Source organism: Spinacia oleracea, chromosome 2, assembly GCF_020520425.1.
Source record: "Spinacia oleracea cultivar Varoflay chromosome 2, BTI_SOV_V1, whole genome shotgun sequence".
Lineage (NCBI taxonomy): Eukaryota > Viridiplantae > Streptophyta > Magnoliopsida > Caryophyllales > Amaranthaceae > Spinacia > Spinacia oleracea.
The window spans coordinates 48,175,515-48,247,603 of NC_079488.1; the positions used below are offsets into that span (position 1 = coordinate 48,175,515).

At 37.4% G+C, this 72,089-nt stretch overlaps 2 protein-coding genes and 1 long non-coding RNA gene across 3 annotated transcripts; all 3 read right to left on the reverse strand.

Moving 5' to 3' along the window:
- Positions 1-23,413: 23,413 nt before the first annotated feature.
- On the reverse strand, positions 23,414-29,299 carry LOC110776202 (uncharacterized). Its single transcript, XR_008927807.1, has 2 exons — positions 28,907-29,299; positions 23,414-24,992 (listed from the first exon to the last, which is right to left on the reverse strand). It is a non-coding gene; the product is annotated as an uncharacterized lncRNA (long non-coding RNA).
- Positions 29,300-35,676: 6,377 nt separating this feature from the next.
- Positions 35,677-37,283, reverse strand: LOC130467402 (uncharacterized). The gene is made up of 3 exons (XM_056835904.1): positions 37,104-37,283; positions 36,709-36,927; positions 35,677-36,612 (listed from the first exon to the last, which is right to left on the reverse strand). The coding sequence occupies exons 1-3, from the start codon at positions 37,281-37,283 to the stop codon at positions 35,677-35,679; spliced, it is 1,335 nt and encodes a 444-aa protein (XP_056691882.1).
- Positions 37,284-49,752: 12,469 nt separating this feature from the next.
- Positions 49,753-53,502, reverse strand: LOC130467403 (uncharacterized). The gene has a single exon (XM_056835905.1). It carries the CDS (start codon positions 53,500-53,502, stop codon positions 49,753-49,755), a length of 3,750 nt encoding a protein of 1,249 aa, XP_056691883.1.
- Positions 53,503-72,089: the final 18,587 nt, after the last annotated feature.

Sequence of the window (72,089 nt, forward strand, 5' to 3'; positions counted from 1 at the left end):
GAAAATAATTCCGGAAACGGAAATATTAAATATTTGTTCGAAACGGAAATTAATTCCGAAATCGGAAATATTAAATATTGTTCGTATCGGAAATGAATTCCGGAATCGGGATTTAATCGGAAGCGTATCGTACGAATTAGCATCGGACGAGGCTCGCTAGACGAAGGCCAGCATGAAGCCAGGCCATCGCCCAGCAAGCCATACGCATGACCAACACACGCCAAGCCTCGACCAGGCCCAGCCAAGGCCTTGGGCGCGCGCGTGGACACAGGCAGCAAGCATGGGCCGAGGCGCTGTGCGCTCAGCGTGGGCCGCAAGGCCTGCGCGAGTGTGCGGTGCTCGTGCGATGCTCGTGTGCGTGCTATACGAATCCTAAAGCTATCAGGACTCGATATATGATTAAATTCCTAATCCTAAAAGATAAATTAATTAAATAAGAGTTCTACTAGGATTCTAATTTAATTAATTCGTATCCTAGTAGGATTCCAATTCTCTATAAATATGTGGCCTGGGTTCACAATTTATATCGAGATTTGAAGTATTCAAAAGGTAAGATTTTCAAGCAAAAATCAGCCAAACACTTGCAACCCAAATAGCCGAAAATCCTAGTAACCTTAAGGGCGATTCTAGTTGGTCAAGCTTAAGGCGGATCTGGACGTGCTGTGGACTATCTACGGAGGGACGACACTTGGAGTCCTAAAGACTTGTTCTTGTTCGGTTCGGGCGCAGCAAGGGAGGGCACGCTACAAAGTGTATGCATCTGAATTATGATAAATGATTATGTGTAAATAATATGTTTCCTGACTTTATGGTTTTTCCGCATGATTTATGTTTATTCATATGTATCATAACCTAACACCTTATGGTTACACCAGTAGGCATAATAACAGGTAAATCAATCATTCAAAATCTACTAACTTCAGACTCTTAATTACAGATAACAAAATGAAAGAATAAGTTGCTCCCGAATCAAATAATGTTTTAACTAGCACGGAGTTAATAGAAAAAGTACCATGAACTACGTCTGCATAATGTTCAGTTTCATTTCTACTCATCACGGACAGTTTGCTCGGAGCCTTATTTTGGTCGTTGTTCTCATTGGCAGACTTATTGTGGTTTCCCTGGGTATTTTGCGACCCTATAGGCGTCGAACTCTGATTTCCGGATTGGTTAAACCCTGGTTTCCCTTGATTACCACTCTCACTACCATTCTGCTCCCTCTTCTGCTTAGTGAAGCACTCAAACTCTCTATGCCCCCTTTTCTGGCAGTAGTGGCAATTCACCAATTCTCTCTTACAGTCCTTCCCAGGGTGGTTATTGTTGCACCTCTTGCAGTGATATACTCTCTGGGATTGACTCCTATTGTTGTGCCCCTGATTGTTTCTTCCTCGAAAATTTCCATTTCCATTCCCATTCCTATTCCCATTCATATTCTTCTTGAAATTCCCTTGGTTTTCCCGGGTATTAAACTCTTTTCTCTTCTCCCCAACAATATTTTTCCTGTCCCTTCTGGACTGCAAATCATAAATATGAGCGGTTCTCTCATACACATTATCTAAAGATGTAAAGGTTTCTCCACCTAATCCCAACTGGATCTCATCGGTCAACCCTTGCTCAAACCTCTGAGCCTTTATCTCCTCTGTGGCTACAACCTCAGGTGCAAACCTCGACAACGCTATAAATTTGCTATAATATTCAGCGATGGTCATACTTCCCATCCCAAGGTTTATGAATTCCTGTGCTTTTAGTTTTGTTATAAAAGGAGGATAGAACTTTTCCCTCAATGCAACAACAAATGAGTCCCAATTAAATCCTTCAACAACACTTAGCCTAGTTCCATTCTCTTTCCACCACAGATCAGCCTCATCTTTTACCGCCCCAAATAGTTTTTCGAACTCCCTAATCCAATTTTCTAGGAAGGTCGGATCTGCTTGCCCCTTGAAGTATGGTGGCTTAATTTTCGCAAGCTCAGTTCTTTCCTGGGTTAGCCTTTCCGCCAAGAGGCGAATAGCAGCAGCTAGGTCATTATTGATGGTCATCCTAGAGCGCGACCTGAAAGTAATACATTATACTTTAGGTTCGAAACCTCACTTAATAGTATCCTAGCAACGTAATATCACCTCAACAGCCAGAATTCGCATAAAATAAACAATCATTTACGAATGTGCAACAATTATTTACGAAGGTGATCCCTCGATCATTTATAAATGATATTCACATACAGGACATTCAACTGAGAAACAAGGAACAACATTCAATCATCACGAATAATAAGGTAGGATAAAAGGAAGAAAACATTCCCCTTGCGTCCCAAAATAAACTTTTATCCTTTGGATAAATGTTAATAACCATTTCTAAACCATAATAACGTACTTGTCCTCAAAATAACATAAAAGTTCTATGATATAAACATAAACTATTGTTGGCGAATTATGGAGTTCTCAAATTGGAAACGAATACTTTAACTTTTATTGCTAACTCTATAAAGGTTTTGTACATCCTTGAAAAAGAATAACGAATAATCAAACTTCTATTGCTTTAACTTTAAACTGATGTAGCTTTGCTACTTATTCTTTAACATATAAAAGGACTAACTAACTATTACAACTTCAAATGTTTAAGGCATCTTGCCTATCTATTCTTTCCTTGGAAACTTGTTTTCAGTATTCATCGAACTCTTTTTCCAGGCCTGAGTCTTCTTCTATGCCTTCATCTTGATGGATTCACTTGTCATTTCACCATCAGCTTCAGGCTCCACATCTGAATCACTAAAGATCTCAATGGTAGGCTCATGGACCTCTGGGTTAGGGTTTTCTGCCTCAATCCCTACATTCTCATTCTCATTCTCAACGGATACATCATTTCCTTCTAGGTCGTTGTTTACACCAACTCCCATAGGCTCCTCAATAAATGCGTCCCAAGCATGACTCCCTATGTCTTTACCCTCCTTGAAACTACTTTCTACTGCTTCAATAATGGTGGTCATAATCTCAGAGTCGTATCTCCACCTACCATTCCTAGTCCCATACTTGGTCAAATTTGGTGTTCCATCCTCAAAATGCATGGCTTTAAACCTATCTTTGAGCTCTATGTATGGAATTTTGTTAGGTAAACAATGAATGATAGTGGATGCTATGATGTCTTCCCTCATTAAGATGGGTTGGTTTTGTATCCTGGAAAAATATTCACATCCAAACACGACTTTCTTTACAAATAGACGAGGTGTTTCTTCGTCGATCTTCTCAAGGGATCCTATGTTTGTGTACTTGGAAAGAAACATTTTATTTCTGAAAGAGACAACTTAACGTCTTACTAACGATTTTTCAACCAAAGCATAATCAGAATTCAATAAAACAATAAGTTTGGTGGAATCAAACAATTTATATGCACATTTAAATGCAACACTTAAACATTTAACGCATGCACATAGCAATTAACTTCTTATGCTAGCAATTAACTACTAATGCACATATAATTCTATCCTATATGCCCTTTCCTATATTACCCATCTCTCGGAATAAATCAAAATAAGTAAAACATTGAAACACTTCAGGAATAAACAGGACGATTAATAGGAAAGAATTTTTTTTATTAAACAAATAAATAATAAACGAATAAATATATGTATATTTTTTTTAAGAAAATATATATTAAGATTTTTTTTTTAAACGAATAAATAATAAGAATGTTTTTTTTATTAAACGAATAAACAATATACGAATAAATATTTATTAAAAGAATAAATATACTTAAGGAATAAGGTTTTTTTTTCCGAATATATTTAATTTAATTTCGAAAACAAAGAAAAACTTACTTAATTCACATAAACGAAAAGTTTCGAATAAATAAGTTAATTTCGAACTTAAATAAGAAATTTAATATACTTTCAAACAACATAAAATGACTTTGGTCCCCCAAAAAAAAGTACGCATTTTTAAATGATATAATGAGTACGCTCAATTCTAGAAAATTCGTTTTAGAAAACTAGCTAGTTTAGGCGCCTAAAAATTATTGAAATAAAACCATAAGCTTCTAGATACCACTTTGTAACACCCCGACAATAATCTTTTTACTAAAATAACTCTTTTTATAAATATAACTATAGAGAATTATCGACGTATTATCGCCCGTGTGAAAACGTAACGGCGTATTCCGAATTTTGCAGCGGAAAACATAAAACTAACTTTTAGGTTTATAAATAATCTATTACAGATTTAACCCCAAAAACCAATCAACGAAAATAAGGAAATGTAAATAGTACGACAAGTTTAAAGTCCAATTTACAAACCCAAGTCACTTAGCAAAACAAAATAAATACAAGCTCTCTAATCCCGATCCCTATGATGCATCATTTTCAAACCTGTAGATGGACAACGCTTATTGATTCTTAGAGACTGCTCACCAAAATGGGTCATCACAGGATCAATAAGGCATAGCCATGATCAACACACACAAACAAAGCACGTAATCAACAAAGCTGAGTATTACATACTAAAACAATAATAATCCTAACATGATTCTATTAAACGAACAACCCTAACATGATACTAATAAAACATAAGTAAGGATAACCAAAACATATTGACTTGAAGACTATATTTGACTGAACTAGACCTTTGTATCATTAACATTATTTTAATTGAAATAGTCAATGGACCGAGTTCCTACTAGAAGCCTTCACTAAGGAAGACGAGGTACGGGCGCGACTCCGTAATCCCAATGACCTGCGAAATCGAGGAACGTTTGACTGAAATAGAACCGGTGATCAATCCGGCCCCGGGAAAAGCCATAGGCAACATATGACCCCAACTCTTGATTGTCCGTCACTTCAGACGTGCACAGTCTAAAGCTATTGCTACTCAGTTTCACTTTACATGATTTACAGATTAAAACTATGTTATGACTCAACGATCACATAAGTCATACAATCAACAATTAATCACAACTGTTTTTATCTTGGAATTAAGTAAGTAACCACAAAGGTATCAACCAAGACTTATTCCAATTAATTAAAACTTTCCTTTAATACTGATCAACCCTCTATATGGGTATATGGTTTCAACTTACTAAACAAGGTCCTCGGCCCTCATAAAGTAGTGAAAAACTAAAAGGGAACAACGATCAATCGATCTGAATCAATGTATATAAAATAATCTAGTGTTCCAAACCAACGTGCTTGCATCAATCATCCATACTAACATGTTATAATTCTCATAACGAAATATATGTTCGACATGTTCATCCAACAACATTAAACATGCAAATTTCAACATAACCAAGCTCATTGACAATTCAACATGGTTTCAATCATAAGACACATGTCCAAGCACACAGGTAAGTACGTACCTTGTATAAACAACTAATAGGCCACTTTTAACATTTTCAAAAGTCACCTATAGAGAATTCTCCGCCTAAAACAACCAACAAATATTCCCAATCAATTTCTAATCATTCGCAACCATAATAAAGCATTCTAAATACATCCTAAACATATTTAGAACCTTCCCCAATATCAAAACTTGAATATTTGATTTCCTAGCATCATAATTATCGAATTAGTGATTGAAATTCGTTGAAAACTCTTTGCAAACATCGTACTTTAAATTTTCAGCAATATAACTAATTTCAAACTACTCCAAAACATAATTAACATGTTTGAAATCAAAAAAACAATAACTTCAATAATTCATAAACATCCTACCATGATTTAAAATTATTAAAAACCTTAAAATTTCATACTTTAATAATTAAAACTCCCGTTTTAATCATATTATATAATCTGAAAATTAATAATTTAATTATTGCAAAACATGAAATATGAAATTCATAATAAATCATAAAAAATCATAAAATTAATTCAATCAAAACATAAATTAAAATAATAACATATAATTAAAACAATAAATTTATTAACTTAGGGTTCAAGAAATAACCAATAAAGAGGAGAAAGGAGTTGCTGGCCGGCGGCAGGGCGCGGCAGCGGCGGTACTGGGCGGTGGCGCTGGTCGGGTCAGGTGTTGCGCACGGGTGGTTGCTGGTGGTTGGGGCTGGCTTGCGCAAGGAGTAAACAAAGAGGAGGAGAAGCAAAGCACGACCTGACTGCAGCGACGCGACAGCTAGTGCGACGGTCGGCGGGGTAGGTGGTCGGCGGCCGCGGCGGCGCTGGTTTGAGGTGGAGGGCTGACGGAGGAAGGAGCAAAAAAACATAATCGCGATTAAAGAGAGTAAAACGAAAGAGAAAAAGAAAGGAAACACGAGGGAAGAGAAGAAGAAGAACGATGAGAGAAGAGAGGTTACCGGCGGGAGGGACGACGGAGAAGAAGAGCGCCGGCGGTGGTGGAGGCAGGGCGGCAGCAGCAATAACGACAGTGAGGAGAGAAGGCTTTTGGGGGTTCTTGATTCTTCACGTGAAGTAGAAAGATAGAAGGGGTTTGGTGTTTTTTGTTTTACGTGAAGTACAATTATGGGGTTATGGGTTATTATATTGGGCTTCACCCAATCGGGCTAGGATTAGGATTTAGTGCTATGATTTCAATCCAAAATCGATTAGGATCGTTTTCTAAATTCAATTGGTTTCGTAATTCGATTTCTTTTCAACAAAAAATTCTAAAATCATTTTAATTTCATAAATCGTTGAAATATTTAAAACGTATAAAAAATAAATATTCGTTAATTACACTTTTATTTCTAAAATTCGTAAATTCTATTTAAAAATAATTAACTATACGTTAAAATATATTAATAAGATTTATAAAATTACGGGGGATTACATGGTAGGTGTTCCTGAGAACCGCAGTAAAGCCTACGCTTTGCTATAACTTGAATCTATATTTTTATTGCTTTCGTCACCATATAAATCTGTTAACTTTAATGTGTTATATTGTTCACGCCTAAATCAGATAACTCTTGGACAAATAGGTTTATTTCTAGGCACCTTAAATCAATCTAAATTAGCGTTTTGACATCTGTTTAGTAATACTTGTGCATTAAAATCAATCAAGAGTAGTAATGTAGCATAACGCATGTCCCATCGTCGTCACAATTGAACTAGTAAGGACCGCACCGCGTGGGCTAATGTCGGGCACTTTCCTTATTAGTAAACGTCCCCCGAATTATCAATCTCTGCTCCGCTGGATGTACGTTGAGGGATCTCCACACCAGGGATCACAAGGGAACCTATGGCCATTGCGAGTCAAATGTGTTTTCACTCCAGGCATATCACGATAACCGGGTTTTGTCAGTTTTCTTAAACTGAATGGCGACTCCTATAGACTAGTAAAAAGATTCTAACGCCCACAGTTCGTTCCTATTTACTTAATATGCTTGCCAAATCCAGAGAGGAAAAGTCGTGCGGGCCGTACACTCTTTCAGAGGCGCCCCGTCGTGTTTTTCGACCCCCTCACAGTGGCGACTCCACTGGGGACAATATTGAAATAATTTGTGCAAGTAGTGCGTCGGTGAGGAAGCCATATAGTAGAAATGGAACGCTACGCCACAAAATATTTCCTTATTAAGTTGGGACTACCTGAATATTCAATGTGACGAATGATCGCGACAGAATTGCATAAAAGAATCTCGACTTCCTTGGCATGTTTCATCTCAGAAGTCCAGACTAAGGACACCTATCAGCCCGGGGGTGCACGCGCTTCGGATGTTATCCACTCGATGCATTCGCAATGTAGCACATCCACCAAAATCGAACCGCTTATCTCCTAGGTCCACTCACGGTATATGCCACTCCAGCACGTACCGGATAGGCCTTGATAAAATTCGTCATGAACCTGGCTACTCTGACAAGGGCCTGTTGGGGGATTGGCGATAGGTTTGGTACCCTTTGACACCCAAGCCTATTGAAGTTTAGGGACTAGCATAAAATAAATGTGCATTGTACTTGAAATCATGCTTGTTGTTAGTTTAATGTAGATTCTTATGTGCTATGTGAAACTAATCAACCAGACGCTTAGTTTAAGGTCAACAATGCTTATCAAATTCCAAAAATACGCTCTAAAATATCGCAATAACATCAAAGCTCCGAATCAGTAAAGTCTCGCAACCAGGAGCCCAACACCAGAACAAAACAGCGCTGCCATGGCCAGCTTTGGAAAATTCCATCGTGCAGATTTTTGCGCCAGAAAATTCTAACGCTTGCAACGAGGAAAAGAAAAAGTCACAATGGCCAACGACAAAAATTCCCACGCTGACTAGGCAAGCGCTGGAAAATTCCAGCGTTGCGTTCCTGTGCGCTGTAATTTTCCAGCGCACGCATACTTTTTCCTCGCTTTTATGCCATAAATCAGAACATGAAAAGTCCAGAACCCAGTCCGTCGTGCAACCAATTCGAAAGACCAAAATACACATCTGCCCTAAGCATTGCGTGGTCTGGCTTAAAATACCCATTCCGGAACGCATATTCAAAATTGCGCCGAAGGTATTCTCACGGAATTGAAGCCTCATTAAGTCAAAATCAACAAACTATCCGCATTAGCTTTTACCAATCAAACCCAAAGGCCAGTACACGCAAATTACTTGTCATTTGCGTCGGAATGCTGAACGTTTGAGCGCACGAACGCTCAAACAAAGGGCCCAGTTTGGTAAAATTCAAGCCACGAAACAAAATTGACTAAGAAGGGAAAACTTCACAAATACCTGTAAGCGCTGGAATTTTCTAGCGCTTGTTTTCCAGCGCATAACAGTCAAGCGCTAGAAAATTCCAACGCTCAAAATTCAAGCTCTGGAATTTTTCTGGCGCTATTGGCTTCACTCCCGACAATATTCGCGTACTTTGGCTTAGACTAAAAAAACGATTTACAAAGTAATTGTTGGCTTACCAATGATACTTATGAATGGCATGATACCATTCAAGCTAAAATACAATAAACCGATGTCCATCTGAGTTAAGGAAACTACCTTTACCCGAAAAAACAAGCCATTCCGAGTCAGTGTCAAATTTATATCCAATAGTAAACCGATCCATTATCCTAAATAGATGTCTTGTAACATAGGGCTTGTTCCGCTACTTGGCACCGAACTGAAGAACAGAGATTAGCGCGTCTTGATTCTGCCACCCCAATTGCTAGTCCGATCGCAGAAATAGTAACTCTTGTCTCCACCCATCGTTTTCCTTTTCCAAGATCTCTAGTCTCCCGACCCCAGTTCTCCTCTGCACCAACTAGCAACATGTCGCTCGAAGATTTGGCCGCACAGGTCCAGTTGATGGCCACTGCTATGGAACAGCTCCGCATGGAAAATAAAAAACTAACGGCTACTCAGGCCCAAAATGAGCAGGATAATGCAAGGAAGATCGGGAAAATGGTCCTTCAACAGACCACGGGAAGCAAATTCTTCTCGATCGACCCTAAACCTCTTGCTGGCAAATTACCAGACAAGTTCAATTCATCCGACTTGCCCAAATTCAAGGTGACAGATAATTCCAGAAATCACCTATTGCGCTTTGTGGCCGCGATGAACCTGAAAGGCGTGGATAGATCCATGTATCTGCCAGCCTTCCCCCGGTCCATGGAATCGACTGCACTCCAGTGGTTCTATGAACTGGACCCTAAGACTTTCCCCACTTAGGAAGACTTTACTAATATTTTCGTCAAACAGTACTCGTCAAACATGGACTTCCAAGTAACCATGCGCGAGCTAGAAGTTCTCTGCAGAAAAAGAACGAGGGGTTCACGACTTACTTCGCCGGATGGAGAGAGCAAGTTGCTCAGATAATACAGAGGCCTCCTGAACCAGAGCTAGTCCAAAAGTTCATTGACAACTTGGACCCTGTTTACAAACAACATGTTTGGTACCTCGGTCTGGACTCCTTTAAGAGAATCTATGATGTGGGCATCAAAATTGAAGATGATCTCCTCAAGAACACCCAGAATGTTGCGGCAAACCCGCAATACGCGTTGTGAAACAAAACTTATATGAAAGGCGAACAGTCTCAGGCCCAAAAGGTCCACGCTTTCGTGAGCAGTCCACCAAGGACCAAACGTTGGATCAGGGTGAAGGAAATATATCCTTAACCCAAGGTGCATTGAGTCTAATACCAAGGTTCAGATTAATTGCGAACAATTAATTCAGTGAGATCAAGTGATCGGAACAGCTAGCTGGAGCAATGCTTCCGTCAGTGAGTTCTTATGGATATTAAGCTCACACCTTCCTCTTGATTGAACCTAGCTACAAGGTCACACCAATGTCATGTAATAAATCACCGGAATAAATGAATCAGAAATTCATTTAATAGCTTTTCGGGAATTAGTTTGGGAAAATGTATTATACGATATGACCTTGCATCGGAATCGTATATCGTATCGCGAATATTCGTAGGCTGGGCGAAACGAATAATCGTATCGTATGACGGTGATTCGTCGTATACGATACGATAAATAATAGCCGTAAGGCATTAGTCGCGAATACGAAGCGCATCAAAGCTGCCAGCCCGTCGAGCCAAGCGCGCAAGGCCCAACGAGCCAGCGAGCTCGCGAGCAAGGTGAGCAGGCCAGCCCATGGCGTGGCACAAGCGCGCAACAACAACAACATCGCAGCAGCGAGCACGCAAGGCCCACGGCCCAGCTGCTCGGCTGTGCGCGCTGTGGGCTTCAACCTACAGCGTGTGGCTGGGCACGGGTCTGTGAGGCCGTGTGTGCAAGTGTGGCCGGTCAAGGCCTTGTCTTGGCCGGTTACACTAATATAATATTAGGTTATTATATTTTTACACACAACCCAACACAACATTCAGTTTTCCAGGAACCCTAAACCTTATTCCAATATTACATTCTTCAATTTTCTCTCTGTGAAAACTGTTCATCTCGAAAAGCAATATCTTGTGTGTTGTCTAAGCTACAATAATCAAGACGGATCTAAACTCGTCGGTGAACCAAGTAGAGGAACAACAAGTGGAGTTCTTTGTTCGTGTTCGTTTATACAATACTCGGGAAAACACACTTCGAATGTAAGTTTGCTTAAACTGTGCTTTATACATGTTTCCTGGCTTTGGGGATGTTCTGCACATGTTATGTATGTTTAACTGTATTCCCCTACACAGGGGCCGAAAGTTCTCCCTACTAGGGTCAACTTTAGAAGCAGCATACGACTGACTCTATGCTCAAGGCAAATTGGTCCCATTAGAACCAACACCGGAGCCTACAGTCAAAGGCAAGTACTGGGATGACTCTGCCGAATGCAAGTACCATAGGGTCAAAGGCCACGATATTGAAAGTTGTTGGTTCCTTAAGAACACGATACAGGATATGATAGAGGACAACATCATTCCCCTACCCAACGTGCACAAACCAAAAAACAACACCAGCCCTCTGGGAGCCTGCTACATAACACTCGATCACCTAGAGTGCACATCTATCGACTCCTTGAGCTACATAACACTTCAAGGAGAACCGCTGGCCCAATTCCCAACAAACCATGAACATGGAGACATCTGCGGCATCTGGGACGACAACGCCGACGATGTCTACCGTTTCCAAACTGAAGCCACATGCCAGAATTACTTCACAGATGACTGGCACACGGTACCCTTCACCTACCCTCCTCCGGAAACCAAGGTCAATAACATAACCTGGTCTGGAAGAGTATATTAACCGGATATTAGCCTGCCGCTCACGAGCGATATCCTGGTCTGGCAAAACGCCGAACAGACCCAGCCCAACACCATAGCCGGGGTTATCGAAGATCTCTTCTTGAGACAGTTAAAGAAGACTAAGGCAGAAATAACCATCTGGTACCTCATGTGCACCTCGAAAGTACACCGTGACAAAGTAATCAAGTCCCTTGACCTCGTTTCAGTCCCCACGGATATCACTCCTGATTCGCTAGTAAATTAAGTCACAGGGGACTTAGAAGGCCGGGCAATAGTCTTTGACCAAAAAGACTTATCCAAAGAAGGAAGCGCCCATAAAAAATCTCTTTACTTAGTAGTCAGATGCAAAGGTAAAAACATCCCACTAGAACTGGTAGACAACGGCTCAGCTGTAAATATTTTCCCGCTTCGCAAGGCTTGATTCCTAGGCTTGGAAAACACTGATCTCCAGCCATCTATTTGTTTTGGACAAATTCTGCTTAGAGTCGAACTTGTCTTGAGGATGGTGCTAACAATCGATTGAGCTAGATAATGCAAAGTGACAAGAGTAAGTCGTAAAAGAGTAAGTGAGAGTATTATTATTGGGAGGAATTTCTTATGTACAAACAGAATTACCTAAGCCATTTTATAGGCATTATACAACAAAATGTAACGTTTAAACAATAAATACGCATAATTAGACATAAAGTAGGCAATTGGGGTCGTACTTTAATTGGTTTGTAACCGCTGCTTCCTTCCCAACCGTTGCGAGAAAGTTGGCAAGATGTACCGTTCTGCCTTGCTGGCAGCCACGTGCTCTCCATGGTGGCACATTTGGACATGTCACCAAGAGGGTATTTCCCCCCCCCCCCCTAATAATTGTCCCCAAACCCATTTTGAATTTTATTCCGGGAAGTTCAAAAGGAGAAATGGATTTTCCTTGGTTACGAGAAAAGGGAGGAAATGACCTCTTATTCCCCCAATGACTGACAATGTTAATGCAATGATGATTTCGGTAACTCAACCGCCCAAAACCTCCATAAATATGACCACCCCCCTTAACCACTTCTTCACATTTCCTCTTTCTCTCTCTCCTCAATTTGCAAAAAGAAGTCGGTGTTCTTCTCCTTCTTGTTTCCAGGTAACCGCTTCCTATTCATCTTCTTCCTTTTCCCCTTCCATTCCTTATGTCGCAAAGAATGAGGACAAAATTCACTCGTGCAAAGAAAAAAAATTGGTGGTAGAGTGTGATCTGGATGAGGGGCCGATTTTTAGCCCGACCAATATTTTGGACAAGAAAAACGATCGAGCGGCCACCTGGGGGAAACAGGATGTGGCGGCGCTCAAGGCCGAGTGTGGCTTTCCTCCGTCGGTGGTGATCCGCCTGCTGTAGCCCGATGAACGGGCCGATTGGGTATCGGACGGTTGGGTGTACTTCTATGAGTACCCCTTCAAGATTGGGTACACTTACCCTTTCACGCCGCTGGTACGGGGGATTTTGAAAACCCTAATGGTGCCGCCGGCGCAACTGATGCCGCAGGTCTGGCTGGTCATGCACCTCGTCGGCCATATGGCCGACCAGTTGGATATGGAATTCTGGGTGGAGGACTTGGTTTACACCTACAAAGTCCAAAATTACGGGGCCGGCCGGTACCTTCTGCATGTGAAGGATGACAGGGAGGCTCTTTTGGGTTTCGACAAGTCAAACGACCGTGGGTGGATGGGTCGTTTCGTCTTTGTGGAGTTGGCTAGTCTGGGGCCCGACTCCGACTTCTTGGCTGGGGAATGGATGGCTAGAGGTATAATTTGTTTTATTTTGTGTTTCGGGATACTTGTTGATTGACTTTGTCTCACTTGTTTGTTTTTGTAGGGGCATCATTCGACACTGTCGGGGTCGGTGCCGAAGCGGTAGAAAAGACTGATGTTCTTTTGGGGATTCCTTTAAAGGACAGGGCTTTCTGTGGCGTGAGGTTTGAGCGTGAAGATCTCTCGCAGGAAGAGGAATACTCCGAACCTGCAAACATATCCACTTCAACAGGCAAATGGGTTAGAGTTAGTTTACAAGTTGGGTTCGTTGCCCTTTTTACAAAAAATAGATTACAAGTTTGCTTTGACGAGTCTGAGTCGTCTATGTGGTGTGACTGGGGAGACGGGAACGTCTTTGGTTGCAAAATTCAAGTTTCCGCCTCCATCTTGGAAGAGGAAACTCACTTTCGAGTTTCCCGACGACTTCGGGTCGGCTGACGCTCCTCTGCACCAGCTATAGCCAGAAGTAGACCGCATGTGGATGTCGTCCAGCCGTGAGCATCAAGAGACCCTGTCCCTAGTTGCTGCAACTGTCGAGAGCATCTCGGATGCCTGGAAGGTATTTTCTGTTCCTGTGCCGTACCTTTTATTTTCACTGCCATCCTTATGTCGACATATGTGACTCAAATGCCTTCTTCTCTATTTTTTGTTTTTCGACATAGGCCCTGCAATCTGCTTTGGCTAGTCGTCATCATGTCATAACATTGGAAGACCAGTTAGTAAAAATGAAAATCGACATGAAAAAAGAAAAGCAGGAGGTCGGTCGACTTGGTGGTGTTGCCAAAGAGGCGACGGCTAAGGTCGAGATGCTGGAGGCAGAGTAAGCAAAGGTAGCTGCTGAGACTGCTGGGCTGAATGCCGAGAAGGAGGCGCTGGCTGCTGAGGTTAACGAGCTGAAGACGTCTTTTGCCAAAGTCAAGGCGAGGATTTTCGAGTGTGCTGGTTATTACACTTGGAAAACTCGGGCTGAAATGATGGAGGACTTCATGGCGGGCAGGCATGCGGACTGGACTCTAGAGAAAGACATTGCTCAGTTCAACACCACATTCCCCGAGGAGTATGTCCCCCCTGGTGTCGTTAGTGATGAAGAGGACGTTGAGGAGGGTGCAACTGCAACCAGCCCCAACGCCGAGATGGTGGCGGCACCAGGTAATGGCGAGCAAGAGGAGAATACAGGACCAGCAGACCCCCTGAAGTAGTCCTTTCCCCACCCCCTTCAAAAAAATATATATAATTTGTGGTTACTTGTTAAACAATGGTTTTTTTGGTTGGCCTTGATGAGGTCAAAAAATATTATGGATGTGTTTCGCCTTTAAGGCGGCAGTCTTTTGTGTGTTTTTGGGCTTGTCCATAGGGACAAGTCATGTAAATATTTGTGGATGGTTTTAATTTTTATCTTTGGTTTGTGTGAACTGTTTGTGTTTGGAAAAAATTATTTTTGGTTTGTGTTTGTTTTGGTGTGCAGGGAACTTTGGTGTGCGTACCTTGCATTTGACTTGGCGACGCCTTCAGCTTGTCAGGAGTGAAGCTGCAAAGTAAGAGACGTAAACTGCAAAAAAAAGTAGATCTGTATTCCAGTTTTTATGTAATGTACAACGTAGTGTGTCAGGCGTTTTGTATGGCCTCAATTGTAGTTTTGTAATTTGTAAAGTTTGTAATATGTAATTCGTACAAGTAGTTTGTGACATTTGAAAATACGAATAAAATGACAAAGTCGTTTCGCATTTGTCTTTCCAAACATGTCCCTTGGTGTTGCATTTGATTTTTTTTCCAATCTGTCCTCTTCTTGTCGTGTCCGTCATCATGTGGGCATCATACTGTCAACATAGCACAGCGTGAGGATTAGCCGTTGGTGTAGCCAACGGCCCCCGATGCTTAAGTCAGTATAGAGTGACATGAAATAAAACGAAATCACGACAAGAAGAGGAAAAGAAAGAGTTTAAGGAGTACTAGTCGAGATCATGTCGTATGTGTGTGTTTGCGGAACTTCGAGACGTTGTATGCACTTGTTTTGTGTTGTGATCTGCAAAACAAGATAATGGCGTCAGGGTTGGCCGTTGTGTGGCAAACAGCCCTCCGATGCCTAAGTCAGTAATGATAATGAAAAAAATCATAAGTAAAGGAAGAGAAAAAAGATAGGGAACTTAGCTTTACTTGTTGTCGCCAAGGCTGTTATCCTGTTTGAGCATACCCGAGATCGTCTCGAACCGAGATTGTGTCGAGTTGTCCCCAGTTTGGGGATATCGCCATGATGTCGCGGATACCTGTCTTTCCTGTATGTTAGAAAAAACTAGAAAGGATGGATTTACAAGGTGTTCAAAAGTGATACAACTTCAGGTGCATCGCATTCCAGCTCCTTGGGATGGGACTTCCATCTCTGTCGACCAGTTCGTATGCGCCATGGCCTGTTCCTCTTACGATTTGATAAGGCCCTTCCCAAGTTGGGGCCAGTTTCCCATGTCATGGATCCTTCTTGTTTGGAAAGACCTTTCGCATAACCCAATCTCCTTGTCGAAAAACTCGAGCTCGTACGTTCTTGTTGTAACTGTTAGCAACTGCTTGTTGGTAGGATGCCATCCTAACTAGTGTTGCTTCCCTGAGTTCGTCAACGGTGTCAATGTCGTATGACAAGACTGAGTCATTCATTCCTGGCAACATGAAGCTGCTAAATTTAAAGTTTTAATTTAGGATTTAAAACGAGTTTTAAGATAATAAAAATATTTATGCATAATTGATCAAGTTTTAGAAATCCGGGGTACTACAACAGTCGACAAAGCACTTAGGCTTATTTTGGCAGAGCAATTGGGCCTTTTTGAACCGAATACTTGGGCTTTTTTTACCTAAACACTTGGGTTGTTTTCTAGTGGGTGTAATACTTTTATGGTGTAATATTTAACACCGGACTTTTTGTTGATAGCTATACAGACTAATTTTAGAATATTGTGGGTGATGGACATTAGCATAATGTTCTCATAATATTTATAACTCCATATCTCAAACCCAAAAAAAGTTGATAAAAAAAGGATATTTTGATATTTACCACCTTTTATGTTTCAGGTTTTTGTATTTACCACCTTATAAAACGTATTTTCATATTTACCACCTTAATTTTGTGAAATGTTTTAAGTTCACCACCTATTAATCGTTTTCATCCAATAATCTGTACATGTGAACGCTATTTAACTAACTTATTTAATTGGAAACCTAATGAAAGAAGAGAAAAATTAAAAAAAGTTGGTTAAGTTGAACCACATGGATGAAATCCGTTCAAAAGCGGTGAATACGAAACTTTTCATAAATTTAAGGTGGTAAATATAAAATTACATTTTATATGGTGGTAAATACAAAAATTTGAAACTTAAGAGGTGGTAAATATGAAAAAATCCTAAAAAAATGGTGGGGGAATTAGTGTGAATGGAACACTTCATGCAAATGCTTTGGGTAGCATCAGCACACATCACTAACGCATGGAAATTATTCTTATTCTAGTGAAAAGTTTTTTCCAAAATCCTCATTATCATTATAAATTATTTTTTGGGCTCGGATGATGCCCCGCCTTCCCACATTAATAACATTCACAATTACTTTTTTTTTGTGATAACATGAAACATCTAATAACCTAGTGGTAAAAGCTTAAGGCGCAAACCACGTTTGACATTTTTTTTGTATATGAATATTACATGGAGCAAACGACCGATAAGAAAATCGCCACATGACATTTATACTTTTTTTAAAGACGCTTTTTAATATATAGTATAGATTAGCGAAATTGGGTTTCAACCGTATTAACTATGGCTTGGATGTACGTAACAACACAACCTTTGATTAATAGACATAATAAGAACAACTAAAGCTATGGGTGCATCACGTATCATTAGTGTGACCGTACCGGAGTCCCAAGATTCGAACGAAGACCCGAGATTCGACTGGATTTTACAGCACATGCTTTCCTTTGAACTTATTTTATCTGGGAAAAAAAATCTTATTTGGTCAAATAAAGTATGTGTAAAATTGTCTGCTAAAAATTTAATTTTGTCTGAACTTACCTTATATATACTTATTTTATTTCATTATAACTTATTTTGTTTTAAATTAATCGAGTATACATTAGGGCCTTACGGATAAAATGTTTTTTAATTATGGTTAATGGATATTTTCAACAAAAAAATGGAAGCTATCAGGCCAATAAATATTTACTTCAAGGCTTTGATATATTCACCTTATTTTCACTTATTTTATGTCTAATAAGATAAATTAAGATAAGATAATACAAGATAAAATAAGGGTCAATAAGTTCAGAATAATACTTTGTATAAGATAAGTTCAGACAAAATAAAATAAGATAAAAGGTATATAGGTTCAAAGGACACCTTTTTATAACTTCCAATAAGGGTCACCTATGGATGTTAGCGGGGCAGGTTCATTGGCGACCCGCCCCGCATCCACCCTTAGTAGGTGGGATGGGGGAGGTTTGACAGGTGATGGGGCGGGGATGAGTATTAGAAATCGTACCCTCCATGGGTGATTGGGCGGGAGTAGATAATATTTGGACCCACCCCATCCCCACCCGCCCCGCTCGATCCCCTTCCGCCCTGCATCATACCGTCAATTAAGCTGACCCAAACATCATTTAGTACATCAATTTAAGATTTTAAAAAAATCCAAAGTTGAACGATTTTTTTTAGATGTGTTTGTATGTGATAATATGAATTTAGGTAAAACTTTTATGTTTATTTGTTTAGATTTTTAGTTATGGACAATACTTTTTTTTCCACTATATCTTATTTTTAGGCGGTATTGGTGCGGGTATGAGACGGGGATGGATGTCTAGGTGGATAATGTAGGGGTTTACAAGTAAATACATAGAATGATAGCGGAATAACTCCAAATCCAGGAACCATGTATAAAGTACAGATTAAGCATAACTTACGTTTGTAGCGTGTTTTCCCCTTAGTTCAACGAACATGAACAAGAACTCCAAATGTCGTTCCTCTACTTGGTTCACCGACACGTTCAGATCCGTCTTCAGATTGATGGCTTAGATCTCCTTCAAGATATTTTGCTCTTTGGGAAGAACACTCTAATGTAGGAACACAAAGAATTAGGGTTCTCTAGGTGCTTAGGTTAGAATGAATATGTTATTAGGTTAGGGAAAACATATGTTAATTGGTTATTAGAATAACCTTTTAACTTGCTAAATCGGCCAAAGCCAAAGGCCTCGACCGGCCAACCCGGCCCACTTGAAGCAACAGCATGCAGCGAGCACGTTGTTGGGCCACGGGCCGCAGCGCTGCTCCTATTTGCTCTGTGCGCGCGCGCCTAAACAGCAAACCCATGGGCCAGCGATGCATGCTTGTGCAATGTGCCCATGGGCCTTGTGCCTCGTGCCTTCGCTGTGCCGAGTTTGCCTGCTGCCTCGGACATTCTTCTCTTACATGATAGCTTACTTCCTTCAATGGTCGGGTCTCCATGGGTAGACCGTGTCCGTCTTCAGCCGACTTCCCTTTTTGCCTGGCCGCTTTGCTGCATTCTTGCACTGGGACGGTTTCACTGAAGGATCTTGTGATTTCTTCTTGGAGAACGTGTTGAAGTCTTTCTTGCCAACCGTCCGTGATGTCTTGATGAAGACCATGCAACATGTGCTGCAGGGATATCGCGGAGGCTGGCTGGCTTGCTGAGACATCAAAAGGCTCTTCAGCTTTGCTTCCTATAGGGGATTGTCCCATGTTGATGACAGGCTGTCTTCCTCCTGCGTCTTTCTCAAATTGTGGTTCGGCCATTATCCTATACCTCCCGACAGACGGCGCCAAATGTTGTGGGATCTTTTGTGGTGATGACGTGTCACGCGTTCCTCGGAGGTATCAAGTATGCGCTGGCACGATCTTCCTGCAACATGCAAAACAAGAATATTCCTGTAGGAATATTCCCTCTGATGCCTAAGTAAGTATTGGCTAGAGAGAGAAGTAATTTGTAGAGAGAAGGCAGAGCAAAGATAGTTTAAGGTAGGTGGGAATTAATTGAATGCCCCTTTTACCTTGGGATCTGAACTATTTATAGGGCTAGGGTTTCTTGGGAGTTGATCCCTAAACCCTAGCTGCATGATTGGATGATCTCTGGGATTGGGACACGTGTCCGTTTGTAGGGGATTTGATTAGATCATGATGGATCCTTTAGGTTTAGGTTTGGTCATGGATATCTTGGGCTTTTATCAAGTATGTGGGCCTACTGGGCCTAAGTGACAAGGTTTGGAAAGGGATATGAGCCCTGGGCCCATATAAGTTTGGGAGTAGGCTTGAGTAGGCCATGCACTTCCTATGGCCCATTGTGGTGATACACCAAGGCCACATCATCTTCCATCATACTAAACCTAGCTAGTACTTTGTCAATATAATGTAAGTGCTTTGGCTTAGTTACGTTCAATCATTCTCTTAGACCTATCCCTATTGATCTTGATGCCCAATATGTATTGTGCCTCTCCTAAGTCTTTCAATGAGAAATACTTTCCAAGCTAAGTCTTTACAGACTCCAACATAGGAATATTGTTTCCAATAAGTAGTATGTCGTCAACATACAAGACTATGAATGCAATTTTACTCCCACTAACTTTCTTGTATACACAAGATTCATCCTGATTCTTGATGAAGCCAAATTCATTGACTGCTTTATCAAATCGTATCTTCCAACTCCTAGATGCTTGCTTCCCATAATTTTTTTGGAGGGTATTGGTGCAGGTATGAGGGGGGATGGATGCCCAGGTGGATAGTGTAGGAGTTCACAAGTAAATACATAAAATGATAGAGGAATAACTCCAAATCTAGGAAGCATGTATAAAGTACAGATTAAGCATAACTTACGTTTGTAGCGTGTTTTCCCCTTAGTTCAACGAACACGAACAAGAACTCCAAATGTCGTTCCTCTACTAGGCTCACCGACACGTCTATCATACCTTTCCTTGATCCTTTGGATCGGAAAAACCCTCGAGTTGTGACATAAACGCACTCTCTTCAACAACACCATTCAAGAAGTCAGTTTTTGACATCCATTTGCCATATTTAATAGTCATGAAAAGCGGCAGTTGCAAGGATTATCCGAATAGACTTAAGAATTGCAACTAGTGAAAAGGTTTCATCGTAGTCAACGCCGTGAACTTGTATGTAACCTTTTGCTACCAATCTATCATTGTATATGTATACAATTCCATATTTATCTTTCTTCAATTTGAAGACCCATTTTCTTCCGATAGGTGGTAACCCATCCGGAAAATCAACAAGATCCCAGACTTAATTTTCGAAAATGGAGTCTACTTCAGATTTCATGGCCTCTAACCATTTTGTGGAGCTTGGGCTCGTCATAGCTTGCTTGTAGGACATAGGTTCATCACTATCTAATACGAGAACTTCTGAGTTTTAAGTTAAGAGGAAAATGTCCATTTATCCTGTTGAACCTTAGTTCTATGTGATCTACAAGGGGAAACAACGTCTTGAGGAACTACTTCCACTGGCTCTTCCAAAGGCCTTGAAGGTTCTTCATCTTGAACTTCTTCTAAAGAGTTCTTGATTAGTTGTTCATCTCGAATCTCTTCAGGGTTTATTATTCTCCCACTTGTTAATTTGAAAATGTGATCTCTTTCCAAAAAGACAAGGTCATGAGCAACGAATACTTTGTTCTCTGGTTTATTGTAGAAGTAATACCCCTTAGTTTCTTTTGGATATCCAACAAAGGAACATTTATCGGATTTTGGTGCTAGCTTGTCCGAAATTAATCGCTTCGCATATGCTTCGCAACCCCAAATCTTGAGAAAAGACAACTTTGGCAGGTTCCCAGTCCATAATTCACATGGAGTCTTTTCAACATCTTTTGACGGAGCACGATTGATTGTGAGTACTGCTGTTTGCAATGCATCTCCCAAAAATTGTAAAGGAAGTTCGTCTTGACCCATCAATGACCTGACCATATCTAGTAAGGTCATTTTCTCTGTTCCGACACTCCATTCCATTGAGGTGTCTCTGGAGCAGTCGATTCAGAAAGAATATTGCATTCTTTTAGATGGTCATCAAACTCGTGGCTAAGATATTCACCTCCTCGATATGTTCTTAGATCTTTGATTTTTTTTTGCCATGTTGATTCTCTACTTCATTTTGGAATTCTCGGAATTTCTCAAACGATTCAGACTTGTGTTTCATTAAGTAAATATAGACATATCTACTGAAATCGCCCGTAAACGTTATGAAGTAGTTGAAATCACCTCTAGCTTTCATACTCATACGCCCACATACGTCCGTATGTATTAGCCCAAGTAGTTCTCTTGCTCTTTCTCCCACTTTTGAGAAAGGTTGCTTTGTCATTTTTCCAAGTAAACAAGATTCGCATTAATCAATCTTCTCTAAGTCGAATGATTATAGAATTCCCTTCCTTCGAAGTCTTTCCATGCGCTTTATGTTTATATGGCCTAATCGACAATGCCACAAATATGTGAGATCCAAATCACCAGTTTAGCCCTTTTGGTAGTAATGTTATAGATTTGTTTGCTTGTATCTAGCACATGTAGACCATTTATTGTTGTGCTGAACCATAAAACATTCCATTTAAAGACAAAGAGCAACTATTGTCTTTAAATTTAAAACTAAAACCATTAGAATCCAAAATTGAAACTGAAATGATGGTCTAGTGATATATACTAGGAACATAGTAACAGTTTTCTAGTTCCAAAAGAAAACCACTAGGCAAAGATATAAAATAAGATCCTACGGCTAATGCAGGAATCCGTGCTCCATTTCCCACGCGTGGATCCATCTCGCCTTTATCAAGCTTTCTATTTCTCCTTAGTCCCTGTGAATTGCAACATAAGTGTGAGCCATAACCAGTATCTAATACCCAATAAGTATAATTAGCAAGATTACAATAAATAACATACATACCTGAAGGAGAAGCAACGTTTTCGTCCTTCTATTCTTCCTTTTTCTTAGGACAATCTCTCTTGTAATTACCAATTGCATTACAATAGAAGCATTATGCCATAGAAGGAGAAGTATTCTTCTTCATCTTTCTCTTAGAAGGCGCCTCTTGCCCTCCGGGAGTGGATGAAGATGCATCCTTGCCTTTCTTCCCCTTGCTTACTTTCTTGAATTTTGTGCACCTCACATTTAATGGGTCATGATTGAACTTTAGGATTTTCTCAAATTTCTCAAGCATTTCAACAAGTTCACTGAATGTGTTCTCTTTCTGATTAAATAGATATCACTACTACAAAAACACCTTTGCGAGTCGCCTCTAAATTGCCTTTAGTGTCGCCTATGGTGCGACTCTGAAGCTAGGGACTCTAAAACTTTTTGGTGTTTAGGAGTCGCCCCTTTGAGGCGACACGAATATTATTATACATGTCGCCTGTTATGGAAGAGGTGACAATAAAGATATATTTTGAAAAAAAATTAATTTATTAATTAATCATTCCGAGTCTCCTATTATACTAAGAGGTGACACGAAAGGTAATTTTTAATTATTTTAAAAGAATTAATTAACCTTTAATGTCGCCTCTAATCTCTATAGGGGACACGAAAAATATTTTCCAGAATTATTTTTATAAATTTTTTAATTATAGGAGTCGCCTCTAAAGTTTATAGGCGACACGAAAAAATATTTTCACAACATTTTTATTAAATTTATTAATAATCGAGTCGTCTAACATACTAAGAGGCGACACGAAAGATGTTTTGTACAATTATTTTTATTAAGCTAATTACCTTTAGAGTCGCCTCTTAATGTTACAGGCGACACGAAAAGTATTTTTTCGAATTATTTTTTAAACTTTTTTACCCATTTGAGTCGCCTATTATACCAAAAGGCGACACGGAAAGTATTATTTTTCTTAAAAAAAATATATTAATTAAACCATAAGGAGTCGCATGTAATTATAGGAGGCGACACCAAAAGTGTGTTATGTTTTTAGTTTTTTTAAAAAAAATTTGTTCTTGCTAATTTAAATTATTTCTACGTACGTAATAAAATAAATAATAACACAAAAATAATAAATAGAGCTGAGATTTGCAGAATTGCAAAAACAAAATTGTATTAATTCAAACAAGAAAGTTGGTTCAACAAGTACAAAAAATTGTATCCCAAAAAATAACCTACAATTTATTATAGTTTAATATCTATCTCTAAAAAATAGAAAATGACTACAAACAACTACTAATAAAATATCTACGCCGTTTTTCTCGAACATCGTCGATCTCCTCTTGAGTGTACGGATTTGGAGAAAATATCTGTACTTCAACAAAATTATGTATTAATTAGTAAAGTTTGGATAAAACCTAGCGCATATTTAGTAAAAAATGAGATAAATCTATAATAACATAAATACACATACACGTACCTCTTCCATATTACTAATACTTTGTAATCCGGGTAAAACTATTTGATACATGTACTCCATATTCTGCCAATTGCTGCTACTTCTAAAAGAAGGGCTAGTGCAAACTGCTTGTGCTTGAAGAAAGAGAGAAAGCAAGCTAGTGCTAACTACTTGAAGAAAGAAAGAAATCAGGATAATGCTAACTACTTCTGCTTGAAGAAAGAAAGAAAGCAGGCAAATGCTAACTGCTTCTACTTGAAGAAAGAAAGAAAACACGTCTTCCAACAGATACTCCTTGTGTAAAAGAGTAGTAATAGGCTGGTATGCCAACAGGTACAACTATGCCAACAGGTACAGATATGCTAACAGGTACAGATATGCCAACAAGTACATATATGCCAACATGTACAGATATGCCCCTTCGCTTTTGAGAAATCTCATGTATATGGTGGAAGGCGTCCTCAAAGCCACTAGAGAGACTTCATTTGGGATCTCTAGACCTGTTTTCACTTGATTGAAGAGATTTTACATGATTTGATCGCAGGAAAGTAACTAAAGGAACACACAAGTCACAATCTCGGAAAAAATAGGCGAATCCAAAATAACCTTATGTGAGTAGTAAGCTCATTAGATAAATTAGGTATTTAAAGGAATGGCGACTTCTTCTTACCTACGTTGTAATGTTCTGGATTTTGAATGGTCAACAAATTAGAGTTAGAGCAAAAACTTGCATCAAGTAGTTAAGCCAGCAAGAACAATTATCTACTTTCTCTGTACATATTGGGAAGATACAATTACTTACTTGTGGATACTAAGTGACAAGCATCTGGCAACGGGAGTCTGTCGTTTTCACACTGCCCTATCTTCCAAACTTTGAACTTGTTAGCAAATGGAGCAGCTAATTCATTCTATTGCTTGAGCATTGACATTTTATAGGGTCCCCTGATGTCTCCAAGTGGACCCATACAATACCATTCATTTTGTTCGGCTTCTACAGGTGCATACCTTCTGATTCTCTTCTTCACTCTCTCATCATCACTTAAATTAAGGATATGCACACCGATTTTCTACTTCTCCCTTCGTGATTATTGCCTAAATCAGTGGTCTGCATCCAAGTTTTTAGTTTCACATCATATTGATATTCAAAGTTATCCGATCCTTGATTTTCCTTTTGTATATCACGATCATCTTCAGTTTGAGCTGTTTCAGAATGTAACTCTTCTCCTTTGGCAGGTGACACAATGCGATTCTCCTGTTTACTTTCTGCAAGTCACACAAGAAAGAAGAAAAAACAAAAGAACTTCAAACTATGCTCTGACAATGTGCTAGGCAACTGGGGTTCATGTAAACAAAATTAAAAATCAGTTAAGCTTATTTTATTAACTAAAGTATACCAGACATTTTTTATCACCGAATTAATCAAACAAAAACCCTTTAGTTTTTATAAACAAAATAGTTTCAGTATTTCAGATGTTATTGGGAAAAACTCACAATAGAGCACACACTCCCTCTAGGTTTCTACTAAGCAGCACTTTACCCATTTGACTACAAAATTGATCTCAAATCAGCAGTCCCCACAAGTCCACAACAGTGCATCCACAAATCAAGGTGAAAAGACTAAAACATAAGGGACATACTTATTTAAAACTGAGGAATGGAATATTAACAAGATCCTGTATAGAATCTATGCTTCAGTGATTGAAAAACTAGTAACGCGAATTTGATCTAGAATGGCATTCTTTAAGCACTGGAAATGCCTAAACATGGCTCTAAGAGCAAAGCATAAAAATGGGGCAGCATTTCCAAGGCCCGCGACAGATTCAAATGATGTAACAACTGATTGCATTTGTTGGCAGTACATTTTATATCTTTTATAAACCTAACACAAATAAGGAGGATGAACAACAAAAGAGACAGAATGTCAAACCGAACAGATACTCAAGATACCTATTATAAACTTCCAATTGGGTTTTCAGTTTTAAAATTCCGAAAGGTATAACAAACCTAGTCGTCAAGTATCAGTGTAGCACATTAAGCCCGCTCCATAGAAGTCTCGCACAAGACAAAAAACATATTACTCGCAGCATAACATTATAACAAACTGTTCAGTGAGAAAGCTATCAACAAAACAAAGGTGCATCAGTTGTTCAACTACCAAAAACAGTTTTAAACAAAAATGAACAATAATGTAAAAGAAACCGCGTAACTCAACAGCAAGGAGGCAAGGACCATACTCTATAATATTGCACAGCAAACTCATAGAGTAGAGTGAAGGAGCAATGTCTTATCTCAATACACACATTATAATGGTGTAGAAATTAGATTAATCCCCTATTAGAGAGACGTGTCTAAAATATCAATTGGGGGTTATATCAATAACAATATTAGTACAAAAGAATCCAAAAAAAAAATGATCACATTGTTTAGAAAACTACGCATAGATGAATTATAGAAAGTAATATTAGTTAGAGTAAGACCTAGTTCCAAACAAATGGACAAAATAAAAGCCAAAGTTCACAATATAAATCGACAATGGAGGGAAACAGTATGGATGCATGGTGCAAAAAGGAGCTTCAGTAACTGAAATCTTATTCGCTTTTCAGAGTTCTGGTCCCAAAGTACTTGCTCAAAAACTCATCATCTGCTAGCAACTTTATGTGTTGCGTCAATGCTAGTTCTGCCCAACCCCAGATTCCCCTAAAGCAACAGTAACCCACCCAAACCACATAACCTGAGGCACACTCCATATTATATAAGTGGTAAAATTAGCATCCAACAAGATCCAACAGAGGTCCTGTTGTCCCATAAACGCCCCTTCCACCCCCCCCCCCCACACACACACACACTAAGAATGTAATATCCCAAAATTTTATAATTTCGTATAATATATTTTATAGTCAAAATATAATTATATCCGTTTTTAGCTAGTCCCTTTTAATATTTTCAGAAATTTAAAAACGCTATTTTAAAATTAGTAGGACTCTTATTACGAGCACCTATATATAACCCATTAACCCTAATTATTTTCTTTTTACAATGAGAGTCAGCCGTTTTCTTTTTCCTCCTGCATGTTGTTTGCGTAAGTGTTCATACTTCTTATATTAATTTCATTTGTTCCTTGATCATGCACATCACCCACAAATTTAAAGGATATTCTCGTAGTGCCCAGTCAGTCAAGTAGCCTAGTACGTGGTATCAAGCTATCAATCTTCTGGGCTTGTTTCCTTTCGAGTGTGTATTATTTTCGTTCAAACGCGTATTGATTTTTCGGAAGGTAATCACGCTTAGTCCCTTCTAATTGTTGGTGTATATTATTAGTTGTAATCACGCGCACTAAATCAATTTGAACTTGTTTATACTTTTATGGGTACTCACACGAATGATGTTGGAATTGTGTTGTATGCTCGTGAATAAGTTATTATTGTTGTTCTTGATTTAATTGAACTACTCGCTGATTTGATGTGATCGTGAATCAGTTGTATATTGCCTTATTGATCCATTCATATTGTGCCTTTGTGATTATTAATGATAAAGTTGATTGGTGTTGTAAGTTTCGTATTATAGTACATGGTTGTGGAAGACTTAGGTAGATTAATATATTGGGTTGGCTCTCAGTTATGGTTTTTCTTGAAGTTGGATTAGTTTTAGTTTAAGGTTGAACAATAATTAAATTTGGGTACTAGTTCTATTACTTAAGGGAGTGATATTACTGTACCGAACGAGTTACATTATTTGGGAATCTGTGCCATTATTGGAAATATATTACTGGTCCTAAGTGAGTTTCGATCGTATTATAAGATCACGAGATCAAGGTTGAGAATGAATGTTATATACTTTGTATATTTTTGGTTTGAGGCTCGATGTTATAGACCTTAGTCCTTGGCATGTTGGTAAGGAGATGATAACCATTAGTAGATGAGCAAGATACAATCTTTATTTTTCTTAATCTCCCCAAAAGTGGGATTTGGTCCAAAAGTGGCCTTGACTCGGAGAGTCTTTCTAGTAGCTATTGAGAGTTTCAAGTTTTTATACTTGTTGGTTTATTTATTCGAATTACCCATGTCCAAGGCTAGGTATAGAACAAAGAGCAAACATGGCACCTATTGGTTTGAGTACGTTTAGTAAAGGAAAAGATCATATTAATATTTGAGGTTCATATGAAAGAGAATATTTATAGTTTCCATATAGTATGGAATTAATTATATCTTTGGGATTATTTGTGTAATGTAGTCTCGTACTACATTATTTAAGTGAGCAACTATTATTATATATTGGTATGCTATATTACAGGTGATTACTCAGCTTTTTGCTGACGTGTGTGTTTATTTGCTATGTGTGTTTGCGGCCATGTCTTTTTCTTATGGTGGCCCTGCGACGATCCTTTTGGAATTTGTCCTCTATAGTGAGCAGTCAATATTGATTGTAGCAGATTGATCGTGAAAGATCGCAGTTCAAGTTGAAGGAGCTCAAGTGTTATCGTTTAGTCTTTTTAGTTGTACAGTTGTAAATAGATCACCTAGTAATCAAATTGTAATAGTTTAAGTCTTGTAAGCCTTAGCACTTGACAATGTGATCAAGTGTGGCGGTGATACCTCCGATTTAGGTGTAAGCTTCCGCATATTTTATAAAGTCTTTTATATTAATTATTTATTTCTAGTTAGTAAATCGGGGGTGTTACAAAGAATGTGTAATAGACTGACTGATTCCTGACTTTGTGGATTACAAAAAATAGAGGCAAAACTGAAAATACTACAATTCAATAATGTTTTGATGAAAAAAACGCTCAACTTAAAACACTACAGACGCCCAATTCAACAATCATATCAATTCAATAATTCTTTAATGAAAAAAACTCCCAATTTAATTAATTCAATAATCGCAATCATATGAATTCAATTCAATTCAATTCAATTTAAAACACTACAAACGCCCTATTCAATAATCATAATCATATCAATTCAATCATTCTTCAATGAAAAAAAAACGCCCAATTTAATCATATCAATTAAATAATTTTTTGATGAAAAAAACTCCCAATTTTATCATATCAATTCAATAATTGTAAGATAAAAAACGCCTATCTGATAAGAGATAACAAAAATAATAACATAAACACAAAAAATTAAGATTAATACTTCAATTTTGCAGAAGTTTAACGAATCAAAGAAATCCCTTACCTTGTTTGTTGTGTTCGCTTTGCGCAGAAAACCAGCAGATGATGAATTGCTGGAGATGATGAACGTACTGCTCGAATTGATCTTGAGAGAGGATGACTGATGGTGACTTGCGAGAACTGAAGATTACGAGAGGTTTTAGGGGAAGAAAATGGTTGTTAGATGATGACTTACGAGAGGAAAATTATTGGGGGGGAGATGATGACTGGGGGTTATGTGAGATTGTGAGAACCGCAAGATTAAGTGAGGCCCGAGAGATTGAGTATAGGTTAAGAACTTAAGCGGGTTAAATTCTTGGGAAATGTTTAGGGTAATTTTTATTTTTTTATGGGAAAAATCTTTAGAAAATATTTGTCTCGTGAATTAATTTTTTTAATTAATTTTTCGGGTATTAATTACGCATTTTATTTTTTGATTGTTTTTTCTGATGTAATGTATACTAGTAATTCTAATATACTGTCGCTTATTATTTCGTAAAATAATTAACAGGTGACACTAAAACTATTTCGTATAATTTTTAAGAATAAAATAAAATAAAATTAAGGAGGAATAGGTGTCGCCTATTTTAATGTGCGACACCAACGCTTTTAGAGTCCCATTTTATATCACAAGCGACACCAAAAGTAATTAATTTCATTTAAAAAAAATAAAATAGGTGTCGCTTGTTATCAATGTGCGATACCAAAACTTTTAAAGTCCAATTTTTTTATCACATGCGACACTGAAAGTATTAAATTTGATTTTGAAAAAAATATTGAAAAGAAAATTTATAAAAAATAGGTGTCGCCTGTTACTAATGTGCGACACCAAAACTTTTAGGGTCTCATTTTAAAACACATGCGACACGCTTGTCTCTTTGAAATATCTGCTAGCAACTTTATGTGTCGCCAGTTTTATAAAATCGGACTCTAAATGTTTTGGTGTCGTACAATAATTTGAGGCGACTCTAAAAGGGTGACTTATAAAGGTGTTTTTGTAGTAGTGATAGTGCATCTTGAGTCTCTCATAATCCTTATGAAGATAGTTTAGCATAATGGCTATAGATATTGGCTATTTGACGGAACCACCAAGTATCACAATTGTGAAGAATAATCCAATCATTGCATTCGCATGAGACCGAATTGGTGTATTATTATCCATCTTATCCTTGTAAATACGCTTTGTGCCTCTAGAAGCTCAACTTCCATACACGATTCATGTGGGGTAATGAGTTTGAGATTACTCATTGAATTAGCCAATTCATCAACCCCATTGCCAACATATTGACCATTGGTTTGATACCTCACACGACACCTATCCCTTAGATGACTTAGGAGTGCATGAGGCTCATAGTTAATGAACCTCCCTCTCCAATTTTCAGAGATAGATTTTAGGATAAGTTATGAGACAACGTACTTGTGAAGCGCCCAACTTCTGTACCTTTCTGGAGTCATATCCTTCGCATAATAGCAAGGGAAAGGATGCTTGAGAAGATTATCCCATGTAGTTAGAATTTAAAACCTTGATAAGTTTCCTTTCCCATTGAAGAAAGTTAGTCAAGTTCAACTCGAAATCCATAATTTCTGACGATTTAATTGTTATTTTAGACATTCTACAATTGAAAAGAATTTGCAATAAATAACCATTCATAATCCTTTAATAACTTTGAAATTAAAGCAATCATGCACTCATTAAAGCTATTAAACATTTCATTCATGCATAATAAAACATGGTCCATAATGAATTAAATGAATCCAAGGCCCTAAAAGTCTATAAGTCGTAAGCATGATTTGACTTGTCTTAAGTCTTTTAAGATTTTAAGTAAGCAAAGATAAATTTCTAATAATATCCAAACTACTCTTGGTTAATAAATTAATGCCATAATTTATTCCATTGCCACAACATCTACCAATATTTTTGAGTTGAAACCACAATCAACATGTTCCTTTGGGATACCTTACCATCTAGGAATACTAAAATAGCACCTCGCTTTGGCGGAAATCTACTATCTTAGGTTCGAAGATTTTTGTAAGTGCTTGATTTGGAAGTCAACTTTAAACTCAATATTCCTTGGACCTAGTTGTTTCTATGTTGGTTTGATTGTTTAGTGAACTAAATCCTTAATCAAACATACAAACAATGTATTTATGCATAATTTACATACACCAATATATAAAAACATAAATAAATTTGGTGAACTAGTATGGCCCCAAAAACTTGGTCTTGAAGCATCAAATCTTCCCTTCACCTTGTTAGTTTGCACCGTCTTGAGCTCCATTCAAAAGGCTAACTTAAAATTTTAAATAAACTAGAAGAACTTGAACTTAATAATCTAATTAATACATCAAAACTTCATGGTACGCATACCATATTTAAAACTTTACATTCAAAGATAAAACGGTGTGCATTCTTCATGTTTAGTCTCCTTTGTTTCACTGTATTTAACTATCCTAGTTGAGTCATACTAGTCACCTTCAATACCTGCAATAATAATAATAATAATGGTTACGGTTTCTTTCCTTTTTCCTTCTCTTCTTTAGGGGAATTAGAGAAAGGGGCTGTTTCTTTGCTGAAGCGGGTCCAGACGTACTCCAGGGCTCAGGACATTGGGGCGCGGGCAGCTGCCCACATTTTCAGCAGGATCGGGTTCGCCATAGCTAGAGGAGTGGGGGCCCAGATTGTATCTCGGCTCCCCTCCAACTTCTTGTAGTTCACTTGTTCTTTGTAGCTTGTTAAGCTTGTAACGTTTTGGTGTTTTCCTATAATAATAATAATAATAATAATAATAATAATAATAATAATAATAATAATAATAATAATAATAATAATAATAATAATATGTGTGCATTCACCCATTCGTATCTTAAAACGAATGGCCTAAGTAAGTTTTGCAAGTATTTAAATGATTAATTAAAATCACGTTCATGTAAACGCGTCCTAAAAGATTAATCAATTCCAAATTATTAATCCTTAGAACTATTCTAATCAAAAATTAATTTAATTAAAATAAAATTTCCTACGTAAAATTAATTTAAATAATTTCATTTAAACGGCTCCCACTTAAACCAATATTTATTTTGGACCTTTTAATTTAAAATATTTAAACTCGCGTCCCGGACCGAGTCAAATAAAATAAAATAATGAAAAATTTCATCATTAGCCCATTCGTGCGAAAATAAGCCCAAAGCCCAAAAATTAGGCCTTGAATTAAAACGAAGCAAAAATACACATTTTGATGCATCATTGATTCGGCAAGCGCCATCTCAAACGATGCATTGTGCATCGGATCAACGCACCAACGTGCAGGCCATAAGGCCCACAACGTCGCACGAAGCCCAACAGCAGCGCACAGGGCTGGCGCGCCCTTGTGCACGAGCTCAGGTGCTCGTCGCTGCCTGCTGCTTGCTGCCTCGTGCAGCGCTGCCAAGGCCAATCGCCCATGGCTCGCTGCTTGCAGGCACCGCGTGCACCCGCAAGGCCGTCGCCCATGGGTCTGTCTGTGTGTCGCTTGTCGCTTGTTCCTTTTGTGTCGCACGGAAATTAGCCACCCCTCGCCAAGTGCGAGTGGCTTGCTCGTCCTATCAAAAAAAATTCAACTTGATATTCAAAACGAAAAATTGCACGAATCATATTTTTCTTAATATTAACAATTCCAATCGTTTTAATTACAAAAAATAATAAAGTGGGTGATTTATATAATTTCAAACAATCTAATTAATAAAATATAATAAATGTAGGCAAAAAAAAATCAAATTTAACGAACGATGAACATCAACAAAATTTTGAATAACTTTGATAATCCAATCCAAACATTTATATCGTTCTAAACATTTAAATTTCAGATTTTTATCAAATTTGGTTTAGGTGGACGATTAAATTAACGAATCCAATCAAAATTTTAATCCTTGATTTTTTCAATCAGCCATTTAAACATGAAATCATATTCCCCTTCTCACCTAAATAAATTTTCAGATCTAACCAATTAATAAAATTAATTTTCGATCTAAAATCTATTAATCTATTGAAGCTGGGATTAGGGTTTATAATAAAAATTTATGAACGAAAAAAAGTATCATAGGTTCATACTATTATAAACAACAGTAGGAAAAAGTTTCAATTAATTATAAGTCGATTCGCACATATAATTAATTAAAAAACACATCAAAATTAATGATTTAATTCATTAAACAACAAAAATGCCTAAAAAATCCAACTTCGGGGCCTTTTTTTATATTCTGTTCCCATCAAATGATTTTAAAACGACGTTTTCAATCAGATTAGGTTCAGAAAAATGGAAATTCCGACACTTTAAGAATACAACAGCTTTTCAACGATTCATCCAATGACCAAGAAAAATATTCTAAAAGTAATAAAAAAAAATTAGAAAATTTCGATAGCACATAAAACATATGAAATATGCTAAAAAGTATGGAGTACTTAATTCACATGAAGCTTTGATACCACTGTAGGGGTTTACAGTTAAATACATAACATGATTACAGAATAACCCCAAAGCTAGGAAGCATGTATAAAGTACAGATTAATCATAACTTACATTTGTAACGTGATTTCCCCTTAGTTCAACGAACACGAACAAGAACTCCAAATTTCGTTCCTCTACTTGGTTCACCGACATGTTCAGATCCGTCTTCAGATTGATGGCTTAGATCCCCTTCAATATATTTTTCTCTTTGGGAAGAACACTCTAATGGAGGCACACAGAGAATTAGGGTTTTCTACGTGCTTAGGTTGGAATGAATGTGTTATTAGGTTAGGGAAAACATATGTTAATAGGTTATATAAATAACCTTTTAACTTTCCAAGCTAACCAACCAAAGCCAAAGGCCTCGACCGGCCAGCTCGGCCCACTCGAAGCAACATCATGCAGCGAGCACGCTGCTGGGCCGCGGGCCACAGCGCTGCTGGCCGCAGCGCTGCTCCTCTTTGCTACGTCTGCGCGCGCCTAGGCAGCGAGGCCATGGGACACCGCTGCATGCTTGCGCACTGCGCCCATAGTCCTTGCGCCTCGTGCGCTTGGCTCGTGATTGCTTCTTCGTGTTGCGATTAAATTATGCTTCGATAATTTATTTATCGTTTTGTGTTTGACGATTCAACATCATACGATACGATTATTTTTTTCGCCTAGATTACGAATATACGCAATACGGTATACGATTTGGGATCCAACGTTGAATCGTATAATTATGTTTTCCGAACTAATTTCCCGAAAAGCTATTAAATAAATTTTAGATTCATTTAATCCGGAGATCTGTTACATGCCAATCGTGTCATATAGGTTTAGTCAAGAGTAAGTTGTGAGCTTAATTAGGATTAGAACTCACTGATCGGAAGAATTTCTCCAGCCAGCTGTTCCGGTCACTTGATCTCACTGAATTAATTGTTCGTAATTAACATGAATCTTTGGTATTAGACTAATGCACATTGGGTGGGGATAAATTTTGTACCTTCCATGGGTAATTGGATGGAGATGGAGGAACCTACATCAGCATCCGCCCCCTGTTAGTAATAATCATGTGGGCCTACATGTATGACCGTATGTGTATAAAAGCTATCTTAAATTTAACCCATAAAAGTGATCGGTTTTATATATAAGTATATTGGGCTTATAGGGTTTTTTTATATATCGGTATGGCCTAATATGTGTAGAGACTCATTTCTCTATCTCTTATTTTATGATGGGATTAATAGGAGATATGGAAGACTTTATATATACGGGGATGTAGCAAAGTGGCCCCTGGGCTTCTATTAAACGTGCAATTTACCCCCATTTCTTTCATTTGTAGCAAATTGACCCTAGATTTTTTTTTTATGTGCAATTGGACCCTGATTTTTTTATATGACTTTTAAAATCTTTTTATTTCATTTTTTAAAGTAGTTAAAATACTTTTAAGATGTATAATTTTATAAAATTACAAAATACCGTATAAATTACTGTATTAAGTATTTAATACATTTACTCTTGTAACATTACATTCTCTATAAGTTTACATCGGATATCAACTATATTGACTATTCCATATTTCCACCTCCATTGAACCACCACCCAGGAACCCACCATAGTTTTAACTCTAAAATCAGTATTTGTTGTAGAGAAGAAAGAGAGAACTCCAACCTGCGAACCCGGAGCAACACGGAAAACCTTATGTCGGACCGATGTATCGAAGAAAACCTTATGTCGGCTTCATCATCAAGTTCTACCATTTTTATGCTCATCAAATCCACTGTCAAAACTTCACCAAAGTTACGGATCTCGGCTCAAAATTGTGTCAATTTGAGGTATATTTTGTTTCTTATTTTTTCATGTTAATTTTAATTGATTATTTTGGTGCTTAGTTCTGGAATTTCTGTTTTTGTTTATTAGAAATGAGGCTTATGAGAAGGAATGATTGGTTTATTAGAAGGGAGTAGATTGGTTTTGTTGGACCTAGGATTAGTTTACCCATCAATTTTTACTTAAGATTTACCAATTAATGAATTGGGTTACAAAAGCAGGGTGTGGAAATGCAAATCAAGTTTTTCCGCCATGGAAATGCAAATACGGGGATATAATAATAAACTACTCTAGTATTGCTGTAAATGGACCTTTTCAAAAAAAAAGGAGAAGCCTGTAGTAATTAAGAACCAAAGAGAAATGATGTCTTAGCTTAAATTAATGTTCCCAAATTAAAATCCAAATTAAAGTATGCCAAAATCCCAATTTAAGTATGCTAAAATCCAAAATAAAGTATGCTAAAACTTGTTCACATATTAGCAAAACTAAATGATGCCTTAGCTTAAGCAATCCTTTGTGGGCATGTCTTGTATTTATGACCAGGTTCTTTGCAATTAGAGCAAAATTGCTTTCCACTTTTGGGGATTCTATATGGATGTTTTTTACTCTTAGCTTCACCATATGATATCTTCCTCTTATTTGGTGGCCTCCCATGCTTCACTCTAGCATCACTTGGCAAAATTGGACCTCCTTCAACTTTCTTCCACATATGTTGTCCATTCACGGGCTCTAGAGGGAATGAGTATGCAGTTTGATAAGTATCTTTGTGATACCAAATCCCCGCATAGCTTTCTGGATTCTCAATTTTCGCACATATTTCCGTTGTTGCATGTAGACACGGGTAACCATTCACATCCCAATATCTACAAGCACATTTCCTTTGATCAAGTCTGACAGCATATGATAGGTTGCTATTATGAATGTGTTGTACCTCATACACATTTGTATTAGCTTCAATTGCCCTCCAATTCCTTGTACCTTGCCTAAAATTATTCAATTTAGCTCGAATTCTAGGGGTGACAATGCCATTGCATTTAGCAGCTTCTGCCTTCTTATCGACCATCCTGCACATCACTTGTCTTCTTATTTCTTCTAACATTGTCAAAATTGGTTTTTCTCTAGCTTCTGAAATCCACGAGTTGAATGTTTCTGCCATATTGTTGCAAGTAACATCAGTAGAGGCCCAAGTGTTGTAATAGCATCGACAAAAAAATTTCACATTTCTTGCACACATCTCCGTATAAGCTTTTCCGCTTTGTGTTCTTAATTCTTGCATAACGTCGAGAAATGTTTTCTCATTATATGCTTTTACAGCTCTCCAGAACAATTTATGTAATGGAGCTCCCTTGATAATCTTTATCCAATTTGTAAAGATGTGTCTCGCACATAGCCTATGTGCAACATTAGGGAGCAATTGAGCTATGACAGGCATCAACCCCTAATTAAAAAAAAAAAAAAAAAAAAAAATCAACCAGTTAGTTATCATAAATGGCTCTTCTATTTAGTTTAACGTGTAAAATATAAACGTAAATACCTTTTGTTGATCAGATAATAGAGTCCATCCTTTTCCGTCTTGCATTTCTAAATCATCTATAAGATGTCTAATAAACCAAGACCAACTTTCTTTAGATTCAGATTCCACAATTGCCCATGCTACAGGAAACATTTGATTATTTGCATCTCTACCTGTGGCACCTAGTATCTCACCTTTACATAACCTTTCAAGAACGCTCCATCTAGTCCCAACACTTTCCTACATCCATGTAAGAAACCTTTTCTCAAAGCTGCAAAGTTGATATAAATCATGTGAAATTGAGGAATAGGTTTTGAAATGTGAGGTTTTAAGGCAAGGAATAAGCTAGTCCCCTTATTAGAACTCTTCAATTCATATATGTAAGCTCTTAAAGACTCGTATTGTCTCTCTACTACCTTGCTACATGCAAACAAAGCATACTTTTTTGCCCTAGCAGCTTGCCATCTATTAATTTTCACACCATAGATTTCTTCTACATCCTTAATGAAAAGTTTCAGTTTCCAAGTTGGGTGTTTAAGGAGTTTTTCTTGATACTCCTCTCCAAGGAAGTTGGTATGAACCCATTTGTTTTTCATAGTAGGCGTACAATTGTGTACATCCTTGAGAAAAGTATTTGTAGACATCCATATGCTTTCATGTACCTCGCACTAAGCTTCCAACGACACCCATCAGAGTAGAACTTGCACTTTACGAGTACCCTATTAGGTTCATTGTGACAATAATTCCAAGATGTGTGTGTTTGACAACTATAATAGATAAGTGCTTTTCTTAATACACTTGCATCTTGGAACAATTGTCCCAACTCTATTTGAACTAGCCCAAAAGGGGTACTAGGATCATATAGTGGCCATTCACATTTTTTAAAAACTTCTGGATCTTCCTCCTCATCACTAAGGTTAAGTGGACCTTCATCCTCGGAATCTCTTTCATAACATTGTCCTTCCGAATCATGGTTTCCAAGAAAATCATCTTCATCTTCATCCCAATAGTCATCCCTAGCCTTAGACTTTTGTTTTTCTCTACTTTCCCAGACCCCTCTATTGTGATCATCACTCGAAACCTTTTCCAAATCCTTTGTAGTTCTTTTTCTTCCAGATTTATATCTTTTATTAACCCACTCCTTTTTCTTATTTTTTACATCAATAAACTCTTCATCAATACTTGTTGCCTCTACGTCGTCAATTACCACTTCAATGTCACTCAAATATGCCTCCTCAAATCTATTGTCATTTATGTTTCCTTCCTCCACTTCTCCATTCAATGTGACAACTTCTACTGGTATGCTGATATTTGTCATGTCCAATTCTCTTCTGTAATCAAATATTACATTAACATCGTACAAAATATTTCCATTGTCATCTTCTACACAAGAATGAAATAGGTACAGTTGAATGACTCCATGTGTAACCGCTTCGACACGAAGTTCCTCGATTGTTTCATCGTCCCATACAATTTGTAGACCTCTTCCCTTTAGGAGAAAGAAGGTATCCACATAAGCACCGCAATAACCTAAGCTTTTAAACATCCCTTCAAGATTATTCGGAGTAAAATTGTTGATATTTAATGTTCCCTCGACACAAGAGCCTCCCACATATTCTATACCCTCCTCTACATCATCCTTGAATTCTATTTTTCCTCCGTGAAAACACTTAAAATCCACAATGTTTGCAGCTTTGGTACCTATCACCATAAATAAATGTATATAAACTTATTAGAATGCATGTTATTCTATTAGTTGTCAAATACAAGTATTAGGTGTATTAGTGTAATACTGTAAATTTATGTTGTTTAATCCAACAAAAGGTTATAGCCATATGGTTTTAGCTCTACCAATTTTAACACCCGGCAATAAACTCTTCATCACTACTTTACTACATCCTCGATTTTAATACCTCTATGGTAATTAATATAGGATCAATTTGCTTATCTATTGACAAAATACCATCGAGTACTTAGATTTGTTGTATATTTGTACCTATTATCGTAGAAGCACCTGCTATTTCATATGTTTATATGGTGGTATTAGTATAACACAATAAGCTAGCATGGAGATCTATCAAATATTTTAGGTAATGGTTTTACAGTTTTTTTTTTTGTCAAAATTGATATTGATAAGAAAAAAAAAGATTTGTACAATTTTTTTAATGGTTGTTTGTCGTTTAAACCCTAATATTGAAAATTTGCAGGTGTGAGCAATAAACAATAAAGGGGTACATACAAAAAATAGATTACATACCTGGCGTAGAAGACGACATTGAAGGAAGATGGAGAAGGTTGTGGAGGGGACTATGAACAGAAGCATAAATGATGGAGAGAAGGAGATGAATATGGAGGCAAACTCCAGAGAAAATGAACGTCATTTTTTTAAGCCTTTTGATATAGTAGTGTATTAAGATATTCTTTTGTGTATTTTAAGCGTATAAAGGAAAATATTTTTGTGTATTTTTTGCGTATATATAGAAAAATTAATACTTGTTTCAATTATTGGTATTTTAAATTCCCAAAATAGGATTTAAATTTCTGTAAAAGATAGCATTGGTTTAAATTGCACATTTATAAAGGTTTAGGGGTCAAATTGCTACAATTACAAGAAATGGGGTTTAATTGCACGTGTGATAGAAGTGAGGGGTTAAATTAATTTGCTGCATTGCCGTTTATATATATATATATATATATATATATATATATATATATATATATATATATATATATATATATATATATATATATATATAGGTGTAACACCCCGACAATTCTCCCTTTTCTAAAATAACCTTTTTAATATAAAACGTAGAGAATTATCAAGGCATTATCGCCCGTGTGTAAACGCATAGGCTTATTCAGAATTTTGCAGCGAAAAACATAAAACTAACTTTGAATTCATAAATAGTCAACTACGTAATTAACTCCAAAACCAACCAACGAAATTAAAATCAATGTAACTAATTCAACATGTTTTAAAGTCCAATTAAACAAACCAAAGTCAACTTAGCAAATCAAAACTAAACTACAAGCTCTCCAATCCCGAACCCAATGATGCATCCTCTTCACACCTGTAGATAGACGATGCTTATTGATCCTTAGAGACTGCTCACCAAAATGGGTCATCACGGGATCAATAAGGCATAGCCATGATCAACACACACAAACAAAGCACGTAATCAGCAAAGCTGAGTACTACATACTATATCAATGAATAAATATTCCTATCATGATACTAATAAAGCATAAGTAAGGACAACCAAAACATGTTAACTTGAAGACCACACTTGACTATACTAGACCAGACTGGACTAGACAGGACTAGACTTTTATAACATTAATATTATTTTAAATGGAATAGTCAATGGACCGAGTTGTCCAACCAGAAGTCTTCACTAAGGAAGAACAGGTACGGGCGCGACTCCGTAACCTCAGTGAGCTGCGATATCAAGTAACTTTTAAGAACACGGTGATCAATCCGGTCCCAGATTAGGCCATGGGCTACCAGCATGACCCCAACTCCTGTTTGTTTGTCACTTCAGACGTTCACAGTCTAAAGCTATTGCTATTCAGTTTCACTTTACATGATTTACCAATTAATACTTTGTTATGACTCATCATTCACATAAATCACGTAATCAACAAGTATTCACAATGGTTTTTATCTTGGAATTAAGTAAGCGATCACAAAATTATCAATCAAGAACTCATTCCAATTAATTCAACCTTTCCTTTAACAATGGTTAACCAACTTTATATAGGTGTAAAGTATCAACTTACTAAACAAGGTCCTCTGCCCTCATAAAGTAGTGAAATCCTAAAAGGGAACAACGATCCATCGATCTAAACCAATATATAAAATAATATAAAGTTTCCCACCGACATGCTTGCATCAATCATCCATGCTAACATGTTATAATTCTCATAATAAAATTCTATGCTCAACGAAGTCATCCAACGACATTGAATATGAAATTCTAACATAAACAAGTTCATAAATATATACAACATGGTTTCCACAATAGCACACATCCACAAACACACAGGTATGTACGTACCTTGTGTAAACAAAATGATAGGCCACTTTAACGATTTCAAAAGTCACCTACAGAGAATTCTCCGCCTAAAACAACCAATATAGATTCATATCAATTCACATTGAATTTTCAGCAACATTAGGGTGCTTCAAACCCTTCCTAAACATAATTTGAACATTCCCCAATGTCAACACTTAGCTACTAAACCTCCTAGCACAGTGATTAATACACTAATGATCACCAATTATCATAAACTTCAAACATGCCCTTTACAAATTTCCACCAATATAAGGTGATTTAAAACTACTCCAAAATATATTCAACGTACTTAAAATCATAAAAATCATAACTTTAACAATTCATAAACATCATACTATGATTTTCTAACTATTAAAACCTTAAAAATTCATGATTTAATAATTTAAAACCCTTATTTAACAAAATTAATAAATCTGAAAATTAAATAATTCATTATGCAAAATATGAAATCTGATTTCTATACTTACATAATTAATACCATAAATTTAAAGCATGAAAACATTAATTAAATTATTTAAAAAAAATTAAAGCATTAAATAGTTTTAGTGTTAAAGAAATAACCAAAAGAGGAAGAGTAAGGGCGCCGGCCGGAGGAGGGACGGCGGCGGCAGTGATGGTCGTCGCGGGGCTGGGCGACGCGGCTGGTGCTTGTGGTCGCGGATGGTCGCAGTTGCTGTGGTAGCAAGAAACGAAGAGGATGGGGGGTTGATGGTTGGGCAGCGAAGCAGCGACGCTGCAGGTGGCGACGCAGCGTGGAGGGAAAAGCGAAGGTGGTTGGTGGTTCTCGGTGGTGGATGTACGAGAACAGGAGCCACTATTAAGGGGAGAGGAGGATAGATAAACGAAAAAGAGAAAAAAAGAACAAGAGAAGGAGGAGGAGAGATACCTGACGGTGGAGGAGGAGAACACCGGTGGTCAGGTGGTTGACGGCGGTGGCGGCTGAAAGTAGCGGTGGTCTGGCGTGGATGGCTGGACGGAGGCGAAGGAGAGTCTTGAGAGTTCACGTGAATGTTGAATCAGAGTTGAGGGTTTTGCTGTTTTGTTTTCACGTGAAGTGAAGGAGAAAGTTTAGATGTTTTACGTGGAATTGAAATATGGGTAGGGAATTATGGGTTTACTTATTTTGGGCTTTGTCAACTTGGGATAGGATTAGAATTGAGTTTGTTTGAATCCAAAACCGGTTAGGATTGTTTTCCAAATTCAATTGTGTTTTCGTAATCCAAATTCTTTTCAACATAGAATTCTAAAATTATTTTAGATTGCATAAATCGTTAAAATATTTAAAAGGATATTTTGGTATTTACTACCTTTAAAATACACCACTTTTGTATTTACTACCTTATGAAATTTTTATTTTAAATTAATACCTTAAACTTCCAATTTTTTTTTATTTACTACCACTTTACAGTTTTCTCATTTTAAAATTAAGATATCTCTTTCGTTTCTTAATCGTTTAAAGTGATTCAAAGTTCATTATTTTCCTTTTTCTATAGGGATTTCATTGAGAACGTCATTTCAAAAAAAATCGTTTGATAATTCATAAATATTTTAAAATTTTACAAATAATATTTAATTTGTTTAAACTTTACGAAATGTTAAAAAGTCGGATCCCTATGGAGTCCTTACACATAAATGAGAAGAATGAGCTTTGAATCACTTAAAATGATTAAGAAACGAAAGAGATATCTCAATTTTAAAATGAGAAAACTGTAAAATGGTAGTGAATACAAAAAAAATGGAACTTTAAGGTAGTAATTTAAAATAAATTTTTCATAAGGTAGTAAATAAAAAAATGGTGTATTTTTAAGGTAGTAAATACCAAAAAATCCTATTTAAAATGTGATAAATCAAATATACATTAATTATATATTTATTTCTAAAATTCGTAAATTCTATTTAAATATAATAACTATACGTTATAATATATTAATAAAATTTATAAAATTACGGGGGATTACAATCTACCCCTCTTAAAAGAAGTTTCGTCCCGAAACTTGACACAAAAATTCACACATTTTTCAAAAGTTTTCAACTTATTCTTACTGGAGAAGTACTTGTGCCACTCATGTGCACTCTTTTGTCAACTTAAAGTTGCTTGTGTTACTCATGAACACATTTTTCTTGCATCAACATGTATAATTTGCTAAAATAAGCATAAAAATACCATTAAAATAGGTAAACAGCGCGAATTTCTATCGCATGCTACCCCCTTAAAGAAAACGAGTTACGCCCTCGTAAATCTCTCGGGGAATAACTTTCGATATTTCTCTTCAAGCAATTCTGTTCCCAATAAAATATTTTCACTAAGATCATTCCAGCAAATGGGACTTTTACACTTCTGTCCATACAATGCCTCAAAATGTGTAATCTTAATTCTCGCATGGTAACTATTGTTGTAAAAAATTCAATCAAATCTAGATGGTTTTCCCGACTACGTTACCTTTAAAGTCAACAGCACAGGCTCTCAACATATCTTCCATAGTCTGGTTAGTTCTCCCAGGCTGACTATCGGTTGCAGGTTTGAAGGTAGTACTCACTTTCAATGTTGTGCCCAAGATTCAGACTTCTATGGTCGATAAGGACCTTACATGTTGCCCCATAAAGGTAATGTCTCCAAATCTTCAAAGCGAACACAATACCAATTAGCTCTAGGTCATGGGTAGGGTAACTAGCCTCATAAGGTTTCAATTGACACGACAACAGGTGCGCAGGTCAAACGCTCTTTTAAAATCTGGAAAGCTTCCTCATATTTCTTACTCCACTCGAATTTCGATTCCTTTTTCATCAAGTTGGTCATTGGTTTTGCTCTCTTCGAAAAATCTTTCACAAATCTCCTATAATAACAAGCTACGCCTAAGAAACTTCAGATATCAAACACATTATCTGGAGTAGGCCACTCACTCACAGCTTGAATCTTAGTAGGATCTACAGAAACTCCTTCTTCTCAACTTTCCCTTTCTACGGAACCTCATTATGCCTTTCATGGATGTATAATTCTTGGGCTTAACTCTTAGCTCTTTTACCAATTCATATATTTCCCATCTTTTCAAGACAACAAATGATTTCTAACGATACTGGACCACTCGAATCTTCTCTTAAATTTATTCCCTTACGTAACGTAGTTTTCAATCAATTTAGTCCTTCACTTTTCCGTCAGTGTCACTTATACTCACATGACTTCAAGATTTGTATACTTCATTTACATAAAACTAGATTCTTTCTAAGCGTCTCCAATATAATCCTCAAGTGTTCGCCATGTTTTTCCTCGTTCTTTGAATAAATTAGGATATCATCAATAAATACAACAACGGACTTATTTAGGAATTCATTAAAATATCAAATCCATAAATACATATGGCAGGTGCATTGGTTAACCCAAAAGGTATTACTGTAAACCATAATGATCATATCGAGTCGTAAATGCAGTCTTAAGTATATCCTTATCAGCTATCCTCAATTGGTGATACGAACACACTTGCCCATTCAATTGATCAAATAGGCCATCTATCCTAGGCAAAGGATACTTTTCTTGATGGCTACCTTGTTTATCTTCCTAAAATCGATGCACAATCCCATACTCTTATCTTCCTCCTTAACAAACAACATAGGAGCTCTCCACGGTGATGCACTAGGCCTAATATACCCCTTAACGAAACTACTCTTGCAACTGTGTCTTAATTCGCTCATTTCAGGAGGTGCCATGCTATTGGGTGCTTTAGATATAGGTGTCGTTTCAGGATTTAACTCTATAGTGAACTCAAAGGTCTAGCAGGTGACATACTCGCAATTTCACTCGGAAACACATCAATGAATTTATTCACAATGGGAACATCCTCGATTTTCACTCCAACTTGTTTACTCACATCTAGCACACTACAGAAAATAGCTCTCACCCCTTCTTAATCGATTTCTTCACTTGCATTGCAGGAATGACCCCAAGGTACTTGGATTTTTCAAAATGTCTATATGAGGTCAACTTCCCAATAGGGTTCCTTAAAATTACTCTCTGAATTTCGCAGTCTATCTTAGCCTTGTAAAAACATAGCCAATCCATTCCCATAATTACATCTAGGCTTCCCAGATTAAACTTTATCAAATCAGAAAGAAAACGCAATCTTTTATCTTCAAAGACAAGTTCTTAAACAACTTGGTACACCTTATGGTTACACAAGTAGGTATACTAACAGGTAAATCAATCACCTCAAAATCTACTAAATTTAGACTCTTAACAACAGATGACGAAACAAAAGAATGAATTACCCCTGAATCAAACAACGTTTTAACTAGTTAATAGAAAAGTACCCTGAACTACGTCTGTAGAATGTTCATCTTCATTTCTAGTCATCACGAACAGTTTACCCGGAGCCTTAATGGTTGTTACTCTCATTGCCAGACATATTGTGGTTTCCCTGGTTAATTTGCGACCCTACAGGCTTCGAACTCTGATTTTCGGATTGGTTATACCCTGACTTCCCTTGGTTACCACTCCCATTGTTATTTTGTTCCTTTTTCTGCTTAGTGAAACACTCATACTCCCTTTTCCCCCTTTTCTGACAATAGTTGTAGGTCACTAATTCTCCCTTGTAGCTTCTACCAGGATGGTTGTTACTGCACATCTTACAGTGATACACTCGCTCAGATTGGTTCCTATTGTTGTGCCCCTGATTGTTCCTTCCTTGAAAATTTCCATTTCCATTCCCATTCCTATTCTCATTCATATTCCTCTTAAAATTCCCTTGGTTTTCCTCAGCATTAAACTCTTTTCTTTTCTTCCCAACAACATTTTTCTTGTCCCTTCTGGACTACGGGCCATAAATATGAGTAGCTCTCCCATACACAATATCTAAAGATGTAAAGGTTTCCCCACCTAATCCCAGCTGGATCTCATCGGTCAATTCTTGCTCAAACCTCTGAGCCTTTAGCTCCTCTGTGGCTACAACCTCGGGTGCAAACCTCGTCAGGGCTATAAATTTGCTATAATATTCAGCGATGGTCATATTCCCCATCCTAAGGTTTATGATTTCCTGTGCTTTTTGTTTTCTCATAAAAGGTAGGGTAAAACTTTCCCCTTAAGGCAATAACAAATGAATCCTAATTTAATCTCTCAGCAGCACTAAGCCTAGCTTTATTCTCTCTCCACCATAAATCAGCTTCATCTTTCAAGTACAGGACAACTTGACCCACCCTCATGTTCTCAAGAAAGTTCACAGCCCCAAACAATTTCTCAAACTCTCCAACCCAGTTCTCTAAAAAGGTAGGGTCAGCTTTTCCGCCAAGAGGCGAATAACAGCAGCTAGGTCATTATTGTTGGTCATCCTATAGCGCGACTTGAAAGTAATTTAATCTACTTTAGGTTTAAAACATCACTTAATAGTATCCTATACCACGTGATATCGCCTCAGCAGACAGAATTCACGTAAATCAAACAATCATTTACGAATATGCAACAATCATTTACAAATGTGCAACAATTATTCCAAGGTAATCTCCTCGATCATTCATGAACGATATTCACATAATGGAATTCAATTGGGGAACAATGAAATAAAAATTCAATCATCACGAATAATAAGGTAAAATAAAAGAAGAAAACATTCTCATTCGCGTCCCAAAATGAACTCTTAATCCTTTGGATAATCAATAATCTAACTTTTTTTTGGCAAGCAAGAGAGGGATTTTATATATTAACCACAAAACAGGGATACAACCTGGCTAAGGGTGAAGGAAGCAAACAGCAACCAAAACACACCAAAGCAAACTAATCAGACTACAAACAGTCTGGAACAACCAAAGAAAAAGGAACTCTACAAAGCAAAGAACCAATTCCTATCATGAAGCTTGACTTTCTCACTAATGATGTTAGTGATTCTCAATCTGACTTCCTGCTTAATCAGATTCACAGTATGATCAACAGAAGGGACAAGGTGATCCCAAACTGCACTATTCCTTGCTTTCCAGATATGGTAAGTGAGAGCAGCTATTGCAGTGTAGCTAACCTTTCTTCTGAAATCCCCTTTACAGTTCCTCTTAAGCCATCTAAGGAGAGTAATTAGGGAGTTACCCTGATGACTGACATTTATCCACTGCAAGATACAGGCCTTGCAGTCAGAGCTGAATCTACAACTATAGAACAAGTGCAAAGCAGTTTCCTCATGCATACCACAAATTGGACATAAGTTATCCAAGAAGACCCCCACAGTGAAAAGTCTAGCTTTTGTCTTTAATCTGTCCAACATAGAGAGCCATATGATGAACCTGTGTTTAGGCACAGAGAGTCTATTCCACACCTGTTTGTGCCAGTGCACTTTAGGATGGGCATCACAGAGATTAGAGTACATCTCCCTAATAGAGTATTTGCTTTTAGTCAACCATTCAGAAGAGAGCAGTTTTTCAGAACACTTGTTCTTCACCAAACACACTAGTCTAACAGCCCAACTTGCATAATTGGAAGCAATGAACTGAGACCAATCTCCTTCTTTCACATAAAGGGCATGAATCCATTTTACCCAAAGATTGTCCTGCTTCTGAGCTATAGACCAAGCTTGTTTGCAGATAGCAGCTTGGTTCCATAACACAATATTTCTGAAGCCTATCCCCCCACATTTCTTAGACTGGCATAGCTTATCCCATGCCATAGGACCAGGCCTGCTATCTTCATAGTTTCCAAACCACGGGAAGCTTCTACAAATGGCATTAATCTTTTTCAGAATGGACTTGGGGAAAATAAAGATTTGAGCCCAATAGACACAAATGCTCATAAGAACTGAATTCACCAACTGAACCCTACCAGCAAAGGAGAGATTCCTTGAGCTCCACACTTTTATTCTTGCAACCATTTTGTCAATCATAATGTCACATTCACTCCCCTTTAGCTTCCAAGGGCTGATTGGAACCCCTAGATATCTGAAAGGGAGGGATCCAGTAGGGAAACCAGACAAAGAACTAATAGCAGCCTTAGTGGCATCATTCAACCCACAATAGTAAATAGTGGACTTGGAGGGATTCACTGTTAGCCCAGTGGACTTAGAGAAGGTGTCAAAACCTTCTAGCATCAATTGAACCACCTTAGGATCACCTTTGCAGAACATGAGCAGATCATCTGCAAAGCAAAGGTGGTTCAGATGCAACAACTTGCATCTAGGGTGAAATCTGAAAAGAGGATGGCTTGTAACAACTTGCATAGCCCTAGAGAAATATTCCATGCATAGTGTGAAAAGAAGGGGAGAGAGAGGATCACCCTGCCTCAATCCTCTCTTAGGGTGCAGCAGAGGAGTAGGAACACCATTGATGAGGATGGAATACTGAGTGGTAGTGAGGCAGGTCATCACCAAATGAATGAAATGAGAAGGGAAACCCAACTCAGTCATAATTTCCTCTATGAACCCTCACTCAACAGTATCATAGGCTTTCTTTAGGTCCAGTTTCATTAAACAGCCAGCAGATTTTTGGCTATTTCTGTACATTTTCACAATATCTTGACAAACCAACACATTATGCAGAATAGACCTTCCTGAGATGAAAGCACCTTGATAATGTGATATGATATCAGCTAACACAGAGTTTAGCTTGCCACAGAGAAGCTTGGAAATAATCTAACTTTTATTCCTCCAAAGAGTGTTAATAACAATTTCTAAACCATAATAACGCACTTGTCCTCAAAATAAAATAAAGGTTCTATGATATAAACATAAACTATTGTTGGGCGAATTATGGAATTCTCAAATTGGAAACGAATACTTTAACTTCTATTGCTAACTCTATAAAGGTTTATTACATCCTTGAAAAGAATAAAAAATAACTCAAATTCTTATTGCTTTAACTTTACATTGGTGTAACTATGCTACTTATTCTTTAAAACATAAAATAACTAACTAACTATTACAACTTCAAATGTTTAAGGCATCTTTGCTATTTGTTCTTTCCTTGGAAACTTGTGGAGTGAAATCTAGATCTTCAATATTCGTCAAATTCTTCCTCCGAGTCTGAGTCTTCTTTCATGTCTTCATCTTGATGAGGCTCACTTGCCACCTCACCATCACCTACAGGCTCCACATCTGAATCACTAGAGATCTCAATGGTAGACTCATGGGCCTCTGGGTTAGGGTTTTCTGCATCAACCTCTACATTCTCATCCTCAACGGCTACATCATTTTCCTCTAGATCATTATTTACACCAACTCCCATAGGTTCTTCTATGAATGCGTCCCAAGCATGACTCCCTATGTCTTTACCCTCCTTGAAACCACTTTCTACTGCCTCAATAATGGTGGTCATAATCTCTGAGTCGTATCTCCACCTACCATTCTTAGTCCCATACTTGGCGAAATTTGGTGTTCCATCCTCAAAATGCATGTCTTTAAACCTATCTTTGAGCTCTAGGTATGGCATTTTGTTAGGCAAGCAATGAATAATAGTGGATGTTATGGTGTCTTCCCTCATTAAGATTGGTTGGTTTTGTATCTTAGCAAAATACTCACATCCAAACACAACTTTCTTCACAAAAAGACGTGCGGTCTCTTCATCGATCTTCTCAAGGGATCCTATGTTGGTGTACTTGGAAAGAAAAAATTTATTCCTGAAAGAGACAACTTAAGGTTTACTAACGATTTCCAAACCAAAGCATAATCAAATTTCAATAAAACAATAAGTTGGGTGGAATCAAACCATTTCTTTTACGCGCATTTAAATGCAACACTTAAATATTTAACACATGCACATAGCAATTAACTTCTTATGTTAGAATTAACGAATTAACTAGCTACTAATGCACATATAATTCTATCTTATATGCCCTTTCCTATACTACCCATCTCTCATAATATAATTAGAATAAATTAAAGCATTGAAGTAATTTAAATAATAAAATAAAACAAAGATAATAGTGAGAAAGGAAGAAAATAAAATAAAAGTAAAAGTTTAATTTATTTTTGTTTTTGTTACTTTTCTTCTTTTTTTTTTTTTTTTTTTTGACATATGCTAAAAGATATCAAGGAAAATTACAAAACGATAAAGAAGTAGAAGCCACCCCTGTTGCGAGTTCGTGTGCCTTTTGCACTTGATGACGATCCACTTTTTGAATGCTACACCAGTTGAATGTAGTACCCAAACGTAGTATTTCTTCCACTGTCCAAAGTAAGTGAACATCGATTGAAGCGCCGATCTGGAGCATTTCCACCAATCTTTGAGAATTTATGAGAATAGTAACGTTTTCGAGAGTAGCTTGTACACACCAACGGAGAGCCATAAGACATGCAACAACTTCAGTGTGCAAAGCGGATTCAGCAGTGCCAACACATGCTCCTCCTAAGATACCATCCACAGTAAGATTATCACATTCCCAATACCAACTCATTCCTGCTATTCGACTATTCTTATGCCAAGAACCATCCACTTGTATGACAGATATTGACCCTACCATACCTGAATCCGCAATTATTTTCCTGAAAAAACCTGGAGGGTAAATAGGATCCCTTTCTGGTGGATGGAGAAACCTCAAGGAAGAAGTATGAGTACACAAAATTCCTTGTTGTTTCAGTCCTTCTGTTATGATGCTGAGGACACCAGACACCCCCGCCTGAGTGCTCTTGAAAACTCGATTATTCCTTGAGATCCATAACGCCCACATAGTTGTAATAAAGTAAACAGTTCTTTGGCTGTTTTTCCCATCCTGGCATTGAAAGAGCCGGATATAGTAGAGAAACCAATCTATGAAAGATTGATCCTCATTGTGTTCTGAGTGGATAGTAAGTAACCCACTCCTCCAAACTTGTCTTGCTAGATCACAGAACCTGAATAAATGTTGTGAATCCTCATTACCATTCTGACAATAGTCGCAAGTAACCTCCAATTGAGTTCCTCGCCTTCCCAAATTCACTTTTGTAGCTATGCTATTATGGAGTAGTTTCCATAGAAAAAGCTTCCATTTTGGTAGAATCTTCAGAGCCCAAAGGATCTTAAAGAAATCTTGGTGTGGATGGTACGGGTTTTGACCATAATCCTCCATTGCTAACATTGCATAGGCCGTTTTAACCGTAAACTTCCCTGATTTATGAAATCTCCAATAGAGGAAATCAGCGGAATCACCTGCAGGAAGTTCCATTTCTACAATCTGACGAGCATCATCAAACTCAAAACACGAGTTAACCCTATCCAAATCCCATCCAGGCCCATTAGGAAGGATAAAATGATTAACTTTCCAATTCCTAGCATTCTGAAGGGTAACACTCGATTTAAAAACGGGAACTCTATCCTTCACCCATCTGTCCCTTCCTGCTACAACAGTTTTTCCATTACCAATTTTCCAGTCGCATCCTTGTAAAAGAAGGTTTGTTGCTCTACCTATTCCCCTCATACCCCAAGAAAACCTGTTCCCACTTATAGTTGAAGGAACCCCTTTTAGGGAAGACGGAAATTTCCTAAAAAAAGCCTTACCCAACAACGATTGTGGGTTTTTGATGACACACCATGCTTGCCTCATTAAAAGGGATTTATTCAAGGTAGCCATATTCCGCACTCCTAAACCTTCCAATCCCTTCGGTAGTTGGATAATTTTTCTATTAACCCAATGCATACCCGTATTCGGACCTTTGGCCCAGAAAAACCTTGCTAAAATCGAATCTATTTTATAAGAAATAGACAAAGGTATTTCCATACAACTAAGGACATGGGAAGCCATTGCAACCAGGACAAAATTGATAAGGATTAGTTTCTGGGTTTGGGATAGACAAACTGAATTCCAAGAACTTACCTTCGCCACCACCTTATCAACAATAGATTGAAAGTTTGTATGCCTTTTCCCCGTAAGATCAATAGGAACTCCTAAATGCGGTCCAAAGTTTTGAACCATCTGCATGTTCAAAATACTTCGAAAACCTTGTTGCTCCAGCTCAGGTGTATTAGGACTAAGTTTAAAATGAGACTTTTGTAAATTCAATTGTTGTCCCGAAATCCTGCAGAATCTATTAACGATGTTGGTGATATTGGAGCAGCTTCCCCTATCTGCCTTGAAAAATAGGAGCGCATCATCTGCAAAGAATATGTGTGAAATTTTTGGACTTCCCCTTGTGATGTTGATCCCTTGGAAGGAAAAAAGGTCACTTCCCATCTGCAGCATTCGAGAAAACATCTCCATGCAAAAGAGGAACAGGAAAGGGGACAATGGATCTTCTTGTCGAATGCCACACTTTGGCCGAAACTGATCTGAAGTACATCCATTGATAAGGACCTTATATGACACGGTAGAAATACACTGATGTATTAGATGAATCCAATGATTAGGAAACCCATAAGCCCGAAGAACTTTGAGGAGAAAAATCCAATAAACACGGTCATAGGCTTTACTCATGTCCATTTTAACCGGGGCCAAGTAACCCTTTCCTCTCTTCCTATGATTAATCTTGTCAATGAGCTCATGACTAAGGAGAACATTATCCGTCATAAATCTTCCAGAAATGAAGGCATGTTGTGATGGAGAAATGATGGCTGGAAGCACTAATTTCATTCTCAATACTAGACATTTAGAGGCGCACTTGTAAATAGTATTGCAAAGACTTATGGGCCTAAGATGTCCTACCTCCTCCGGCATTTCACATTTTGGAATCATAACTAGTAGCGAATGATTCCATTCTTTTAAGAGAAATCCCGTTGTCAAGAAGCTGTTCACTGCATCACAAACTGACTTCCCTACCTTCTCCCAATGAAGCTTAAAAAACCCCGTTGTATATCCATCCGGCCCTGGATATTTAGAACTATCCATTGCAAACATAGCCGTTTTAATATCGGTATATGAAAATGGTCTCTCAAGCATAGAAACGTTCCCTTGTGAAATTTGAGGCAAATCCAACTCCCTTAAAACCATGTCAAGTTCATCATCAGGAGGAAGATCTTGATCTGAAATAAAGACTTGCTTTAGTGATTGAACCACGAGATCCTGTACTTGGTCTTGGCCTTCAGTCCACTGCCCCGCATGATTTTTTAAGGTGAGGACTTCATTTTTCTTCTGTCTTGCCTTAACTCTTGAGTATAAGAGTTTAGTAGGAAGATCACCTTCCTTTACCCATCTCTCTTTTATTCTTTGTTTCCAGAATTTCACTTTAATAGCTGCAGTAGAATACGCTTCATCAACCTTTTCTATGTAAGTACCCCCTTGAGTTATAGTTTTCACCATTAAACCTGTTGTCGAGAGATTGTCATTTAGCTCCCTCCAATTGACTCCCCACAATTTCTTATTCCTCAGACACCATCCTCGAATTTTCAATCTAAGGAGAACTAGTTTCCTCGACAAAGTAAACATCGGTGAACCTTGACATGGTATTCTCCAAGTACGATCAATAAGATCACAAATTTCTGTGAATTCCAGGCACCAATTCTCTATTTGGTAGGGTCTATTTTTCCGAGTAGGTATTCCTTCAGTATCAAGGACAATTGCTGCATGGTCGGATGCAATGAAAGGTTGATTTGAAATTTTAGTATCGGGGAAGGACATAAACCAATCATTTGTCATATACCCTCTATCTAACCGCTCCAAAATTAGATGAGGCTCTTCTCTCTTGTTAGTCCAAGTAAACTTAGGACCCGAATAAGGAATATCCAATAGTTGACTACTAATTCTCCAATTAACAAAGTCATCCCATCCTTGTATTGTACTAGACCCACCTAATTTATCTGAAAAGAATTCAAGTTGATTGAAATCCCCTAAGACTAAGCATTTTGGGTAAGAATTAAGAATCTGCAACATTTGATCCCAAATTGGCTTCCTATCTTCTAAAAGAGGGGCACCATAAAAAAAAATTACATAGTAGCTACTTCCATTAGGTTCAACTATATTACATAGTACAAAGTTTGGAGATTTAAAAATACAAGTAATCCCAAAGTTTTTGTTACTTTTCATATAAGAATTAAAGTAGGTTAGAAAATGAATATTAATTCGAACAAAATAATTTTATTTTCCTAAAAAAATTCATACCCTTTTTCCTTATTTTTTTTTAAATTCCGAATAAATTAATATAAATTCAAAGAAAAGAAATTAATGAAATCGTACAAAGAGAAATTAAATTTTCATATAATTTTAAATAATTTCGAAGAAAAAGAAATTAACTAACACGAATAATTTAAAATAAATTCGAAGAAAAATAATAATTCAACCAATAAGAAAAATTCGAATGTATAAAATTTCAGATTTAGGCCAAATAAAAGAAATTCGGATTCTTTGGAAAATGAAAAAAAATATTTCAATCCATTTAATTTAATTATTTGGAGCTTAATTCAACGAATTACGTATTAAGTAAACAATTAGTTAGTTAGGCGCCTAAAATTTTAAAAAATAGACACGAAAAGTCAATAAAACCTATAGCTCAAAAATACCACTTTGTAACACCCCGAAAATTCTCCCTTTTCTATAATAACCTTTTTAATATAAAACGTAGAGAATTATAAAGGCATTATCTCCCGTGTGAAAACGTATCAGCTTATTCAGAATTTTGCAGCGGAAAACATAAAACTAACTTTGAATTTATAAATAGTCAACTACGGAATTAACTCCAATACCAACCAACAAAATTAAAATCAATGTAACTAATTCAACATGTTTTAAAGTCCAATTAAACAAACCAAAGTCAACTTAGGAAATCAAAACTAAACTACAAGCTCTCCAATCCCGAACCCAATGATGCATCATCTTCACACCTGTAGATAGACGATGCTTATTGATCCTTAGAGAATTCTCACCAAAATGGGTCATCACATGATCAATAAGGCATAGCCATGATCAACACACACAAACAAAGCACGTAATCAGCAAAGCTGAGTACTACATACTATATCAATGAATAAATATTCCTAGCATGATACTAATAAAGCATAAGTAAGGACAACCAAAACATGTTAACTTGAAGACCACACTTGACTAGACTAGACTTTTATAACATTAATATTATTTCAATTAAAATAGTCAATGAACCGAGTTGTCCAACCAGAAGTCTTCACTAAGGAAGACGAGGTACGGGCGCGACTCTGTAACCTTAGTGAGCTGCTATATCGAGGAACTTTTGAATAAAATAGAACACGGTGATCAATCCGGTCCCAGATTAGGCCATGGGCTACCAGCATGACCCCAACTCCTGTTTGTTTGTCACTTCAGACGTTCACAGTCTAAAGCTATTGCTATTCAGTTTCACTTTACATGATTTACCAATTAATACTTTGTTATGACTCATCATTCACATAAATCACGTAATCAACAAGTATTCACAATGGTTTTTATCTTGGAATTAAGTAAGCGATAAAAAAATTATCAATCAAGAACTCATTCCAATTAATTCAACCTTTCCTTTAACAATGGTTAACCAACTTTATATAGGTGTAAAGTATCAACTTACTAAACAAGGTCCTCGGCCCTCATAAAGTAGTGAAATGCTAAAAGGGAACAATGATCCATCGATCTAAACCAATATATAAAATAATATAAAGTTCTCAATCGACATGCTAGCTTGCATCAATCATCCATGCTAACATGTTATAATTCTCATAATAAAATTCTATGCTCAACGCATTCATCCAACGACATTGAATATCAAATTCCAACATACACTAGTACAAAAAAGGTATGTTGCTTCACCTTAAATGCATCGAACCTAAATATGCTTGAAGCATTAAGTTACATTTGTTTCGATACTACTTTGGGGACTGAAGCATTTGATAGATTTTTAAATTCTGCCAAGTATATTGCATCAGTCCTAATAGAGATCGACGCAATTAAACATGAAATAAATCCGCCAAAATATTTAAGATTTCCACCAAAAAGAAAACACTTCAGGCCTATTTATAAACGATGCAAAATGATCCTTGGATATTATGGGAGCCAGCTCCGCAAGGCCAACTTAAGTCGAACATAGGAAGGGTCGATTCATTTGATGCCAAAATCCAAGGCGTAATATACCAACACCCACGACCTGACGACCTGTACGGTTTGACCACTCCTTCCCCCAAAAAATAAAAATAAGAAAAATAAAACAATCGAAGAACCACCTCCATTACTCTCAACTTCTCTCCACTTCTCTCCACTTCTCCATCTCCACTGCGCACTACTCAATCTAGAAGAGTAAATCAGAAGAAAAAAACAACCAAAATATACTACCCACCTTAATTGTTGTCTTGCAAGATGTTGCATTCACATCGATCTCTTCTTCATTCAAAGTTCATCGGAACTGAAAGATTCAGTCAAAATTCATCGGAAATGAAAGGTTAGTTGCTCTACCGATTTAATTTTCTACAATTTATGAACTAATTAGTCAGAATTGAGTGGGGTTTCGTGTTTCAACTATTCCCACCAAATGTTTGTTTCAATGGCGAAGACACATCTGGTCTTGTTGCATTGAGGGGCGATTATTGAATTGAGTAGAATTGGTTTAGTTTTCAGATTAGCCAGAAAATTAAAAAGTTAATATAATAAAATTGAATTGTTTCAGCTGAGAAATACATGGGGGATAGCAGCCTAGATCTAAAATGGGTATTAAGGAGGAGATAGACAATGAACGTAGAATGACTGTGGTGGGTTCCATAAAACCGCTAACACCTAGTACATAATAGAAGTAGTTAAGTTTCTTAAGGATGAACTATTAATTACAAAAGACCATCTTTTTTCTACAAAATTCTTTTTGAAGCTTGTTACTGTGTAGTCATTAGATTATCATAAGCTCTCCATAGCACTGTCATAATTTCATACTAGGAAGTCTGAAATGTTTGTTATCTTATACGAAGTAGATTTCTGCAGCAAATTGGATTCAATGTCATTGTTTTGATCATTCACTATTTATCCTACAAGCGTATTATAATCATCAACTGAATCAGATTGAATTGGCTAATGATTGAGCAACAGTCTCTGAATGCTATAATGAAATCACCAAGCGTAGCTAGAAAGCGTCAACTAACTTAAAGAGTTACTTGAGAATATTTTTTCTGCATTGCATTAGCTAAGGTCTAAGGGTGTGATCCTCTGCTAGCTCTTATATTGTGTTTGTGCAAAATACTTACACTAAACAACTAACATGAAACCGCTAACACCTAGTAGAGTAACTCAGTAACTCACACCTGCTAGAAAAGCTAAGGATACTACCCTAAATTTTGTTGTATTGAACCCAAATAATGAAATAAAACAAGAACCTTTTGGTCACAAACCAAAAGGTTCTAGCAAACTATTAAGTATTTACTACTGGAGTACTATATAACTGGTACTCCCTCCATTTCTTTTTGATGTATCCATTTGGAATCTGGTGTGGTTTTTAAGAAAATTGGAATCTTGGTTTGTATGGGTATAAGTGTAATGATTGGGTGTAAGAGATTATAATAAATAAAGGAGTGAGAAAATAATAAAGAAATAAGGTAAGAGAGAGGAGTGATAATGATGGGTGATAAAGGAGGTGAGAGAGTGAGTATATGGGGAAGGGAAAAGAATTAAATATTATGGGTGGGGAAAATTAGGTGGGAATATGGGTAGAATCTTTAGGTATTTTGGTCATTAGATAGAAATGTATGGGTATTTTAGGATAAAATGTATGTCCAAAAATAGAATAGATTCTAAATGGATACAACAATATGAAACGCTTAAAATGGAAACGGATACAACAAAAAGAAACGGAGGGAGTAGAAACTATTGCGATTAAAGCGAAAATTAGAACAAACTTATCTGATTCGATGAACTGAACGAAGAACAATTGTTGCGTCGTGGACACCCACTGTCCTAAAAGACGATTCCGCGCTACCTCCCGGTGCAGTAGAACAGAATGCGGTCGCCCTCCAGGATTAGCGCAACTCCGACGTTGTGTGCACTCACAAAGCCGGATGGAGTCAGAACGTATGCCCAAAACCGAGAGCAATTTTGTGTGAGAGTAAGAATGTGTTTTCGTATTTTGTGTGTATGATTTTCTGTGAGAAGGGAACTGAAACTCTGATTTAAATAATTAGAAGGAAAGCATTGCAACAGACAAAAACGGCTGAGGGAATGAATGTTGCAACAGCCAAAAACGGTCAGAGACATTGAATGTAGTAACGGACGTAATTAATGGTAATTAATCCAACGGTTACGTAATCAATACAGATTCCCGTAACAATGACTTAAGCAAAACGGTCCAGTTACCAAAAAGAATAGGGTTGACCCACAAAACCCACCCCACGCCCGCGAACCGCATTCCCAAGTACCAAGTACCAAGTACCAAGTACCAAGTACCAAGTACCAAGTACCAAGTACCAAGTACCAAGGCCCAAGGCCCAAGGCCCAAGGCCCACGGCCCACGGCCCACGGCCCGCGGCCCGCGCCCGGCCCGGCGCGCGCGCGCGTGTGTGTGATGTGTCCACCCATACCATTCTCACACTTTCTTAAACAAGAGTTACACTCATTCCCCAATTAATAAACAAGAGGAATATGAAGAGTTTTTCCAATGTGGGACTCTTTGAATTTCACTCACCCTTTTTTTTTTCCTTTGTGTTTCCCAATGAGAATTTCCAACAATCCCCCACAGGTTCGAATATGCGGAAAAGAAAGAAAAGAAAGGAGAAGGATATTGGTTTTGGGCAAACAAAACAATTGAATAGGTGTCAATGTCTTTCGACTTGAATTAACACTTAGTGACATTTAAGCTATGATCTCTTTCCTACCAAGTGACTTTCGTATTGAACTTGATAGGGAGATAGAAACCCGTCACTTAAAGCACGCAACTGAATATGTATGACATTCTGACTCCGCGAATAAAGTGACGCCTTATACTGGCCATACGTCCGACCTGGATATGCTCATAGGTGCTCTAGAGAATAGCCCATATCGCAATTCTCATAGGAAGCGGCCACACTTCCACACCTACGTAGGTGAATCCCATCAAGTGTGAGCTACATTTACACCACCAAACATATGGTATGGGTTCATTAAGAGCCGTATGCTCAACCTCTTTCCTATTGTAGCAAGCACATTATAACATCTAGGGGATGGACAAAAAATAAAATTTTGTGCTTCCGAATTATAACAATAATGTCGTCCTTTGAACTCTGTGAGTAGGAGTTCATTATTTTACAATTCATTCAACGGGCTTCAGGCCCATCCCTTCCGATGTTTCCAAAACTAGTTTTCTACATAGGCCTTTCGTTAACGGATCCGCAATGTTCATTTCAGACTTTACATAGTCTAGTGATATCACCCCACTTGACAACAATTCTTTGATGGCCTTGTGCCTCAAACGAATGTGCCTTTTCTTCCCATTGTAGGCATGGTTGTTTGCCACAGCAATAGCCGCTTGCGAATCACAATGAAGTGCAACTGAAGGAGCTGGCTTCCCCCACAGCGGAATATCTGCAAGCACATTTCTCAACCATTCTGCCTCATGACCTGCCAATTCAAGAGCAATAAACTCAGATTCCATAGTAGACATAGCAGTACAAGATTGTTTACAAGATTTCCAAGACACAGCTCCACCCCCTAGGGTGAAAACATAACCACTGGTAGAGTTAATTTCATCATTGCCAGAAACCCAGTTAGCATCACAATAGCCTTCCATAACTCCTGGAAACTTGGAGTAGTGCAAACTCCAATCCATGGTACCCTTAAGGTACCTGAGCAATCTCTTCAAAGCATCCCAATGTTCATGACTTGGGTTATGAGTATACCTGCTTAATCTACTCACAGAATAAGCAATGTCAGGTCTAGTGTAGTTCATCAGAAACATAACACTACCAATAATCTTAGCATATTCAGATTGGCTAACAGGATCACCATTATTTTTCCTTAAGTGGATGCTTGGATCATAGGGAGTCCTAACTGGATCGACGTCAAAAGAGTTAAATTTTTTAAGTAACTTTTCAACATAGTGAGCTTGGCTAAGACAAATGCCATTTGGAGTTCTCTTGATTTTCACTCCTAAAATCACATCTGCCTCACCCATATCTTTCATTTCAAACTTAGAACTTAGAAAACTTTTTGTCTCATTTACTCGATCCAAATTAGTCCCAAAAATTAACATATCATCCACATAAAGACAAATAATCACACAACCATCAGAATCATGCTTAGAGTAAACACAAGAATCACCTTCATTTACATGGAACCCATTACCTGTCATAGTCTTGTCAAATTTTTCATGCCATTGCTTTGGAGCTTGCTTAAGCCCATACAAGGACTTGACTAATTTACAAACCTTATTCTCTTGACCAGGAACAACAAACCCTTCCGGTTGAACCATGTAAATTTCCTCATCCAAATCACCATTTAAGAATGCAGTTTTAACATCCATTTGATGCACAACAAGATCATGAATGCAAGCAAGAGCAATCAAAGTTCTAATAGTAGCAATTTTAGTGACAGGAGAATAAGTATCAAAATAATCAATACCATGCCTTTGGGTGAATCCCCTCACCACAATTCTAGCCTTATACTTGTCAATGGATCCAGTGGATTTCAATTTTTTCCTAAAGATCCATTTACAAGTAATGGGCTTGCAACCCCTAGGCAGATCAACCAACTCCCAAGTATTGTTACTTAGGATTGACTGAAGTTCACTATCTATTGCCTCTTTCCAAAACACTGCATCAACAGATTTCATAGCCTCTTCATAGGTCCTAGGATCATCTTCCAAAATAAAGACATAAACAAAGTCATCATCAATCAAGTAAGGTTCAGTTAAGAAAGCAGTAATAAAATCATCACCATAACTGGTTTCCTTTCTTGCCCTCTTGCTCCTCCTTGGCTCAAATTCAGAATTCACATCAGAGGTGGGAGGAGCAACAACAGGCATACTAGAAGAAGTGCTAGAAGAAGGCACATCATTGATACAAGATATTTTCAAAGGAAATACTGTTTCAAAAAACTCGGCATCTCTTGCCTCAATGATGTTACCACCTGCATAAGAATTGTTAGCACCTTTAACAAGAAAACGATATGCAGCACTTTGGTAAGCATAACCAATAAAAATACAATCAACCGTTTTAGGACCAATCTTGTCCCTTTTGAAGCTGGGTATAGCCACCTTTGCTAGACACCCCCACACTTTCAAATAACTTAGGTTAGGTGCACGACCCTTCCATATTTCGTATGGAGTCTTGTCTAGCTTCTTGTGAGGTACCCTGTTTAAAACATGACAAGCAGATAATATAGCTTCCCCCCACATGTTATCAGAAAACCCAGAACTAATAAGCATAGAATTCATCATGTTCTTCAATGTTCTGTTCTTCCTTTCAGCAATCCCGTTCTGCTCGGGTGTGTAGGGAGCCGTTGTCTCATGAATGATCCCATTCTGCTCACAAAATGCCTTAAGAGTGTTAGGGTCATATTCACCACCCCTATCACTCCTAAGTCTCTTGATCTTCCTATCAAGTTGGTTCTCCACTTCGGCCTTGTATTTGAGGAACATTTCCTCAGCCTCATCTTTTGACCTGAGAAGATAAACCATGGTGAATCTTGAGCAGTCATCAACAAAAGTAATATAATACCTTTTACCACCCCTGCTCTCATAATTTTTAAAATCCCCCAAGTCACTATGAACAAGCTCTAGTACTTTAGTTTGTCTATCTATTGATTTAAATGGCTTCTTTGCAAACTTGGCCTCAACACATACTTCACATTTTGCAAAATCAGTTTTAGAAAAACTGGGGATCAAGTTAAGTTGTTTAAGCCTTTTAATTGAAGCAATGTTAAGATGACCCAACCTTGCATGCCATAAATCAATAGACTCAGCAATATAAACAGAAGAAGTACTAGCATTCTTATTCATAATTTCAAGTTTGACATCAAGAGTAAATAAACCCCCATTACAGAAACCCTTTCCCACAAACTCCCCATTATGAGTAATAACAAGCCTATCAGAATCAAATGAAAGCTTCAATCCAGCCTTCATTAGCAAGCTACCAGAAATCAGGTTCCTACGCATTTCTGGAACATGCAACACATTGGTAAGAGTAATAAGTTTTCCAGAGGTAAGAGTGAGAACGATCTTCCCTTTGCCTTGAACAGTTGCAGAAGCTGAATTACCCATGAAGACATTTTCACCATCAGTTTTTTCGTAGGTAGTGAACATGTCTTTGTTGGTGCAGATATGTCTCGTTGCTCCAGTATCAACGATCCATTCAGCAACATTACCTGTCAAGTTAGCTTCTGAAACAACAGCAACAAAATGGTTAGGATTAGAAACTTCATTAGCTTCAGCAAGGTTGGCTTGGTTCTGATCCGACTTCTTCTTGGATCTGCAATCTACAGACTTGTGACCAGTTTTCCCACATTCAAAACACTTGCCCTTGAACTTATACTTCATTGGTTTCCCTTGAGGCTTGAAAGGACTTCCCTTTCCCTTAAACTTTTCAGAATATGCATGAGGCTTAGGTTCTACAAGGTTAGCCTTAGCAGACCCGGAAAACACAGATTGACCCTTATCCTTAATACGATTTTCCTCCTCAATTTTCAGGTGACCTACAAGCTCCTCTAAGGTAAGGTCCTTTTTCTTATGCATTAACTGATTACGAAAATCTTTCCAAGAGGGTGGGAGTTTCTCAATTAAAACTATAGCAAGGGTAATATCACAAATACTCAAACCCTCGGCAGCCATAGCAATGCAAATATTTTCATAAGCATGAATCTGATCAATAATTGGTTTATCATCTTGGACTTGAAAAGCTAACCAGGCCACTTACTGACACAATAACGCTTAGTACCAGCATCATCAGTTCCATATTTCTTTTCTAATGCATCCCAAATATCCCTAGCATGATTAAACCCCATATAGATATCAAGCAAAGTATTCGACATATGATGCAGCAACATGCCCTTACATGTCCTATCATCTTTGGCAAATTTCAACTCAAAAGCATGCAATTCAGTTTCATCATCAGGTTCGACAACATCATCAAGCACATAAGCAATCTCAATTTGTTCTAAATAGAATCGCATCCTAACAGCCCAACGTTTATAATTCTTGCCATCAAGAGGTTCTAACTTAGACATATCAGGAATCATGAATTTGGAAGTCAAAGCCATAATAATCGTCTTTTAGATTATTGCGATTAAAGCGAAAATTAGAACAAACTTATCTGATTCGATGAACTGAACGAAGAACAATTGTTGCGTCGTGGACACCCACTGTCCTAAAAGACGATTCCGCGCTACCTCCCGGTGCAGTAGAACAGAATGCGGTCGCCCTCCAGGATTAGCGCAACTCCGACGTTGTGTGCACTCACAAAGCCGGATGGAGTCAGAACGTATGCCCAAAACCGAGAGCAATTTTGTGTGAGAGTAAGAATGTGTTTTCGTATTTTGTGTGTATGATTTTCTGTGAGAAGGGAACTGAAACTCTGATTTAAATAATTAGAAGGAAAGCATTGCAACAGACAAAAACGGCTGAGGGAATGAATGTTGCAACAGCCAAAAACGGTCAGAGACATTGAATGTAGTAACGGACGTAATTAATGGTAATTAATCCAACGGTTACGTAATCAATACAGATTCCCGTAACAATGACTTAAGCAAAACGGTCCAGTTACCAAAAAGAATAGGGTTGACCCACAAAACCCACCCCACGCCCGCGAACCGCATTCCCAAGTACCAAGTACCAAGTACCAAGTACCAAGTACCAAGTACCAAGTACCAAGTACCAAGTACCAAGGCCCAAGGCCCAAGGCCCAAGGCCCAAGGCCCAAGGCCCAAGGCCCACGGCCCACGGCCCACGGCCCGCATTAAGTAAACAATTAGTTCAACGAATTACGTATTAAGTAAACAATTAGTTAGTTAGGCGCCTAAAATTTTAAAAAATAGACACGAAAAGTCAATAAAACCTATAGCTCAAAAATACCACTTTGTAACACCCCGAAAATTCTCCCTTTTCTATAATAACCTTTTTAATATAAAACGTAGAGAATTATAAAGGCATTATCTCCCGTGTGAAAACGTATCAGCTTATTCAGAATTTTGCAGCGGAAAACATAAAACTAACTTTGAATTTATAAATAGTCAACTACGGAATTAACTCCAATACCAACCAACAAAATTAAAATCAATGTAACTAATTCAACATGTTTTAAAGTCCAATTAAACAAACCAAAGTCAACTTAGGAAATCAAAACTAAACTACAAGCTCTCCAATCCCGAACCCAATGATGCATCATCTTCACACCTGTAGATAGACGATGCTTATTGATCCTTAGAGAATTCTCACCAAAATGGGTCATCACATGATCAATAAGGCATAGCCATGATCAACACACACAAACAAAGCACGTAATCAGCAAAGCTGAGTACTACATACTATATCAATGAATAAATATTCCTAGCATGATACTAATAAAGCATAAGTAAGGACAACCAAAACATGTTAACTTGAAGACCACACTTGACTAGACTAGACTTTTATAACATTAATATTATTTCAATTAAAATAGTCAATGAACCGAGTTGTCCAACCAGAAGTCTTCACTAAGGAAGACGAGGTACGGGCGCGACTCTGTAACCTTAGTGAGCTGCTATATCGAGGAACTTTTGAATAAAATAGAACACGGTGATCAATCCGGTCCCAGATTAGGCCATGGGCTACCAGCATGACCCCAACTCCTGTTTGTTTGTCACTTCAGACGTTCACAGTCTAAAGCTATTGCTATTCAGTTTCACTTTACATGATTTACCAATTAATACTTTGTTATGACTCATCATTCACATAAATCACGTAATCAACAAGTATTCACAATGGTTTTTATCTTGGAATTAAGTAAGCGATAAAAAAATTATCAATCAAGAACTCATTCCAATTAATTCAACCTTTCCTTTAACAATGGTTAACCAACTTTATATAGGTGTAAAGTATCAACTTACTAAACAAGGTCCTCGGCCCTCATAAAGTAGTGAAATGCTAAAAGGGAACAATGATCCATCGATCTAAACCAATATATAAAATAATATAAAGTTCTCAATCGACATGCTAGCTTGCATCAATCATCCATGCTAACATGTTATAATTCTCATAATAAAATTCTATGCTCAACGCATTCATCCAACGACATTGAATATCAAATTCCAACATACACTAGTACAAAAAAGGTATGTTGCTTCACCTTAAATGCATCGAACCTAAATATGCTTGAAGCATTAAGTTACATTTGTTTCGATACTACTTTGGGGACTGAAGCATTTGATAGATTTTTAAATTCTGCCAAGTATATTGCATCAGTCCTAATAGAGATCGACGCAATTAAACATGAAATAAATCCGCCAAAATATTTAAGATTTCCACCAAAAAGAAAACACTTCAGGCCTATTTATAAACGATGCAAAATGATCCTTGGATATTATGGGAGCCAGCTCCGCAAGGCCAACTTAAGTCGAACATAGGAAGGGTCGATTCATTTGATGCCAAAATCCAAGGCGTAATATACCAACACCCACGACCTGACGACCTGTACGGTTTGACCACTCCTTCCCCCAAAAAATAAAAATAAGAAAAATAAAACAATCGAAGAACCACCTCCATTACTCTCAACTTCTCTCCACTTCTCTCCACTTCTCCATCTCCACTGCGCACTACTCAATCTAGAAGAGTAAATCAGAAGAAAAAAACAACCAAAATATACTACCCACCTTAATTGTTGTCTTGCAAGATGTTGCATTCACATCGATCTCTTCTTCATTCAAAGTTCATCGGAACTGAAAGATTCAGTCAAAATTCATCGGAAATGAAAGGTTAGTTGCTCTACCGATTTAATTTTCTACAATTTATGAACTAATTAGTCAGAATTGAGTGGGGTTTCGTGTTTCAACTATTCCCACCAAATGTTTGTTTCAATGGCGAAGACACATCTGGTCTTGTTGCATTGAGGGGCGATTATTGAATTGAGTAGAATTGGTTTAGTTTTCAGATTAGCCAGAAAATTAAAAAGTTAATATAATAAAATTGAATTGTTTCAGCTGAGAAATACATGGGGGATAGCAGCCTAGATCTAAAATGGGTATTAAGGAGGAGATAGACAATGAACGTAGAATGACTGTGGTGGGTTCCATAAAACCGCTAACACCTAGTACATAATAGAAGTAGTTAAGTTTCTTAAGGATGAACTATTAATTACAAAAGACCATCTTTTTTCTACAAAATTCTTTTTGAAGCTTGTTACTGTGTAGTCATTAGATTATCATAAGCTCTCCATAGCACTGTCATAATTTCATACTAGGAAGTCTGAAATGTTTGTTATCTTATACGAAGTAGATTTCTGCAGCAAATTGGATTCAATGTCATTGTTTTGATCATTCACTATTTATCCTACAAGCGTATTATAATCATCAACTGAATCAGATTGAATTGGCTAATGATTGAGCAACAGTCTCTGAATGCTATAATGAAATCACCAAGCGTAGCTAGAAAGCGTCAACTAACTTAAAGAGTTACTTGAGAATATTTTTTCTGCATTGCATTAGCTAAGGTCTAAGGGTGTGATCCTCTGCTAGCTCTTATATTGTGTTTGTGCAAAATACTTACACTAAACAACTAACATGAAACCGCTAACACCTAGTAGAGTAACTCAGTAACTCACACCTGCTAGAAAAGCTAAGGATACTACCCTAAATTTTGTTGTATTGAACCCAAATAATGAAATAAAACAAGAACCTTTTGGTCACAAACCAAAAGGTTCTAGCAAACTATTAAGTATTTACTACTGGAGTACTATATAACTGGTACTCCCTCCATTTCTTTTTGATGTATCCATTTGGAATCTGGTGTGGTTTTTAAGAAAATTGGAATCTTGGTTTGTATGGGTATAAGTGTAATGATTGGGTGTAAGAGATTATAATAAATAAAGGAGTGAGAAAATAATAAAGAAATAAGGTAAGAGAGAGGAGTGATAATGATGGGTGATAAAGGAGGTGAGAGAGTGAGTATATGGGGAAGGGAAAAGAATTAAATATTATGGGTGGGGAAAATTAGGTGGGAATATGGGTAGAATCTTTAGGTATTTTGGTCATTAGATAGAAATGTATGGGTATTTTAGGATAAAATGTATGTCCAAAAATAGAATAGATTCTAAATGGATACAACAATATGAAACGCTTAAAATGGAAACGGATACAACAAAAAGAAACGGAGGGAGTAGAAACTATTGCGATTAAAGCGAAAATTAGAACAAACTTATCTGATTCGATGAACTGAACGAAGAACAATTGTTGCGTCGTGGACACCCACTGTCCTAAAAGACGATTCCGCGCTACCTCCCGGTGCAGTAGAACAGAATGCGGTCGCCCTCCAGGATTAGCGCAACTCCGACGTTGTGTGCACTCACAAAGCCGGATGGAGTCAGAACGTATGCCCAAAACCGAGAGCAATTTTGTGTGAGAGTAAGAATGTGTTTTCGTATTTTGTGTGTATGATTTTCTGTGAGAAGGGAACTGAAACTCTGATTTAAATAATTAGAAGGAAAGCATTGCAACAGACAAAAACGGCTGAGGGAATGAATGTTGCAACAGCCAAAAACGGTCAGAGACATTGAATGTAGTAACGGACGTAATTAATGGTAATTAATCCAACGGTTACGTAATCAATACAGATTCCCGTAACAATGACTTAAGCAAAACGGTCCAGTTACCAAAAAGAATAGGGTTGACCCACAAAACCCACCCCACGCCCGCGAACCGCATTCCCAAGTACCAAGTACCAAGTACCAAGTACCAAGTACCAAGTACCAAGTACCAAGGCCCAAGGCCCAAGGCCCAAGGCCCACGGCCCACGGCCCACGGCCCAAGGCCCACGGCCCACGGCCCACGGCCCGCATTAAGTAAACAATTAGTTCAACGAATTACGTATTAAGTAAACAATTAGTTAGTTAGGCGCCTAAAATTTTAAAAAATAGACACGAAAAGTCAATAAAACCTATAGCTCAAAAATACCACTTTGTAACACCCCGAAAATTCTCCCTTTTCTATAATAACCTTTTTAATATAAAACGTAGAGAATTATAAAGGCATTATCTCCCGTGTGAAAACGTATCAGCTTATTCAGAATTTTGCAGCGGAAAACATAAAACTAACTTTGAATTTATAAATAGTCAACTACGGAATTAACTCCAATACCAACCAACAAAATTAAAATCAATGTAACTAATTCAACATGTTTTAAAGTCCAATTAAACAAACCAAAGTCAACTTAGGAAATCAAAACTAAACTACAAGCTCTCCAATCCCGAACCCAATGATGCATCATCTTCACACCTGTAGATAGACGATGCTTATTGATCCTTAGAGAATTCTCACCAAAATGGGTCATCACATGATCAATAAGGCATAGCCATGATCAACACACACAAACAAAGCACGTAATCAGCAAAGCTGAGTACTACATACTATATCAATGAATAAATATTCCTAGCATGATACTAATAAAGCATAAGTAAGGACAACCAAAACATGTTAACTTGAAGACCACACTTGACTAGACTAGACTTTTATAACATTAATATTATTTCAATTAAAATAGTCAATGAACCGAGTTGTCCAACCAGAAGTCTTCACTAAGGAAGACGAGGTACGGGCGCGACTCTGTAACCTTAGTGAGCTGCTATATCGAGGAACTTTTGAATAAAATAGAACACGGTGATCAATCCGGTCCCAGATTAGGCCATGGGCTACCAGCATGACCCCAACTCCTGTTTGTTTGTCACTTCAGACGTTCACAGTCTAAAGCTATTGCTATTCAGTTTCACTTTACATGATTTACCAATTAATACTTTGTTATGACTCATCATTCACATAAATCACGTAATCAACAAGTATTCACAATGGTTTTTATCTTGGAATTAAGTAAGCGATAAAAAAATTATCAATCAAGAACTCATTCCAATTAATTCAACCTTTCCTTTAACAATGGTTAACCAACTTTATATAGGTGTAAAGTATCAACTTACTAAACAAGGTCCTCGGCCCTCATAAAGTAGTGAAATGCTAAAAGGGAACAATGATCCATCGATCTAAACCAATATATAAAATAATATAAAGTTCTCAATCGACATGCTAGCTTGCATCAATCATCCATGCTAACATGTTATAATTCTCATAATAAAATTCTATGCTCAACGCATTCATCCAACGACATTGAATATCAAATTCCAACATACACTAGTACAAAAAAGGTATGTTGCTTCACCTTAAATGCATCGAACCTAAATATGCTTGAAGCATTAAGTTACATTTGTTTCGATACTACTTTGGGGACTGAAGCATTTGATAGATTTTTAAATTCTGCCAAGTATATTGCATCAGTCCTAATAGAGATCGACGCAATTAAACATGAAATAAATCCGCCAAAATATTTAAGATTTCCACCAAAAAGAAAACACTTCAGGCCTATTTATAAACGATGCAAAATGATCCTTGGATATTATGGGAGCCAGCTCCGCAAGGCCAACTTAAGTCGAACATAGGAAGGGTCGATTCATTTGATGCCAAAATCCAAGGCGTAATATACCAACACCCACGACCTGACGACCTGTACGGTTTGACCACTCCTTCCCCCAAAAAATAAAAATAAGAAAAATAAAACAATCGAAGAACCACCTCCATTACTCTCAACTTCTCTCCACTTCTCTCCACTTCTCCATCTCCACTGCGCACTACTCAATCTAGAAGAGTAAATCAGAAGAAAAAAACAACCAAAATATACTACCCACCTTAATTGTTGTCTTGCAAGATGTTGCATTCACATCGATCTCTTCTTCATTCAAAGTTCATCGGAACTGAAAGATTCAGTCAAAATTCATCGGAAATGAAAGGTTAGTTGCTCTACCGATTTAATTTTCTACAATTTATGAACTAATTAGTCAGAATTGAGTGGGGTTTCGTGTTTCAACTATTCCCACCAAATGTTTGTTTCAATGGCGAAGACACATCTGGTCTTGTTGCATTGAGGGGCGATTATTGAATTGAGTAGAATTGGTTTAGTTTTCAGATTAGCCAGAAAATTAAAAAGTTAATATAATAAAATTGAATTGTTTCAGCTGAGAAATACATGGGGGATAGCAGCCTAGATCTAAAATGGGTATTAAGGAGGAGATAGACAATGAACGTAGAATGACTGTGGTGGGTTCCATAAAACCGCTAACACCTAGTACATAATAGAAGTAGTTAAGTTTCTTAAGGATGAACTATTAATTACAAAAGACCATCTTTTTTCTACAAAATTCTTTTTGAAGCTTGTTACTGTGTAGTCATTAGATTATCATAAGCTCTCCATAGCACTGTCATAATTTCATACTAGGAAGTCTGAAATGTTTGTTATCTTATACGAAGTAGATTTCTGCAGCAAATTGGATTCAATGTCATTGTTTTGATCATTCACTATTTATCCTACAAGCGTATTATAATCATCAACTGAATCAGATTGAATTGGCTAATGATTGAGCAACAGTCTCTGAATGCTATAATGAAATCACCAAGCGTAGCTAGAAAGCGTCAACTAACTTAAAGAGTTACTTGAGAATATTTTTTCTGCATTGCATTAGCTAAGGTCTAAGGGTGTGATCCTCTGCTAGCTCTTATATTGTGTTTGTGCAAAATACTTACACTAAACAACTAACATGAAACCGCTAACACCTAGTAGAGTAACTCAGTAACTCACACCTGCTAGAAAAGCTAAGGATACTACCCTAAATTTTGTTGTATTGAACCCAAATAATGAAATAAAACAAGAACCTTTTGGTCACAAACCAAAAGGTTCTAGCAAACTATTAAGTATTTACTACTGGAGTACTATATAACTGGTACTCCCTCCATTTCTTTTTGATGTATCCATTTGGAATCTGGTGTGGTTTTTAAGAAAATTGGAATCTTGGTTTGTATGGGTATAAGTGTAATGATTGGGTGTAAGAGATTATAATAAATAAAGGAGTGAGAAAATAATAAAGAAATAAGGTAAGAGAGAGGAGTGATAATGATGGGTGATAAAGGAGGTGAGAGAGTGAGTATATGGGGAAGGGAAAAGAATTAAATATTATGGGTGGGGAAAATTAGGTGGGAATATGGGTAGAATCTTTAGGTATTTTGGTCATTAGATAGAAATGTATGGGTATTTTAGGATAAAATGTATGTCCAAAAATAGAATAGATTCTAAATGGATACAACAATATGAAACGCTTAAAATGGAAACGGATACAACAAAAAGAAACGGAGGGAGTAGAAACTATTGCGATTAAAGCGAAAATTAGAACAAACTTATCTGATTCGATGAACTGAACGAAGAACAATTGTTGCGTCGTGGACACCCACTGTCCTAAAAGACGATTCCGCGCTACCTCCCGGTGCAGTAGAACAGAATGCGGTCGCCCTCCAGGATTAGCGCAACTCCGACGTTGTGTGCACTCACAAAGCCGGATGGAGTCAGAACGTATGCCCAAAACCGAGAGCAATTTTGTGTGAGAGTAAGAATGTGTTTTCGTATTTTGTGTGTATGATTTTCTGTGAGAAGGGAACTGAAACTCTGATTTAAATAATTAGAAGGAAAGCATTGCAACAGACAAAAACGGCTGAGGGAATGAATGTTGCAACAGCCAAAAACGGTCAGAGACATTGAATGTAGTAACGGACGTAATTAATGGTAATTAATCCAACGGTTACGTAATCAATACAGATTCCCGTAACAATGACTTAAGCAAAACGGTCCAGTTACCAAAAAGAATAGGGTTGACCCACAAAACCCACCCCACGCCCGCGAACCGCATTCCCAAGTACCAAGTACCAAGTACCAAGTACCAAGTACCAAGTACCAAGTACCAAGGCCCAAGGCCCAAGGCCCAAGGCCCACGGCCCACGGCCCACGGCCCAAGGCCCACGGCCCACGGCCCACGGCCCGCATTAAGTAAACAATTAGTTCAACGAATTACGTATTAAGTAAACAATTAGTTAGTTAGGCGCCTAAAATTTTAAAAAATAGACACGAAAAGTCAATAAAACCTATAGCTCAAAAATACCACTTTGTAACACCCCGAAAATTCTCCCTTTTCTATAATAACCTTTTTAATATAAAACGTAGAGAATTATAAAGGCATTATCTCCCGTGTGAAAACGTATCAGCTTATTCAGAATTTTGCAGCGGAAAACATAAAACTAACTTTGAATTTATAAATAGTCAACTACGGAATTAACTCCAATACCAACCAACAAAATTAAAATCAATGTAACTAATTCAACATGTTTTAAAGTCCAATTAAACAAACCAAAGTCAACTTAGGAAATCAAAACTAAACTACAAGCTCTCCAATCCCGAACCCAATGATGCATCATCTTCACACCTGTAGATAGACGATGCTTATTGATCCTTAGAGAATTCTCACCAAAAT

What these genes read in the sequence shown, in the direction of transcription:
- LOC130467402 (XM_056835904.1), bottom strand. Translation starts at nt 37,283, where the DNA reads ATGAAAAACAAATGGGTTCATACCAACTTCCTTGGAGAGGAGTATCAA. An exon ending in CTTTGTTTGCATGTAGCAAG is followed by an intron (nt 36,928 to 37,103) that starts GTAGTAGAGAGA and finishes ACATGGATGTAG; the next exon opens with GAAAGTGTTGGGACTAGATG. An exon ending in TATTATCTGATCAACAAAAG is followed by an intron (nt 36,613 to 36,708) that starts GTATTTACGTTT and finishes TTTTTTAATTAG; the next exon opens with GGGTTGATGCCTGTCATAGC.
- LOC130467403 (XM_056835905.1), bottom strand. Translation starts at nt 53,502, where the DNA reads ATGTTGCAGATTCTTAATTCTTACCCAAAATGCTTAGTCTTAGGGGAT.